This window comes from Solanum verrucosum, unplaced genomic scaffold (assembly GCF_900185275.1).
Source record: "Solanum verrucosum unplaced genomic scaffold, falcon-dt-bn FXZP01000175.1, whole genome shotgun sequence".
NCBI lineage: Eukaryota > Viridiplantae > Streptophyta > Magnoliopsida > Solanales > Solanaceae > Solanum > Solanum verrucosum.
This window is the reverse complement of record NW_026020399.1, coordinates 1,034,673-1,106,761: the sequence shown is the minus strand read 5'-3', so window position 1 is coordinate 1,106,761 and position 72,089 is coordinate 1,034,673. Positions and strand designations below refer to the sequence as shown.

The 72,089-nt window shown below is 34.6% G+C and overlaps 5 protein-coding genes across 5 annotated transcripts; 3 read left to right on the top strand and 2 right to left on the bottom strand.

The window, feature by feature from the left end:
• Positions 1 to 3,015: 3,015 nt before the first annotated feature.
• LOC125839697 (threonine--tRNA ligase, chloroplastic/mitochondrial 2) lies at positions 3,016 to 10,157 on the top strand. Its single transcript, XM_049518688.1, has 8 exons — positions 3,016 to 3,355; positions 3,937 to 4,083; positions 4,252 to 4,399; positions 6,137 to 6,390; positions 6,529 to 6,906; positions 8,833 to 9,141; positions 9,370 to 9,570; positions 9,890 to 10,157. Exons 1-8 carry the CDS (start codon positions 3,041 to 3,043, stop codon positions 10,148 to 10,150), a joined length of 2,013 nt encoding a protein of 670 aa, XP_049374645.1. The 5' UTR covers positions 3,016 to 3,040; the 3' UTR covers positions 10,151 to 10,157.
• A 2,127-nt stretch (positions 10,158 to 12,284) lies between these two features.
• Positions 12,285 to 14,068, bottom strand: LOC125839696 (fasciclin-like arabinogalactan protein 7). The gene is made up of 2 exons (XM_049518686.1): positions 13,940 to 14,068; positions 12,285 to 13,266 (listed from the first exon to the last, which is right to left on the bottom strand). Exon 2 carries the CDS (start codon positions 13,232 to 13,234, stop codon positions 12,440 to 12,442), a length of 795 nt encoding a protein of 264 aa, XP_049374643.1. The 5' UTR covers positions 13,235 to 13,266; positions 13,940 to 14,068; the 3' UTR covers positions 12,285 to 12,439.
• Positions 14,069 to 18,182: 4,114 nt separating this feature from the next.
• Positions 18,183 to 32,001, top strand: LOC125839691 (uncharacterized). The gene is made up of 12 exons (XM_049518680.1): positions 18,183 to 18,278; positions 18,530 to 18,622; positions 19,505 to 19,636; positions 22,135 to 22,977; positions 23,160 to 23,241; positions 23,317 to 23,393; positions 24,194 to 25,103; positions 25,194 to 25,492; positions 25,902 to 26,008; positions 30,137 to 30,287; positions 31,516 to 31,668; positions 31,867 to 32,001. Exons 1-12 carry the CDS (start codon positions 18,237 to 18,239, stop codon positions 31,999 to 32,001), a joined length of 3,024 nt encoding a protein of 1,007 aa, XP_049374637.1. The 5' UTR covers positions 18,183 to 18,236.
• A 3,418-nt stretch (positions 32,002 to 35,419) lies between these two features.
• On the bottom strand, positions 35,420 to 46,331 carry LOC125839692 (CSC1-like protein At3g21620). Its single transcript, XM_049518681.1, has 12 exons — positions 46,281 to 46,331; positions 43,920 to 44,254; positions 42,503 to 42,649; positions 40,421 to 40,556; positions 39,546 to 39,647; positions 38,795 to 38,914; positions 38,597 to 38,677; positions 37,847 to 38,187; positions 37,445 to 37,690; positions 36,647 to 36,971; positions 35,974 to 36,207; positions 35,420 to 35,859 (listed from the first exon to the last, which is right to left on the bottom strand). Exons 2-12 carry the CDS (start codon positions 44,231 to 44,233, stop codon positions 35,599 to 35,601), a joined length of 2,307 nt encoding a protein of 768 aa, XP_049374638.1. The 5' UTR covers positions 44,234 to 44,254; positions 46,281 to 46,331; the 3' UTR covers positions 35,420 to 35,598.
• A 10,374-nt stretch (positions 46,332 to 56,705) lies between these two features.
• Positions 56,706 to 65,186, top strand: LOC125839693 (uncharacterized). Its single transcript, XM_049518682.1, has 3 exons — positions 56,706 to 57,024; positions 63,338 to 64,636; positions 64,716 to 65,186. Exons 1-3 carry the CDS (start codon positions 56,842 to 56,844, stop codon positions 64,941 to 64,943), a joined length of 1,710 nt encoding a protein of 569 aa, XP_049374639.1. The 5' UTR covers positions 56,706 to 56,841; the 3' UTR covers positions 64,944 to 65,186.
• The last annotated feature ends 6,903 nt before the right edge of the window (positions 65,187 to 72,089 follow it).

Sequence of the window (72,089 nt, the reverse complement as noted above, 5' to 3'; positions counted from 1 at the left end):
TTAGGCAATTTCATTAAAAATTAATCGAGGTGTGTTTCGCTAATTATATAGTGATAATTCAGATAGGAAGCTCACACTTAGTAATTCAAGTATAAAACTCAAAAAGTTTGGATAGTTAAAGTGTTTTTAACTCTTAAATCTTAAAAGGAAAAATTCAAACTCAACATGATGAATACTATATTTTTATACTAATAATGTGTGTGAGTGTGGGAGTACCTCAGTGGAGGACAAAACGTAGAAAGCGAGGCAGAAATTGAAAATAATTTGAATATGTAAAGAGTAGATGTACAAATGCTTCTTATGCAGAGGTGTGAGTATGGGAGAGGTTGACTATGAATGAATTTAAGAGAGTGGGTAAATCGAAGAAGTATTGGAGAGAGGTAATTAGACAGGATATGATACAATTTTAACTTATTGAAAACATGACCTTACACAAGAGGCTGCAAAGTACACAAATTAGAGTGGAAGATTAGTAGATAACAACGCGTTTGTCTTACTTATCTTTTCATAGTAGGAGTCGTACGTAATATTACTTTTGTAGTTTCCTGTCCTTTTAATTATGTTAGTATTTGATTTTCTTGTACTTCGATAATGTTATACTTAATGTTTCTTTCTTCTTCTTTTTTCTAGAATATTTTGACATGCTTTCGATAGTATTGTACCATGATTTTTTCATTACTATTTTTTTTTCTTGATTTGCTTTTAAATATTTTTTTTAGACAAAGGTCTATCAAAAATAGTTTCTCTACCTTTCAAGGTAGGGCTAAAGTCTGTTACAAGACACCGACTAATGCAAGCAATAATAACAAAAAGAAAGAAACACAAATTCTTGTAAAAGACAGCTTTTCTCATGTTTAGTTGATCAAAATGTGATATTTTCTTATTAAAAACAAGTTCAGGAAAGTATTTAGAACTAATGCTTGACAAACAATAGTATTAGTAATGCAAAGATTTTTTAATGCACACATACTTATAGTTAAAGACACAATTGTTCCTTAAAACTTTTTTCACTTTCTTTTCATTGTATTTTTGGAGTGTATTTTTATAAATGAATTAAAGTATTAAAAATTATGCAATACATAGTATTTTTAATTAATACAATAAAACAAATAGTGTATAAGAAATATTCTTATCATAACTAATACTAGTATTATTAATGTCAACATTACTAGTTCTTATTCAACACTATTTTTAAACATCCTACCAAGCGACTTCGAAATATTTTATTAAATGACACATATAAATACTTTTGAATAATAATTTTTTATTTACTTATCAAACACTAAATAATAATTACTATTTCCTTATAAAAGTTTTTAGAAAACTTTTTCCTTTGCAATCACACTTTTTTTTGTTACTATTTTAAATTTGTGCCACCACATAAGACCCCATTAAATGAAGAGTAAATTTTAGAAATAAAAATGATACTAAACATAATAAGACTCTATAACAATATTTTTGGTAATTGCGCTCAATAATTATAGTTTTGTTTGCCAGTGGTGGAGCCCTTGGTTGTTGCGCTCCCTGCGGGTAATAGCAAGAGAGTGAATAACGAATGATCCTCCAAACTCAAAGAGTGATTGAGTCCGACTCAAGTGAGTGAGTGAAAGGCGTGGCAAGAGAGCGAGTTCGACTCGCGAACGATCAGCAAGTGAAGGACCGATCCTTTTGCGCCAATATTGTTGCGAGACTGGAGGATGTTCGCTAAGGGGGTTCGAAGTATAAAGTAATAAATACGTGAGATGGGAAAGAAAAATATTAATCTTAACTCGCTAAATTTAACTTGTTTTGTTATGCCGCGTTTAGGTTCTTCTTACTTTTTACCTTGCTCCATCGAGTTTTTTTTTTTCAAATTCTTGTGCTCTTTTTTTCTTTAAGTTTTGTCATGTTTTATTTTATTTTGATTTTTTTTATTAAAAAAATTCAGAATTATTGCCCTTTCAATCTATGTTACTATAAAAATCACCAAGATTTTTTAAAGGGGTAAAAATTGACATATTTAGAAAATAAATAAATGACATCATCTTTTTTTTAAGTTCAATTAATTCAATTTACTAGGTTAGTCATTTGTAAAAAAACAAATGATCAATAAATCAAATAAGATTAGTTTAATTTTCATCTCCTTAGAATAAAATTGAAAAAAAATACAATGAAATTAAAGAAAAAAAATTAAATTAAATATATTTTGTTTAAAAAACTATTCACAATTTTAATATTTCTTCGTTCGGTTAAATTTAATTTACTTTATTATATTTAAATATTTTTTCTAACTCAATTTAAAATTTAATAAAAATTTATCGTTTCTTCAACTTAGTACACATAAAGAGAACTATGTAGAAACAAAATGAATCTAAAAGAAAAATTTATAAAGAATATGGCTAATAAATTTAAACAAAGACAAATTGAAAAAAAAAAGAAGAAATAACATAAAAAGAAAATAATGAAAAATAAAAAGGATAAAGCTTCACATTGAACCATTGCGCCTGATGAGATTTGAACTCAGCCCTTCCAGGCGAAACTTGAACCCCTTGACCATTCTGCTATCCTTCTCTTTAGTGTTGAGGGAGTTCATTTTAATTAATATACCCATAAAACTAAAATTTGACCTTATATATACAGTGTAATTTTTTCGCGGGGGGGTTCGGGTGACCCCCTCGGTTCCACGTAGCTCCCCCATGTTGTTTGCTATGTAGGTTGCCGTTTGTATATTTCGTTTGTCCGTTACAAACATGATAAGTATATACAAATGGATGATGTGGTTCATATATTTCACTTGCGAATATACAAACAAGATAAATATATACAAATTCTGTATTTATACATATATGAATTTTTCAAAACTCTATCTATATATTTTGCTTGCCAATATACAAACAAATAATTTATTATGATTTTTTTTATATATACGATATACAAATAGCTCATGTAAGCATATACAAATTCTCAATTTGAACCGCCCAAGTGAAGTATGAGGAAACAAAAGCTCCACCACAGAAATCACGACCCACAGCAAGATCATTACCCAAAAGCAGCAGCTCAAATGAAGTACGTTGGCGCTCTGGGGAAAACAATGGCGTTATCACTATCTTCACGCTCTCTCTTCACTTCCTCCTATAAATCCCTTTCTCCTCTCAAAAACCCCTTTTCTTCCTTTCCAATTCGACAATATCGTATTCTTTTTGTTCTTGATCCCTGCAAGTACAACAACAAAACTACTAGGTACAAGTTGCCAAGACGTCGTAGTTCTTTCTCTACCCATGCTTCCGCCGCCCTACAAGAAGCTCCTGCCCCAAATGAGAAAATTGTTCTCCCAACTAACGAGTCATCCGATGGGCTCCTTCGAATTCGCCATACGGTAATGTTAATATTGGGAAATTGGGATGGGTTTATGGGTATTGGTGAAATTGAATTTTTTCCAGTTTTATTGTCGTTAAATTTGAAAATATTAAGTGGGTCAGAAATTAGTAATGCTTAGTAAATTGTTGCTCATTTTAATATCACTCAAAATGCTGTTTTTATACTGTTTTCTAGATTACAGAAAGCTAATGTTCTTGCGCCCAAAGACAGTTATTGTGTTGAAGTATTCTCCTTGTACATTTGTTGGATTTGGGAAGTTTGATTTTTTTTTATAAACGTGGTGACAGGCCAGCTTGTGTGCACCTTGACTAATTTCATAGGTAACTTTGTATACCAATGCTAGAATAGATGGAAAGAAATCAGCTAATGTTGATTTGGGAAGTTTTTTTCTTTTATGATACTCTATTAATGTTGTTGGAGATGAGGTTTGTATTGTCTGTTGCTTGTTTTTAGCGAGGACTGGCGTGTTTACTAGTTCATTATGTAGAATGCTGAGTTTTTATATTTTAAATGTGACCAGTAGATTTTAGTAATATAAATTACCATTCTGAGGGTGGGTTGATGTGTTTCTTGCTGCAGTGTGCTCATGTTATGGCCATGGCAGTCCAAAAACTCTACCCGAATGCAAAAGTGACAATTGGACCCTGGATTGATAATGGTTTTTATTATGATTTTGATATGGAGCCTTTGACTGACAGGGACCTGAAGAGGATTAAGAAGGAAATGGTAAGCTAACTTGTGCTTTTTAGTGATTGTTAGAAAGTTGCTCCTTAGTAGTCCCTCTGCCTCCCCACAAGGATCCACCCCCCTAAAAGAAGAATTAAAAAATTGTTTGATCTTGTCAATGAAGCTTGGATTTTTGGTTAGAGAATTTACGTCTTAAATTTTCTCTAGGATCGAATTATCAGCCGAAACTTGCCTCTTGTTAGAGAAGAAGTTAGCCGGGACGAAGCTCAGAGAAGAATAATGTCTATCAATGAACCTTACAAGATAGAAATTTTAGAGAGCATAAAGGAGGAACCAATTACGATATATCATATTGGTAAGACTTCGATTAATTGCTTTTGTTTAGTTTGAGAAACTTACTACAGCATACTTAGTGTAATCCCACAAGTTTGGGGAACTTGAATATAAAATATTACTTTAGAATATTGTCCATGTTTTCTAACTAAGACGATATGAACTTTTACTTTTTGATTGTATATGACTCATAAATGAGAATGATCATGGGGAGTTAATTTGAGAACCATAAACCCTAAATATTTCAGGACTATACCCGGTGACTCGTTGAAATGAGTATCTTACGTCATCAGATTGATCTCAATAGAAGATTGTGGTATTCCACTTGAGCATTTTGAGTGTATGAACCTTATCTATTTCTTGAGGATCTACTATTATACATGTTGACGTTAACTTAGTAGCTGTCTTGATGTCATTGTTATTTAACAAATGATCATATGGTAGAGTGCTAGACTAATTCGTGGAGGAAAATTTTTGGTCTTTGCTGCTAATTACATACTTCCTGAAAGTGTTTCAAGTGGAATTCTCAGTACCCACCCTAGTTATTGCTGCAGGTTGTTCTGAATATATCATTCTTTTGTTGAATTATATAGTTACTTCTTAATATTGCTAAAACATCAGGTTAAAATTATTTTCATGTCAAGTATTATTTTTCATTATGTTCTGTGCTAAATTCACTTATACTTGTAACCAAGTCAAATATTTTTCACTTTGAGGGAATTTTATTTCTCGATATAGAAACTTACGGTTGTGGAGGGCCAAATTGATATCATGGGAAGTGTTCCCTGAACAGGTAAGTGAAGTTTCGGGGTTCCATCACAAAGGCTGTTAAGAAAGATATTGGCTCACTTTATGTCATAATGCACGAATTGAATCTGTTAAGAAAGATATTGGCTCACTTTATGTCATAATGCACGAATTGAATCTAGTGCTTAGATGGAAAGATGTACCATACTGATATTGTAAGAGTACAATGAGTTCTGCAAGTTAAGTTGTTATTATTATGTTCGTGCTAAAAAGAAAGGGAAACTGAATCTTGCACCTGGACGCCAGATGACTTGAACCTGGCTGGACCCTTAGATAGTTGATTTGTAGCAAAATCTTACTTCTAATATTCCTGAACTTCCACCTCTTACTAAAACATTGCCATTGAGGCCTTATACCCCACCCTGGAAGCTTTAATAATTTTGCAGAGGTCTGAGGTGTGAGAATATGAGTCGGTAAGATTAGAGTCAGCCAAATCAACTCTCTGGGATCTGGTCTCAATCCTTGTGGTACCAGATCCGAGTCATTAGTCCTTCCTGTGCAAGAATCAAGCTTACATGCTGTTATTGGTGCTAACAATTATTGTTACTAAAATACTTTTCAACTAAAAAGTGCTTCAGAAAATGTTGAGAAAATGTAGAATAGGTGAACTTACTTAAAGAATTTACCAGCTGCTTCTCTAGAACATCATTTTTACAGCATTATTTTAGATATAGTTGACAGATTAGGATCGATCAAAGAAGGGATTAAGACTTCTTAGAGGTGGACAAAGAAGGTTAAGCTTAGATTTTTCTAGCTAAAATTATCCAACAAAATGTAGGTCTTCAGCCAATATTTGCATATCCATCGTTTATAAACTATAAAGCACCCACAAAAGCTTCATCTCGTATTTTGCAGAACTTGATCTGATTGTAGAAACATCCACATAAACCTATTGCTTTAACAACAAAGTATATTTTACTTTTTCTCATGGTCAAATGCTTTCTTTTCGTAGGTGATGAATGGTGGGATCTTTGTGCGGGACCTCATGTTGAAACTACAGGAAAGATTAACAAAAAAGCTATTGAGCTTGAATCTGTTGCTGGTGCTTACTGGAGAGGAGATGTAAAGAAACCAATGCTCCAAAGGATTTATGGCACTGCATGGGAGAATGAGGACCAATTAAAAGCATACCTTCATTTCAAAGAAGAAGCTAAACGGCGTGATCACCGGCGAATTGGCCAAGATCTTGATCTCTTTTCCATACAGGCAGGTATCTCTTTGATTAACCCATTTATGAGACTTATGATGTATATATACCCTTTTTTACGGAATGAAATTCAATAACTTCTTTTTTGTTGTTGCATATGCTTGAATTGAAACTAAAATTGATTGTAAAACTGGCAGGATGAAGCTGGTGGAGGCTTAGTCTTCTGGCATCCCAAGGGAGCTATCATTAGGCACATAATAGAAGATACTTGGAAGAAGATTCATATGGAGCGGGGCTACGATTTGCTCTATACTCCCCATGTAGCGAAGGCAGATCTTTGGAAGATTAGTGGTCATCTGGACTTCTACAAAGAGAATATGTTTGATCAGATGGAGATTGAGGAAGAGCTTTTTCAGCTACGGCCAATGAACTGCCCTTATCATGTATTGATCTATAAGAGGCAGTTACACTCTTATCGGGATTTTCCGATCAGAGTTGCAGAGTTGGGAACAGTGTATAGGTATGAGTTATCTGGAAGCTTACATGGGCTTTTCCGTGTAAGAGGTTTTACTCAGGTACGTTCCAAGCATAAAATTTTTATTTACCTCAAGTCTCAGCATCTGTATCCTTGATTAGAACTATCATCCCTAAAAGGGAGCGGTTATTGCATCAATTGTCTGAAAGAGAAGGAATGAAGGGTGGTAACAATGGGTCTTGCATTTTATTTGTGTTTTCCTGTGCAGTAACCACTAACCACAATGACCTATGTCTTATGCAACAATTAATATGAATAAGATGGATTTTCTAGAAGCCCATTGTTGTGGAGCACAAACATACTTGCTGTAGTTGATATAAGTGGTCTTTTTTCTCCTCTTGGAGGGCTAGATTTTGTCTTGGTCTGCTTTGGGTTCTCTGGGACATAGAGAACATACCTAATGTGGTTGAACAAATCAGTACGTTCTCTCTTTAGGGGTTTAGTTTACCATTGAGTCTCAACATCTGATCTTTGTTATTGGCTGAAACATTTGGTATTTTCCTGTAAAAATGAAAAGTTGCTCAATTAAGAAAACTGCAAATCATTTATTGGTTTTAGCTTCTTTTTATTGTGTAAATTTTTCATTGGGCATCCAAGGAAAAAAGAAAATGATTCAGTTCAGAGCTAAAGATCATAGTTCTTGAACGAGCAATCGAAAAGATTCTGGAGCATCTTTGGGATTAGGTATTATTTACCCAATGATCGTAGTACCAATTACGTCCTGCCGAGCTCCAATATGATCCAATTTATAAGTAAGCATCTCTTGTAAAATATGAGCAACCTCAAACCCTTCTAGATCCCAAACCTCAATTTCTTGCAAGATCCCGGAGGAGTGGTGTTTATGACACCAGAAAGACCAGAAATATTAGTGACATAATGTGAAACATAAAAGTTCCATCACCCGCGAATCATATACCAAGAGGCAAAGAACTGCCTGAGAAGGGAGAGAGGAAAACAACACACACTAATCTGGACACCTAAAAGTAGTGCCTGCTATAATTGAGGACAGTTGGACACTTCTTTAGATTACTTTGGTTTTCTTTTTCTTGCACCTATACTAATTCAGGGGAAGCCTGCGTCAGCTACAAGGTTACATGCATAAGCCAAGTAATCCTACTCACCGTGGCTGGAGCAGATCACATTAGACTTTAGAGTGTTGTAATTGGGATAGGAACTTAAGATCTCTAGGTTGTATCGTTGTACTCCTTTGCCTCCACCACTCAGCCGTCCTCTTAAGGACCAGATTACTTTGATATTCTTTTTGTCTGTTCTTTATTTTTGGTGATTATTGTTTAATGTTCCGTCCATCTTTCCCGGTCAGCACTTAATTTGGTCCAAATATTTCCCCTTCTGCTTGTTGCTTGTCACACCTTCCTTGAGAATTATGCCCAATGCAGACATTCCTCATTGTCCCCAAAACTATATAACCAGAATTTCTGGAACGTTCATAATTCTGCAATCTGACTGTGGAGCCAACCCCCATTATCTCCTCTATTCATACCAAGGACTTTCCAAGAGGAGCCCCTAAAAAGTTAAAAGGATTTGACAGAGTGCATTGCTTGTGATGCTGTGGAGTTTCAGCTTTTTAACCTGCATAACTTAGATCTCTTACGCTATGTCATACTTCAGCCTTTTGTGAAAGACTTATTTAGTACTCTTTTGCCCTGTATTACAGGTGGTGGTGGGGAGTTGTTAACTTGTTAATTTTTACCTTTTTGTTATCTTCTCCACTTCTGTAAGAGATTTTAGTTTCCACATCTATTATTATAATCATTAAAACATATTGCAATGTACAGTCTTCTTAGTAGTATGCTTGTCCTCTCTCGGAAAAGGATGAGATAGATGAATCATATGAGATAATTCAGATAAAATGTCTGCTTCAAGTGTTGATTCTTTCATCCAGAAACTCTAAAGTAGTAGCAGCTTGCATTACTGTTATCTGATACCCCCTATATTGATTTTGCAGGATGATGCACACATCTTCTGTTTAGAGGATCAAATTAAAGATGAAATCAGGGGCGTTTTAGATCTGACCGAGGAAATATTACAGCAATTTGGTTTTGACAAGTATGAGGTGAACCTTTCAACAAGGCCAGAAAAAGCTGTTGGAGATGATGAGATTTGGGAAAAAGCAACATTTGCACTTAAGGATGCTTTAGAAGATAAAGGTTGGAGCTATCAAATAGATGATGGTGGTGGGGCCTTCTATGGTCCAAAGATTGATCTGAAAATTGAGGATGCTCTTGGAAGGAAGTGGCAATGCTCAACTATACAGGCATGTTTTGATCTTGGTCTCCTTTTCCATTGGTCCGTATGCCCCATGGGACCACTCTCCTCTGTCTTCTTGTCTTCTTGGCCCCTCTGCTCTCTGTTTTCAAAACTCTTATCAAGTTTGCCTTAGTCTTGACCTCTCGCAAACTTGAAAGTGTTTGTTCTATTCATTTTCGTTGTCCAAGCTCCTTAGCTTCTTTGAAATCCTTCATTGACACATGAGCTTCTACAGGTTGATTTCAATTTACCCCAGCGCTTTGACATTACATATGTTGATTCAAATCAAGAGAGGAAGCGACCTATCATGATCCATAGAGCAGTTCTTGGATCTTTGGAGCGCTTTTTTGGTGTTCTCATAGAGAATTATGCTGGTGATTTTCCACTTTGGCTTTCTCCCATCCAAGCTCGAGTTTTACCAGTTACTGATGCACAGGTAATCAATACTTATTTGACTAATTCTTGTCTCCATTTACATATATACATGTTTAGTATTTTACCCTGACGAAAGATGCTTACACTATTCTAACTCCTGGAAGTCATCCTCTAACATAATTTGTGGTTTTTCTATTTGAGTGTACAGTACAGATCATGATCCATATCATTTTCATCAAGTAAAAAGCGTAGCAAAAGGCTTCATGATGATTTTCTTTTATAATTTAATCTGTGAATTTGCTTCTGCTGATATATATATATATATATATATATATATATATATATATATATACTGACTTATGAGTGCATTATGTTCACAGCTCCAGTACTGCAATGAAGTAGGCAAGAAACTAAAAGCTAGTGGTATTCGGGTGGAGGTTTGCAGCGGCGAGCGTCTGCCAAAACTCATTAGGAATGCAGAGAAGCAAAAGATCCCATTGATGGCTGTAGTTGGGCCCAAAGAGGTAGAAACAGAAACTATAACTGTTCGATCTCGGTTCGCAGGGGAGTTAGGGAACATGTCCATTGATGAATTTATCAGCAGAACAAAGACTGCTAGTGAAAACCGTACATTCTTATGATCAAGAGAATGATTTATTGAAAATGTTTGGGAGTAGGGTCTCAATTATTAGGTCAGTCATTCATGTACGATATTGAACATAGTTGTGAACCACAGAGCAAATAGAGAGGAAAAATAAAGGAATACATGAATTCTTATTGAATCTTTTATTTTGTGCTTTTCACCTTATGAAGGGCTCCTTGAAGTAATAGTAAAGTTGTCTCCGTATGACCTAAGGTCACATGTTCAAGCCGTAGAAGCATTCATTATTGCTTGTATTAGCGAAAACTATCTACATCACCCTTTAGTAGGGATGAACATTATATGATATGGTATGGTATGGTATTTGAAATATTGGTTCGGTAATTTTGATTTTCGTTTTTTAAACATAAGTATATCATATCATACCAAATTAATTTGGTATGATTCGGTATCTTTAAGTTTGATTTTGACATTTTCTAGTATGATAAATTGGTAATCATAGCTTGTTCAATTTTGACAGGAAAGGAAAAAAAATTGTCTTCCATGTTGAATTTGGTATCTTTGTTGATAAATAATCTATTCGAGTTTTTAGTTGACCTATACCTAAGATCTCATAAATCATAAAAATGAATTTGTTAAGATCTACAAATAGTCAAATACAATGACACTCTTCACAGCTCACTATCGCTTTTGTTTTATTATTCTCTCCATTTCAAAATATTTATCGTGATTTTTAAAATTAGTTATCTCAAATTACTAGTCATTATAAAAGTTCACGACAAAATCAATTGTTTCTGTCCATTTTGTTTTCAATAATAATGTTCTTAAAGACTACAAACACTTAATAGAGTAAATTTTTAATGAAAAGAGATTATATGTTACTTAAGATGTAAAGAATCGTGTAAAAGAGAAACACAACATATAATTTAAAATGAAAATGATATCAATGCTGACACGTGAATTAATTAGTAGATTACTTGGAGTCCATGTGATTCCAGTTGTAAAATATTTGACGGAATAGATCGTGATTTGTGTGTGTTAAGATTTAGGTTATGTATATACATATATTATAGTGTATAAGTAATATTTATACACAATTTGTATAATCTAACATATTAGTTATCACATACTATGATTTACTCTTTTATGTATTTTCCATTCCTTTTTAACGATTAGGTTAGCTCAATAAAATTATGTCAAAATAAGTGTTACAGAAAAAAAATAAAATTCAAGACTAATGTTTGTAATTACTTCTAATTATAACCCTAAGCATTAAAGAAGTAATTTTTTTCTTCATTACAACTCAATTCTATAAAACATCTATAATGGAGTAATAATTATAGCTTAATAAACTATAGCGTAACTTTTATTTATTTTTTATTTGGACCACTTTGTCCTTTTCTCTCAAGAGGTCGGACATAAAATTAATTTCACCTAGTAGATTAACATTATTTATAGTAAGAAAATCTTGGGAATTGTAATTACGCAATTTTTAGTCAACAAAGACTCTACATAAATTCAACATTGTTGATTTGGGACACTTAAAGTTTCCTGTATTTAGAATTGTCTCTTTCAAAAATTCATTAATCAAGAGCTGCTCATCAAACTCTTCTTTCCTAATTTTATCTCTTCCGACTCAAAATAAGTGGTATTTACAATTTTGATACACTTAATAAATAAATCAATTAAGGGTATTTTTTGAAGAAAAAAAAAACATTAATATCTTATTGATTTCTTAAAGCAACACTTACTTTGGACCAAGAGGGAGTATGTTGAATTTCATTTGTCTTCTTTCACGTGCTTCATTTCTTTTGCATAATCCAAGAAAATTGGAAAATCCAAAAAGAAAAACAAGATTGTAAAATTCGACTTTTATTGGTTTAATTTGATTTAAAGATGTAAATTTTTAAAATCTGTCACAATTAGTTTAGTTTGATATTTGAAAACCTCAACCAACGGCGGCCTAGATACACCCTATAAGTAACATATACAATATTTTTCCATGTGTTATCATGCAATGTGCCATAAAAATAAGGGGACATCATTTGCAAGTTGCAACATAGCAATGGAATAAATATTGAAAAGCTTAAAAAGATAGCACTTTGGAAAAAGAATTCCACAATGATAATACTAAAGAATAGAAAAAAGGTTGATAAAGAATATGGAATATGGAGTATGAGAAAATGAAAATGATACATGAATGTATACAAAAATATTGTAAAGTAACCAATACTAAATCCCCAATGTATGGAGTATATCAAAACCAATAAGAAAAAACAGATGTACCATGATGTTCAACATTAATTTAACAGAATAAGACATCATTTCCTTACAAGAAAAACATCAAGAATCCACCACCAATTGCCAAAACCAAATGTTTCAAAACGCCCCAGCTCATCATCTTGTGAGAAGCTGAGGGTGACGATGAATCAGGCGACGCTGGTGCTCTAGCTTTGCCTGTTTGATCAGCAGCTGGACTATCAGCAGTAGGGGCGATATCTGTTACTGGTGCTGGAGCTGGAGCTGGCATTGGTGGTAAATCCGTCCCGAATATGGCTTCAGGAAGAAGTACCTTGTCCACCTGATAAACAGCAACTGGATAAGTGGTGCGAACAGCGCTGCTAACTTTAGTCCTAGACCATCCTGAGTTAAGGTGAACGGTCCCAGAGTCATCGGTGAAGTTCAAGGAGTATAAGTTTCCTCCAGCAAAGGTATTAATAGGGCTAACATCACTAAGGTTCTTGAAATCAGCTAGACTATAGTAATGTGGCAATGCATGGAAAAGGCAAAGGGACTTGAGTTGTTCTGAGGTAAGATTGGAAAGTGAGGGCTTTTTCAGTGAGGTAAAGGCTGAGTCTTTGGGAACAAAAAGTGTGATCCCTTCTTCTGTGTTGTTAGCTTGGGCCTGGAAAGTCTCGATGACTTTTGTCGATACAAGGTAGTTAAGGAATGTATGAAAAGGCCCTGCAACGGAGAGTAAGTCCGTTAGGTTCGTGTATTCAGGACCTGGTGCTGGTGCTGGAGCCATGATTGGAGATCCAATCGCTTTGCCTTTTGCGACTACAGTTGACAATTGGAAGACTAGAAGTAGACTACTAACAATAAGAACCCTGGTGTAGCCCATTTTCACTTAGTCCTGATTATACTCACTGACCCCTACAAATTCAAGATCCATCATTAAGTCAACAAAAATCAAACCAAATTGACATAAAGTTAGCATCTTTAGCTTAAACTAAACCAAAACAGGACTGATCCAAGTGAATTGCTACTCAAATATTATGTTATCTAGACACCCTTTTAGTTAGATCTCAACATTTCAACTACAGAATTTTCTTGAGGGCAACTTTTATCTCCCTTTTTGAGTGGTACATTTTCATACTCACCACTACAAAATCAATGCTAAAATCTTCTTGAAAAAAATGAGCTAGCACACAATTTGAGTATAAAATGACCACTAATTAGTACTTAAAATTGTAACTCATCAACTAAATTCTTGAAAATTCTTAAATGAAGTTGTTCATACAGATAAACATGCAAGACAAAATTAAGCAGATATAACAGTAAAATAAAAAAACAACAAGAAAAAGAAACTTCTAGATGTTACAATGTCAATTACAGCTTTCAATATCTTTTGAGGAAAACAATGCAGAACATGAAGCTGACTGAACAAGAACAAGAACACAGATCCAGATCCAGTCATACACACCCCCTACCCCCCACCCCCACAAAAAAATCTCACTACCCTCATACACAAACACTAAAAAGAACAAAATAATGCAAATATTATAAGAGAAAATGCAAAGATTAATTATGAGGGGAAAAAACAGACCTTGAAACAGAGAAGCTGAGAGAGAAAAGGCTTGAGAGCAAAAGGGTATGGAGTTTAGTATACAAAGAGAGTATTTAAAGAAAAAAGAATGTGTAAATTTTACAATATTTGCAGTGGCATTTGGTGAAGGGGGAAAAGGGCAAAATAAGGAAAATGAAAGCTTTTGCCTCCGTCTATCATTACTATGGGGGCTTTCTTGTCCACATTATTTTATAATATAGTAATATGATAGTGTATTGTTCGGAAGACTCAGTTGGTTAGGAGGGTGATTATCTACATGAATAATTCAAAATTGATCTTCTTAATATCTTCTAAGTCGAGTTTGTCGCATAGAGTTTGACTAGTACAATTTACATCCTCTGTGTAGTGGCGGAGCCAAGATTTTCATTAAAGGAGTTCAAAATGTGAAGAAATAGACACACGAAGTAGCAGAAGGGGGTTTGACATCTACTATATATACCTAAAAATATTTTTAATCGTGTATAAATAATATAATTTTCCGCCAAAAGGGTGAATCCCTGACTATATGGTTGTTACGTCACATGCTCTGTGTGTTAGCAGGTTATTACACAGTGAGAGTTTATCCAATGTGCACAAAGTGCTCACTACAAAGTGGTCATCTGAAAAAGGCAAAGATTATAGCAACTACAAATTATCCTGGAATTCCAAAAATTAAAAAAATTGATAGGGTGTTAATTTGTCTGTTGAGTGGAAAAAATTGTTGTGACAAGACTTTAAAGCAAAGTGTTGATGTGCGTTGGCCTTTCAATGTCTTCATCTAATTATGTTTTTTTAAAAAAACTTTTTCTATGTTTCTTCTTGTGTCTCCAAATTGGTAGTCTACCCATATATCTTCAATATGTTGGGGACAACAAAATATAAATACGGCACGAAAAAGTTATAAATCAACCACACGAGAAATTAAATTTACGTGGAGAACTTCTTCAATGTGAAGGGTGAAAATTATGGATCACAATTGATAGATAAAAAATAGCATTAAAAATTAGAGAAGAAAATGAGTAAAATCGTCAAATCTAGAGCTATAGAACTCCAAATCCACATAAGTCAACTCTTGATAAAAGATTATGATAAAAAAAAAGTTATTCAAAAAATCACCTTAATCGGACAAGAAACAAAGAGGAAAACACAATCTATCAGCTAAACATATAATTATTTGTGCAATATAAATATTACAACATGGGACTTGATTAAGCCCATAGGTTAACATTTTAGATCTATTTATAGCTAGCTTTTTCATGAAAGTAGTGTAGTCTTTGTCAACCATCAATTTCCTCTTATATTAAGAGAAATAAGTATTTCTAAAATTAAATTGACAACGTATTTTATGTTCACGGTCAATGGATAGTAATTAATTTTTTTTTAATGGGTGTCAAGTCCAAATATGACGAGTAAAAGTAAATGAATAAAATAGTTATAAGCAGGTGAAACTTTGTCAAAATTCTACTTTAAGAATGTAGTGAAAATGTGAAATCAGTATTAAAACCGGTTTGAATTGACTTATTTTAATTGCTCTTAAGCTAAAAAAAAAAAAACTTTTAAGTAATTTTGTGGTGTTTGAATAAGTTAAAAAAATGCTCATAAACACTTAGTTTTAAATTAAAATGACAAAAATAAATCAAAACAGGCTCTTATTACTTAAAAAGAAAGAAGAAAAAACTTTGTTAAAGTTTCAAGGCTGAGATTTATAAAGAACTCACTAATTTAGTGTTCAATATAAAATTATTTATTGATTACCTTTCTTACTCTTATTGTAACTTTTCTAGAAGAAACATTTCCCAGAGACAAAAAAAAAAGCATTGTAATTATGTGTTAATCGTATAATTATTACTAGCTTAAATATATCTTGTACTATAAGTAATAGGACAATAAATACGGAGATATTGGTCTTATGCACCTATATTCTTTTGATCTTATTAAACAACCCTAATATATTTTATAATATCAATTTTTTTTAATTTAACTTAAAGCTTAACCAAAGACAAAGTATACAGAAATATATGATTATACCTAATGAGTTGTTTTATTATGCAAAATGACAATCAAATAGCTAGGATGGGGCCCAACATGAACTGGCACTACTGTCCTAATTAATAATTTTGTTGATTTTATTGCTTTACATGAATAACAATTTTAAAAAAATCTTCTTTAGTGTTACTTTATTTACCTTAAAACAAATAAATAATAAGAATAAAATTTGATTTTGTTGGTATAGAAAAAGTAAACTGCATGGAACTATTAAATATTTTCTTTGATTCATTTTATCTTAACTTATTAGCCACGGTATATCCTCGATACAACTTACATTGACAAATAATAATTGTTTAGAAATAAAAAAATATTGGGACTCGAATATAATGACACGTATTATGAAATATTTTTGTGATTCTTATTATTTCTATTATTGGCTTAATCTTATTCTTAAATAAAATGCAATTTATTGGAGAGAAATAAATTGCAAGTTCAAAATCCGAGATGGACAACAAAGAAGGGTGTTTGTATATTTATTCACATCGTTATTGCTATTCTCTCCGTCACATATTAGAGTAGTTATCAAGATTACTAAAAATACTTATCACGATTAAGTGATACAAGACAAAATTTGCAACTATTAGACGTTATTAGTGTAATGCAATCTACTATATGCACATACAAAAAATTTATATATACAATATAATTCCCATCATGTCCTTGCGTCCTCTTCACACTAAGTAGCTAGGTAATTTTTATATATGTATATATATTATACGTATTAACCTTTTAAGTAAAATCTTGATTTCGCTATTATTCAAATCTTATATAAAATATTATAAATTTTAAATTTTGAATCCGTCGATTGAAACAAAACTTGTTGAAACAATGAAGGTATATGGAAAGGGGAGATGTGGAGGTTGAGTTGTTGTTGTCGGATATACAAATATTAATTATTAATAGAACCCAAATTCCTTTGAAACAGAATATTATTTTGGTATGTAGCTCACATTTTATTTTTGGTAACCGACACTTCATTTGGCATTTCTTTAAAGCAAGATTAATTAGGGGTACAATATATTTTCACTTCATAAGAATTATTCAAGTTATATTATTAAAAAATCACCAATCTCATAAATAGTTGACGTAAAACTCTTCATACAACTGGTGTTACTATAGCTTGTGGGAAAAGAGTGAGAAACGATCGGCATATACATCTATATTTAATCAAAATTCCTAACGAAAAAACAAAATAGTATCCTTTATTATTAAAAAAATGAAAGGATTTGTTATTCTAGGCAGGTAAACAAACAAGACAATAATAAGAGAGAAGAAAATGGTTTCATAATCTGTTGTAGATATTTTTTTTTTCTTCACATGACAAAATAATATTTACATGTTTTGGTTGAAATAAGTGATAGGCAATATAGATATTCACGAAGTGAAATAATCTTTTCAGTCAGAGTGTTCACAATTTGAATAAAAGTTGATAAAACTAATAAAATAAATTAATTTGATTGTAGATTTTTAAAAATAATAATATTTGGTTTGATTTTGATTTTGATTTTGTTTTAAAAAAAGCCTGACGAAATAATCTAATCAAACCGACAAATTATATACATTTAATTTTTTTTAATATACATAGTATATAATATATAGTGTTTTATGAACATTATTAAATATCTTAGGTATGTTTTAATAAAAAAATTATTTATTTGAAACAAAAAGAAGCTCAGAATGAGAACTTATCTGTTTAATGTATATGAATGTTATGATAATTCTTGGTGAAGACTAGAAATGTCATGGCCTCTTACTTGTCTAGGCTAAAAATGATGATTTTTGGAGCTTTATTCATAGTAAATTGAGTGATCGAAAGTTTTATAATGCTAGTCATTCTAAATATATTTCTTTTTGAATGAATTTCCTCTTTTATTTCCATGTATGACTAGTAATCGAATAACCAAACCAAATCCAATAACAACCAAACTTTTAAATATATATTATATTTAATTAATTTTAAAATCAATTAAATTAATTCAATTTTGGATGTTAACAACATGGGATAACACTCCTCAAGGCCTCAACTATGACTACACCTAACAATAGGGACCCCAAAAAAAAGTGTAGAATGGGCCTATTGGGCCGTAAGCCAACTCATAACTTAGCCCAATTAATGAGAAAAGCCGAGGCCCAAATGCAGAATTCCCACCTTTAGGTTTTGGCGCGAAGAAGAACTGGCGCGAGTTTAGTGAACAACTTTGTTAGCTCATCGTGTAGCGCAAAGTGATTAGCCATTTTTCTACATTCAATGCAGAGCTTGCTAGGGTTTCGTCCTCCTCAATTCTCCGAGGTAATTTTTCAATTGCATCACTGTGTATATTATTTTATGGCGATTTTTTTGAACTTTTTTCAGCAAAATTCAGGAATAAAACGAATAAATGAGAAATTCATAAGCTTACGCCTATACCAAAATCATAAATCTCTGGAAAATTTCAGTTTCAATCACTACTTGCAAAGCTCAATAATTAGAAAAAAAAGAAGTTGAATAAATTGAAGTGATAAAAAGGGGATTCATTGATTTGAACAAATTGATTGATGTAGGAGGCTGCTTGGCTTCCGGGTTGGCTTCAGCAACAAGATGTTGAAACCAAATCATCTTACGATGGTACAAATATTGGGAATTCATTTTCTCAGGTATGCTCTTTAATTATTATTTTCGAAGCCATTGAGTAATAACTGCTAATACAAGATTTTTTACTTTGTCATAGTATTGTTGTATATCAAAGGATTAAGAAAGAAACTTCAGGAAGTCGAAGTAAAATTACACGGGAGCAAAAGTTTTTTTTTGTTTGCAAGACATTAGCAGATGTTTGAAATTTTAAAGATTGTCCTTAACAGATATCTAGTTACATTTTTTGTTTCAAATATAAGAATCCATAGTTTGTGAAAAGATACAAGGTATTATTTTGATAAAAGTTGGTTTGCCATCTAGAGACTAGAAGAACAATTCACTACATTAAAATTAGTATTTTGTGCGACATTTTTTCATTGGTGAGAGAACTTTAAGATGTTGAAACAATATCAAAGCTTTTAATTTACACCATATAACTAATGCTTAAATATGGAGGAAAGTGTAAATGTGGATTGAACTGAGCGTGGATTAACCTTACAAGGATGGAAGCTATCTTTGCTCAGAACTGTTAATTGTATTCTCATTTCTGAACCAGTTACTGAAAGTGCTAGGTCTACCTTTTGTAGCAACAACAATCTGTAGTACTTTTATTAGCATCATTTATAGCAGTGTAAACTAAGTGATAAACCAACAGAAAAGTAAAAAAAGGAAGTTGCAAAAGTGAGGTGCAATAAACTTTAATACTAAGCTGATGATTCTGCGTCCTGTTTGCTCCAATAATCTGTTGTGAGCTAAGACAAATTGGTTGTTGCTTATATTTACTACAGGTAACTATCATTGGTTGATCCTTCATAGTTTCTTCATGGTCTACAAACTTCTAATTTTTCTAGATAAGCCTCGTGTGCCACGAGAAAAATCAATTTGGCTCCTTGGTCTCTATGTAGGAATTTCTCCAGCAACATAATGCAGTGGCGTCCCATCAACAATCAACTCAAGAAGATGGGTATAAGAGTTGCCATCTATTCTTATCCGGTGATGATAGTTCACCACTCAGTTTGGTTCAACCGATTAACAATGTAAGCTGAGGAACTTTTTGTATATATAAAATGTTTCGAAAATTCTTAGCTTTCACTGTGAGTTATTTCCCAACTTTAGTTCTTAAGTTGTAATCTTCCAGGAGAAGTATGGATTTTTTTTGATGTGATAACTAATATTGTGCTACAATATGAGAAGTTACGAATCCATACTATTCTTTATTGACTACCTATAGTAAAGTAGCTATATTGTAAAACAGTTAAAATCTAGTTACATATTTTAAGTACTAGTGGCTTGTTGTCATTAATCAATATCTTTTTTGCTTGCTATAAGTTATTTTCAATACTGACATAGATTTCAAGACTTGGATGATAGAGACCAGCTTAGTGCTACTTATTTGGGCCTCTCACTAGATGCTTTTCATAAGGAAGTGACAGAAGTTTGAAAAAATTAGTAGAATGGCGAAGGAATAATTCGTCAAAAGTTAGAAAACTAGTCATTTTAAGCAATACATTTCAGGCCTCCCAACCTCTTTCACGTCACTTTCTAGCTTGCTTCTATACGTGATAGAAAAAACACTATCAATTGCAGGAAATTCATGTAAGATGGCCTGGAAGGTTCCAAAAACCCTTCTGATTGACCAGAAAACTGCTTCTGCTATTACTAAGGATTTGGTCCTTGGGTGAGGAACAAATAGCAGTGCTGCTTTACTGGCAAAGTGTGGCGATTTTGCGTGGAAGAGTAGACGTTATGGAGAAGTCCAATAAGGGAAAATATGCGGTAGAGGATGGGGAGCGAAAAATTGCACTAATCAACAGCCCTTCTCCTGTAGCTCTGTGGAAAGAGATTTTGTAGGGGTGTCGTTACTCTGTAACAATTATTTTCTGGGTGGTCATCAATGGCGTGATGAGAGAATCTTAAGTTTGGATTTGGCAGCTGTATCCCATCCACTTGACAAAGAGGCCATTGTAGCAGAGTTATCTAGGTGGTACATCGAAGGTTTCTGGCCACTCCGATTTTAGGGATATTCAAGATTGGAACATGAAGATTCAGAAATTCAGATGACCACACTACATTTTCTTATATTTATGGGGTGAAATATATAGGTGGATGGATAGATTTGTGAATTTGAACTCCTCTTCAATGAAGTTGTCTATGTATACCCCTCGTGTATAGGTCTTATGTTTTGTCAGTAGTCCTAATTAGTTATCACATAAAATTTTAAAAAAGGAAATAAAAGAGAGTGACTAGCAGGCTTCAATAATTAGTCCCATATTTCCTTATCTTTTATAAATTACTAAGGAAAGGAGACTGTAGCTATGCTGCTAAACCTCACAAAAGATACAGAATGTTCTTGTGAAAGTTGTGCATTCTCTACGGTTCTGCTTTAAGATGGTTGGCCGGGGACATTTATTACTGACTTTGTCATAGGTTTGTTTTCTTTTAACCTGTTTCCACGAGTGAGATTAGTACGTGAAGTTAAAGTGAAACTGATCTATAAAACTAGTATTTTAATGCAATTATCTAAGACCGCATCTAGTGAATTGATGGGGATGCATGACACTGGATCAGTTCACCCTTGCAAATTTGGATTCAGCTTCTTGCATGACACCTTAATCTCAAATACAAGGATGGTATGAAGAATGTTACTTCAATAGCAATTGAAATGAGATGAACACCACATTAATTTGGCATGTGGAGGTTACAAAATTCTAGGAGTTATAGAAGGCCGCAATATCTCACTTGCCTGCCTACTGGCCAACCTTGTGTGTGCATTTACGGTTGGTCCTAGAATCAAATTTTACTTGTAGTATCATTCAACCATGGCAATTTTAGCATTCTTTTGTGCCTTTGTAGAATTGTATACTACATGCGTGCAATTTATAAAAGAACTCTTCGGTACATGTACAAAGTTCTAATGTTATTTTTACAAGCTTGCCTTTAGCCCAGGTATTCTTTTCTTATTTTCTCCGTTTCGGGGATCAAGGATTAATGGTGATTGTTACACTTACATTAGTACAGTATATGCCAGGATTGTTCAGAATTTGGTCAGAAACTTGTATGTCGGTGTAGAAATAAGTATTAGATTGTTTTTTTTGTGATCGAGGAATCTGTCTAGAGCCAACACTTTGAGCCAACCGCACCCTTAGTTCCCTTGACACAGGGCTCTAATTTTTTACCTAAGCACGAGTCCCTCAACCTTTGCCAATTGAGCTAACCCCTGGGGGCAAAAATAATTGTGAGATTTAGAGAACCTCTAGCTTTAGAGACCCCGTAATTTGCCTTAGAGTATTGGAATGAAATTGGCCACTACTGGAGTTGAATGGTTGTAGAGTGATCATATAGCCAACCAAACTAGTTTGGAATGTGTAGTTAAGTTTGACTGGATGATTAATTGATCTTCTCCAATTCCCTTCAAATCAGAGAAGCCAAGATAATGAATGTCACATAATTGGTTTTTGTCACTGCTTTCATGATGCTCTGTCCTGTGTATTACTAGTGCATTCATTAACTATTTCTATGTTACTTACTTTTAAAGGTGGTTCAATTTCATCTTCATCTGTCATTGGGTTGTAGCTCAGAGAATCTTCCAAGTACACTTGAAGATATATCTGAAGCAGAAAGGATCAAGTCCAGTCATGCTCTGTCAGTTCAGTGTGTTCAAATCCCAATTGTCACTGAAGGGAGTGCTAAGGAATTGAAAGTAGACAACTTTACCGCATTAGGAAAAGGATGTAATAATGTGAACAAAGGAGAAGGGCATGAGAGAAATGCCTGCTTACATGAAGTCAATCACATGGATAATGCAATTGAGTTGTCGATTGCTGCATCTGAAGCACTGGTTATTCATGAGGTGTTCAAGGATGAACTGTTTTCAAAAAGATTTCCGGCTTCAACTGTGTTAGAAGCTGCACTACAGGTGAAACAAGCACGGCTTGAAGCTTGGAAAGAGAGTCATGAAAGCTGCAATTGTGCCACTGAGGAGATACCCGAAATTGATTGTCTATCAGAATCTGAAGATTTGAGAATGGAAGATGCATTCCATGATGTGGGGTTATCTGCTAGTGACTCTGCTGATTTGCATTTCCATGACTTTAGTCTGTCTCACGTTAAAGATACTCTTGCTTCACAAACTCAAAGTTGTAGTGGCAAATTGGAAAAGGAAGGAGCAGTTCTTCATGGGATAGACATTCTTCAGCCAGGAGATAGTTTTACCAAGCTAAACTTAAATGATATTGAGAGTGAGTCCCAGTTGAAAGTGGATGAAAGGTTTGGATCTCTTAGTGATGACGGGCAGAGAATACCAACAAGGGATCCATATTTGGTTGCAGATATCATCCCTGTGGCACGTGAGAGTGATCACATGTCAGACTGTTTGAAGGTAACTCCTATTGATTCAGCTTCAGTAGTGACAAAAGTGGAAACTATTAATAAAGACAGAAGATATGTGAGAGTTTTTTGTCTCCATGTAGTTTTTCCGTATTAATGATTGTTCTTTACCTAGTTGGTTTTCTTAACTTTTGCTGTGGATTAATTTGGGCATTAATGTTACCCTGTTTGCAGAAAGTCAATTTTCCTGTCTTGGAAGGAAAATCATTTCAAGCATCTATTGGTTCTCCCAGTGTTAAGAACATTAATGTTGTAGGTAAAGTACTTCTCTTTGTATATCACATTCCATTGGAAGAATCTTCATGTCAGATAATGTATTTCATTCTTACAGGAGAAAGTGATGATTTACCAAAAGTATTTCCCAATAGATTTGAAAGTCGTTGGTTTGGTGGTTGGACTTGTTTGAAGGTCAGTAAATTCAAGTATATCTTGTCACTGGTTCCTTCATCAACCCTTCCTCTGTGGAATATTTTACTATTAAAGCAGAACTTATGTCATAGGTAAATCCAAAGCTTCAGTGATCCGTCACTTGAAAGTAGCACTTGTATGCCTAGAAATTGTCTGATATTGTAACCAATGAATGAGTTGATTATTGGCACTGACACAGATGCAACAGGTTGAAGAGTATTCTCTGATTCTGTTTCGTAAGGTACTACATTATATCTCAGTTGCCTTCAATCCATTAGTCAATATTACCATTACTCATCTAAATTGGGGTCACACATCCCTGCTGTAGTGATGGTTTAGGAATCCTCCATATAGAAAGCTCATTTTATCTTCTATTTTTTTATTCTTATGTCCTCAAATCAGGTCATTTTTTTAACCCAGGTTTCAGAATCAGAGGAAATTTGAGGGTATGATCGTTGGACATGATAAGCTTGAAAGACATAAAGTAACCAAATTTTCTTTTCAATGAAATAAACACAATAATTTTCTTAGCAGCATAGGAAAACCAGAGCTTCAGAAGTACTAGATGCCATGTCACTGCTAAAAGAGATCACAGCAGTGCAAGTCCTATTTGACATTTGGAGTTTGCCTTTCCGCATTGTATCTCATTTCTTAGGCTTTCTTTGTCATCTTGCTTTGATTACTATTCTCTCTCCTCTTCACTTGCTGTTCTTATCACTGATCTTTCTTGTTTTTACGTTCTTTTTTCAATTTTCATGAGATGTACCTTATTTCCGTTTCCTTCTCATCTTTCTTTTTAGAATGAAGTACGTTCGTATGATCAAGTCATATGCAATGCTATCAAAAGTATTCCCGAACCTTTTGTTGGCGAGACAAGTTATTTCTCAGAATCAGCTGACATAGCTCCAGATATGAGTTCCTTTGTCACACGAAAACAGGATGAAAGGGTCATCATTGCTTCTCAATTGAGTATACCTTCTGAGGATTTATGTAACAAAGGAAAGGAGATGACACTGCTCTCTCACGATATTGTGGCATCTTCAGATCTGTCCTTAGATGATACCCTCTGTTCTGTTGTTCCGTGCAGTATATCATCTGACCATCTGTCTTCTCCTTCAGCTGTATACAATAATGTAATGGATGAAAAACAACAAAGCTTTGGTCCCACAACTGAATGTGCTACGAACTTGCGGAAAAACTCGGTTCTTGATAATCAGGTGGTTCATGGGAAACAAGTTACCACTCCGAAGATTAATAGAGAAGGGATGCATGTCCCAGTTCGCCGAGAAGTAACCTCTCTAAGAACTTATAGTGTACTCTCTGGCAATGGGATATCCTCAGAGAATGGATATTGTTTAAATACATCGTTCTCATTGGGAAGAAATGATGCACCGATGCTAAAGCCAGTAGGTCAAATGACAAACGAAAAAGGAAATTGTGATGATACTCCAACAGACGGGAATGAAGTCACAGTTTCTATGCCCAAGAACACAAGCTCACCCCTTATATTGAACCCTGGACCACGCCGTCGATTCCAAGCTTCAAAATCATTTCAACATGATTTTGGAACCGAAAAAGATAGAAAGCAAACAACAGAAGATCAAGCTGCTATACAGTGTCCAAAAAGAAAGTGTGTTCGCTTTTCAGAAACTGAAACTGAGATTCAACGGGGGAAGGAGCCTAAAAAGTCACTCGTTGCACTAAAATCTTGTTAGTGAGTTGTAATTTGGAATTTGACTTAGTGTTTGTTCAAAGAGTAAGGACACAATTTCACTTCTTTCATCACCTTCATCTATGTAGGTCATACTCCCAAAACTGCTAGAAATTTGAGACCTCCAACTTCACATTTAGAGTCGAGAACTCAAGAACTCAAGAAACGTCTTATAAATTCTAGTGCTAGAGTTGCAAGAAGATTGATGCTCGGAAATATGGAATTCTTAGTCACAGGATTTTCTAGGAAGCGAGAGAAGAAACTTGAAGACTTGATCAAGAAACATGGTGGCACAGTTCTCTCTGATATTCCCGCTCCAACTAATAGGGGGAAGAGATGCAAGGGATTTCAATCCCAGGCAGTTCCTGTTGTTCTTTGTTCAAAGAAGGTCAGTCATTGTCTCTCTGCTTTTATTTTGCCATTTCATTTCAGGTCTCTAGCATGATGCTTATAATGGGCATAAAACGGAACATTGTCCATATGTAAAAAAAGAATCCAGTGACTAGCTACTGCATCATGTGCTAGTGGAGGTAGTACATACCCGATGAAATAGTTAAGGCGCACGGAGCTGGTCTGGACACTACCGTCATAAAAACACTGAATTTGGATTGTTATATTCTTAAAGTTAATTAATTGGACCTTGGAGCTTTAGATACTAAAACCATAACTTAGATTTGTATAACTTCCAGCTTTCTTGTCCTGTTGCCTATATATTTACTGTCATTTCACTTAAACTGCTATTATCCTAGATTTTACTTTCTAAGGTAAATATTTATCACTACTTGGTGTTATTGCAGCTGCAAACAAGCAAATTCTTGTATGGACGTGCAGTAGATGCCTTCATGCTTAAAGCTAAATGGCTTACTGATTCAATTAGTGAAGGCTGCATTTTACCACCTGAAAAGTAAGTTTTCTACCATGCCCAAGATATAACAGATGGATTTATGAATTCTTCAGCTCTCACCTTTAAATATTACATTTATGATGGAAAGTTCATTGTCCCAGCTATAATTATTCTATTGGATCTTTTTTTAGTGTTATCATTCTACATGTGTTGTTCAAGAAATCTATAAGGCACTGATATAAGGAAAAACTTATATTCAGTTTTGTAGCATCTATCATCTCTATACCAAAAACTTTTAATATTCTTCCTGTATCTCCAATGATCTGTTTTCACATTATCAGTTTTTGAACTAAATTAATTCAGGCATTGAGAAGGATCGCTGCTCATGCTACATATACTTTAGCATATTATAAAACTAATAAGACTAACAAGACTCCCTCTCAACCTTTCCTACCTCATCTTCTTCAAGATAAACCCCTGAGCCCAACATCGGATGGTAAATTAAAGGTTTGATAATCCAAAAGAACTTCTAGACTGCTTTCAGAGTTAAAGGCAAAATGATTGCCAAAAGAGCAGTCAAAAAACATCGTTCCCAAACCTACTTAGAAAAAGGGCAATGTGTTCAGTCCCAAACATCTTCATCAACACTGGGAGGGGGTTTAAGGTGTAGGATGTGGCCTATGGTGTGTTCATCCAAAGGAAACATGTTATTTTGACTGCCATGGTATGATTATGGGGCCTTCTCCTTCACCAAGATTTTAACTTTACAAATGGCATTGTAGCAATGTACATTAAGCCTCCCAAAAGTCTAAAAACTATCCATACAAGTGTTCCTACATTGCACAAATATTGACCTTACATAATGGAGTCTCTACTTGTTCAAAGTTCTCCTATTTTTCTCTTTCCTCTCTATAATAACAGCAAAATGCAAAAAAAGTGTGGTTTTCCACAACTTTTCCAACTTGCTAACTGAAAAAGGAAGCGACAAATGAATGTTAAATCATATGTACTATCACCACATCTCTGAAGCAAAGTTAAAAAAATGCATGAAGGTGGTTCACATCCTCCCCAAGTTTCTAGCACAAGCAACACCAACTAAAAATGCATCTGCTATTTATGTGTTTTTTTGGTTAAGATAGTCTCTCCCCCCCCGCCCCCCGCAAAACACACACACCAAGTGAAGCCTCCTTCTTCAGGGTCTCAGATTTCCCCACGTCTTTCCATATAGGTCTGGAATCTCTCTTGATCTTCACCCTAAGATTAGAATGAGAAGTCCTCGAGGATGTTTGTTTCCGTCTTTATATGATTCCCTAGGAAACTACGAAAGCTCCTCTTCACTTCCTTAGCTCTGGGGTAAGATAGTCTTGATAATGCTACTTCGGACTAAAGGCCGTAAGAACTCGAGCTATATTGTGTAGGGCTATATGATTTCAGTAGGAATGGCTCCACCTCATCATACTCCCATACTTAAAGAATTAGAGGTATTCTGGGAGTTATATCTCATGGTGGTTGAGTGCATACTCTCTCTAGAATCTCAACTACTATGATCAACTGGTCAATAGTCAAATGCAATAAGTTCGGTAAATCATCTGTCAGTGTATTGTTATCACACCATACATCTAGCTACAATCAGCTCTATACTATTCCCATTCCCGACCGAAAATTCAAGTATGGACAGTACATTTTCTCCTTTATTATTCCCATTGACAAGCTCATGCTGTATCATCACCTCCCTTCTGAACTATCCATGTTGGTAATTGCTGTATTTTGCCTCACTTACCTTCCTCGACATGTCCCATCTTCACTTGCACCTCCACTAACATTTACCAGCAATGCTCAGATAAAGATCTCCAACCTTCGAATACCCAAACTTCCAATCTCCATAGGGATGGAACCCTCTCATATTTAAGCAGAAGATATTCCTGTTCTCATTTGTGACATCCGACAAAATAAATCCCTCAGTAGTTTCTCCAATCATTTATTGACCTATACCAGAAAACAAATGCATATAGGAAGTGGGGTGCTCGGTGTTACCTGTACAAAAGTTGTATTCCCCTCTTTTGGGAAAATAAACTTTTCTTCCTACTTATCCAGCTTATAGCAAGAAACAATATGCTTCCAAATACTAGGTTTAGTGCCTTCTTGTGTCTACATGTTTCTTTGAATGCACTCAAATGATGACTAGTTAACCCTTCTTTTTTTGTGAATCTTAACTTCCATAGTGAGGAAGTGTGTGTTAGAATAGGAATAGGTTTATACAATCCTATTAGAATAGGAATAGGAATAGGAATAAAAATAGAAATAGGAATACTTAATAGTATCCTACTTGGTAAAGGATTTTATTCCAGGGTCTATACATAGGGTCTCAATGTAATAATGTAGACACGACAACAATTCAATAATATTCTTTTCCTATATTTCTCACATGACATCAGAGCCTCTACGATCTTGGTAGAAAATCAAAGAGCTTCCGCTGCCGGCGGGCAGCTATTACTCATATATGTCATCCGTCTGGCCAACGATTATGTTAGCAAAAAATTGGGTCACTGTGTATCTTTTATGTGACTATTTTTTCATATCTAATTTGTATAGCACCGTGACAAGATTCCGGTGACTACTTTTTCATACTTAATTTGTGTAGCACCGTGCCATCATTTCGGTGACTATTTTTTCATATTTAATTTGTGTAGCACCGTGCCATCCTTCCCGTGAATACCTTTTTTTGCATATCTGATTTGCGTAGCACCGTGCATCTCTCCGGGGGCTACTTTTCATATTTAATTTGTGTAGTACCGTGGATTTTTCCATGTGTCTTTTCAGTGACTTTGATTTGCATAGTTTTATTCGTCTTTCCGGTGACTCCTCAAATCTAATTTGTGTAGGGTTGTGCCATCATTCCAATCCTACCCTTATAATTTTTCTTTTTCAGTAGGGTCGTGTCATCATTCCGACCCTACCCATATTATTTCTCTTTTTCAATGGGGTCGTTCCATCAATTCGAACTATCCTATATAATTTCTATTTTCTAGTTGGGTCGTGACATCATTCCGACCCTACCCATATAATTTTATTTCTTAGATTGTGACCACTTTTAGCCATCAAATCTAATACTCCGGCATATGAGCATGTTCCGACCAGTTTTTCGGTGACTTGTTTAATATCGACTCATCTATTGATTCCAACATGATCCATAGACTTTATACTAGATTTTGAGCACTTTGTTGCTTAGGGGAGTTTAGTAGCCTTGTATGTTGATTACGTAAGTCACTCTATGGTCTGAAACAGTCTTTGCAAGCTTGGTTTGGGAAAGTTCCTACACTGTAATTTTATCACTCTGTGTTTTATCGGCATTATGCATCAAATTCAGTATTTCATGAGAAGACCAAGCACATTGAGATTGATTGTCAATTTTGTGAAGTCGAGTGATCAACTTGCAGAAATCTCACCAAGCCCCTCATCGGTCCTCGTGTTAATTACATTTGTAACAAGCTAGGTACATGAATTGTATGCACTAGCTTGAGGGGGAGTGTTAGAATAGGAATAGGTTTATACAATCCTATTAGAATAGGTATAGGTTTATACAATCCTATTAGAATAGGAATAGGAATAAAAATAGAAATAGGAATACTTAATAGTATCCTACTTGGTAAAGGATTTTATTCTAGAGTCTATACATAGGGTCTCAATGTAATAATGTAGACACGACAACAATTCAATAATATTCGAATTCAAAACATAAATATGACTTAATGGTAGCATATTGCTTTACCCAAGCTAGATATTGTATTTAGGTTTGTGAAAGCTCCACATGTGTTTGCTTAAGGATTAAGAGATGGAAAACTGTAGCCTCAAGGACTAAATATACTCAACTTGTTATGCTGAAGCAGTTAAATTCTTTATTAAGTACTCAGTTTCAATGACCATGCTTATTTGATTAATCTGGAAAAAAAAGGATCCTGCTAACTTGAAAAATCTTCTCTAAGCATGTTCCTTTTCTTTGTTGTAAGTAACTTAGTTTTGATTATTGCTAATGTTAATTCTAAGTAATGATTCTCTTCCTTATTTGATTAGGAAAACATGATGAAAGGTGTTAGACTGCGCAAGTTACATTTTCCTTTTGAATTGTTCCTGTTGTTGATCCTGATAACTTGCTTATTCATGATTAGTTGCATCTTTACTTTTTGTCAGGTACATGGTTGTTAAAAAATGTGTTGGCAAAAGGTTTATTGCTGTTGGAAGTTCAGTCGAAAACAATAGTCATAGCCCTATCTTTGACAATCTAGGCATCATGCTTCACGGCGAAAAGAATTTCTGCACCGACATGGCCAAAATAATCAAGGTAGTTTGGTTTTTGAAGTCATTCAGTAACTACTATCTTCTCTATTTCTAGCAGTTCTATTGCTCAGTTGCTCTTAATACTCCATTTTTCTTTTCCTATTTCAAGTGCCAGTTTCCTCAAAATAAAAATAAAAAAGAGAAAAAAAAAAAGGGAAAAGAAGAGAAAAAACTACTCTGGTCTCTGTTATAAATAAATAAATCCTTATGATTGTGTCCCATAGATCTCAGAATTTGTTCATTTGAATGAACCAAGTGCTTTCTCCTTTAACAATTTTTGTGTACTTGGTTTGTAATTTAGGAAGTTTTAATTCCATTCAATGATTAAAGAAGCATCACTATGTGAATAGCCAGTACGTGTCCAAGTTTGCTTGTATTTATCAGTTCTCTGTCGAAGTTGGCACCAAGAAAGAGAGAAATAGAATACTTGATTACTCTTCCCTTTTCCACAAGATAAATTTATTGATTGAGAGCTGTAGATTCCCGTCAAATTGTCAAGTTTTCCCTTTTAATGCTTGATTCAAGTGTCATAGTGTCTCTGTTGATCAAATGTAGGGTAGGGTGGAACTGAACTTTTTTTCCGACTTAAAAAAAACATCTATAAGCTCAACTTAGACCAGAAAAAAGCACATCAAAGAATATCAAATTGATCTAATGGACACATGAAATAGGTGAAAATTCGAGTTTTTCTTAGGTAAGTTATTCTTATTTCTGTTAAGTATACGTCATTAAGTTTTGTGAATAATATATTTTTTCTTTATTCCTGATTCCTTTGGAGAGTTACTATCATTATTGCTAATACATAAGAAATTAAGTAGAAAAAAAAAACAAATCCAATTTGATGATTTGGCGGAAAATATTGATTTATGTTTCCCTCAACCCCAGCTCAATAAAAACTTATTCTATGAGCCCCTTCTTTTAACCCATGGAAAAATTAAAGGCTTAAAGTCAATTGAACTAATCTTTGTCAAGATTTAGCCAGAATCTAATACATCTCTTCTCACATCATTGAAATTATCTGGGAATTTTTCTGCTTTAGCTTATTACTGCTTGTAAACATATTTAAATGTCGTAATTCTTGTCAACAAATTACGAAAAATCCTCTTGTTTGTCTTTGTTGGTCTTTAGTTTCTCAGTCAAATCTGTGTGATAGTATTCCTAGAGTGGCTACTTTGTTGTCATTTAAGCTTGCATGTTATGATACCCCTTTTTCTTCTTTCTGGGGCACCCAGCATGGTGGTGGGCAAGTTTTCAAAACGCTTCTCGAGTTGGTTCAAAATTGTGACAGTGAGAAGATTGCAACGGGAATCATTGTTACTGAGAATGAGCGTAGCGCATCACGTCACCTGAAACATTGCGCCTCGGAAGGGAACATACCAATTATGGTTAGTTAGACCCTTCTTTAATTACGTAGTTTAGCTGGTTAATTGAATTATTTAGTTCAAGTATATTAAGCTCCAACTTGCATTAAAGTGTGCTATGGATGAGCTGTTGATGCTCTGATGTTTTGGAGCATTTAAATCTATTCTTTTTAGCTCTGCCTTACCATATACACTTTATTTTTTGTTTTTCAATTTGTGCAGCCAGCTTACTGGATCATAAGGAGTTTACTGTTGGGAAAACTCCTTCCCTTGAAGGAGAAGACAAAAACCTGCAAGTTACCTACTCTCGTGCTTCCAGAATATCGTGATACCATGGGTTTAAGTCAAGAAATATAAATGCTCTTCTTTGTGGCCGTGTATGTGCGCTTGTGACAAAAGTTGCTTAGTATAACCCCTATGAGGAGAATCTCAAGAGGTTACTTCTTTTCTTGACATATGAACCCAGGTTCACTAGGGGAGCTAAGTAGGTTGCTGATGTGTAGCAGCACATTGTTTGCTCATTTATTTACTTCTAAAGACAGGAATTCTTTTTCATCTCCCCTGTCAAAGTCAACATCTTAACCTGACTTCCTGAGCTCAGTTGATTCTCAAGGTGTACATAATTTATCAGGAGGATGCCGGTATATAGATGCACGATAGTTTTTGACAACATTCATTTAGGCTGATGGGTTGAGTAGGCACACTACAAGAACAGTGATCAATGCTCAAGGCGGATATATTTATCCTAGCTTCTTTGGCGCACGATCAAAGGATTATATACAAATAACTACTGTGCTCTGAAGAAAGCAAGAAGTTAACAAGGTGTTGTGGACTGGTTCATAATCATGGGTGAAGTGATATGTTGTATATTGTATGCTGAGGGATGAATCAAATTTGTTATCTGATGCTGTATGTTACAAGTCATCATCTATTTCTACTGTAAGAAGCCTGTAATATATCGTTTAATATGTTGTTGGAAAAATATACCATTCATGAAAACAATAATATTCACAATTGATCACTTATTCCTATTGATATGATTAATATTAATATGTGAAATATGCAGTCTTTTGCAACAAATCTTATGGGAGACCCAGGGCACTGGAAGTATTTCATTCAATTTGTTAAGAGTGTAAAGAGCCAAAAGAGAGCGTATACAAAATTTCCTAGTAAAGTATTGCAGTATGAAAAATCAAAAATCTTTTTATGGGATCCTTAAACCTCTTTGTTAGTGCAAAGTAATTAGTCTCAGGAAAACTGAAAATTTCTACTCCCTCCGTTCACTTTTACTCATCCGAACTTAGAATTTCCTTTAAGAAATAATAGATGAAGTACGTATTTTACTAATATATTCACATTAATTGGTATGTAGTCTCAATAGACTTGAAAACAATATAAGAAATGAGTAGTTAATGTTAAGGGTAAAACAAAAAATAAAAATAAAATTCTCATGATATGTTAAAAGTAGACAAGTAAAAATGAATAGAGGGAGTACGAGTTAGCATGTTTGACCAAGCTTCTAGGATATCAAAAGTATTGAATAGTTAGGGTGTTTGACAAAGCTTTTAGAGATAAAAATAAGTTTATTTGATTGGTAGCAGAAGTTGTTTTTCATATGCTAAAAAAAGTAGATTTTTTCTAGAAGAAGCATTGGTCAAACACAAAATACTGCTCTAATATTGGCAAAAATGCTCTTCAAATTGATTAACCTAACACAAATTACTATTCTTTAAAAGTATTTTTTTGTTTCGGAAAACACTTAAACGAAAAAATACTTTTCAAAATATGCAGATTTTGAAAGCTTGATCAATCAAACTATGGTGTGCTTGAGTTTTCACTATCCTGTAACTATAAACCTTATTCCTTATTTGACGATTGAACCTTGTCAATGATCGAACTTAAAGATATGAACTGAGTGTCATTTGATGAGTAATTGAGAACAAAGGAGAGGGATATGAAAAGACTTGGGGCAGAGCCAACTTCCATAGTGTGACGGGCGGTGTATACAAGGCTCGGGAACGAATTCACCGCCATATGGCTGACCCTATCGAGACAAACTCTCAACGGATCCTCTGCGTGCTGGGAATACCTCTTTCATGTGTCTTTCTTGTGGCGGGAACAGAACACGCCCGTCCATGGAGGCATTATAGTTGGAAGACCTTCCTTAGCGGCCTCTTCCTCAAAATGATGTGGCTCTTCCTGGAAGTGAGAACACTGCTGCTCGACCAAGAAAATAAGGAGAAGATTGAAAGGGTTATGAGTTCCATTGAGCTGGCCCTACTTGATCAAATCATACTAGGCACAACATAGCGAGAAGTCGTTCTGCGGAAACAAGATAAAATCTTATATCAAAATGACTTCTGACATCACCGGAAGGATCGAAACCACATTCGTAGCTCCGGGGTAAGATAGTCTTATGAAGCTACTTCGGACTAAAGGTCGTAAGAACTCGAGCAAGGGGGTCAATTTAGGCTCAGGTACTACGATCCCACTGCGCGTGGTTCACCGAATATTCCACCGAAAACTAAAAAAAAATCCCCTATTGTAAAAGGCTGGTGGAAGGTGTGAGATCTGAATCACTGTCTTAGTCTGCTTCTTGTTCGGATGTATCACCTACTTCATTGGAAGAGTTCTATCCCTCATAGGGGTGTGTTTGGTATGAAGGCAAATGTTTTCCTTTTCTTGAAAAATAAGTGGATTTCTAACTTATTTTCTCATGTTTGGTTGGTGAGTAAAAAATATATTCTGAAAAATATTTTTTAATGGTTGGTTGGTGAATGAAAAATATTTTTCAAAAAATATCTTTTATATTCGGATTGAGACTAAAAAATTACTCTTTAGGAAAATAATTTTTATCTGAAAATCAACCTCGATAATTGATCTAGTACCTGATCCCGACACCCAAACTAGGACAAGACCCCGATAACCGTTCCAAAATCCGACCCTGAGATTTGACCCAGGACCTGACCCAGACTTTCGACCCAAGACCTATTTTGATGGGATAAAAAAATTCAAAATTTGAAATATTTTTCAAAAACAATTTTTATATAAAAAAAGGAGTTTTTTCAAATGGGGGTGGCACATGGGTAGGGGTTGAGGTTGACGTAAAAAATGAAAATTTTTAAATTTGAAATATTTTCCAAAAATCAATTTTGATGGTCTGGGTGGATGGTGGCGGTGGCGTAAAAAATGATTTTTAAAAAATAAAATTGATAGGGTGGCAGGGGAAGTGGCGTAAAAATTTAAAAGAAAATTGAAATATTTTTCTTTTTTTTTTATTTGGGGGAGGGGGGTGGTTTGGTGGTAGGGATAAAAATATATTTGAAATTTGAAAAATAAGAAATTTTTTAATTTTTGAAGGGGGAGGGTCGGGTACGGGGTATGGTAAGAAGAAAAAATTAAAGGATGAAGTAGAGTTTTGAAAAACTTTTCCTTTAATTTTGGAAGGGAAGTCATTTTCCTTAAATTTGAGGAAAATAAGTTGATTTGAAAAACTTTAAGCCAACCAAACATAGGAAAATTGGAAAATATTTTTCCTCTATACCAAACACACCCTAGGAGTGTCATGTTTTCTTTTCTTGGACAAGAGTAATTTTCAGTGGCTGCAGAGGCAAAGAAAAACGAACTCAAAATAAGGAAGAGGAAGTGCAAAATGCCAACAAAAGAACGTCAAAACTAAAGAAGGAATGATCATTTCCTTTCTTTACCACCTTTTTTAACAGCTGATTGTAGGACAGGAATCAGAAGAACTATAATAAAGTAATAGAGAAACCAAGAAAGTTATGTACAAAGCTAAACAACTCTATAACCTTGAAAAAACATGCAATGCCAAACAGGTTTCTGCCAGCTCATGAAAACTTGCATGTTTCAACGAAGCATTAATCCCGCCAAGCAGCTTTTGTCGAGGTGGCTAGCTTTATCTGTGAGATGCTAAATGTTGGCTAGCTTTTCTAACTATACTTGTGTTGTTGCATCAAAATCGGATAACAATGGAGGCGATGAACCGCTCCTTTTGCTTGGTAATGGTGTGTTGAAACGCGATTGGCGTTTTGTTTGGACAAGCGAAGGTTCCAGCTCCTCATCTTCACTGGCTGCATCAATTTCACTATCTACTTCACCTTTGAAAACAGGGTGGATATACGCATTCTGAAGGAACTCTTTCAAGTTGAAGTTTGGCTCCTTTGTACGTTCTAGTGTATCTTTCCTCACTGTTTCCTAATATTGATCAATCAAGAAAGGGATGCCATAGGAAGAAAAATCACTAACTGCCTCAAGTTGGCCATAGATCATACAAGGAAAAGAAGAAAGCAATAGAGAAAGCTGCAATACCTGCAACGGATATCTGACAAAAGCAGGCTCATAACGACCTTTGCAGAAGATATGGAACCATATGGTTAGTATAGGGAGTGTAATTAGCAATGGAGTCGATTTAGAAGCTTCCTTTGTACTTAACAATCCCATTAGAAGCAATTGAGAGACTATCAGTGCGGTTATGATGCGCCCATGTACATCAGGCCAGAATGCTGCTGCACTTTCATACTCCTGATTGTACACATTTATAATCTACAGGTAAACAAAAACATCACAAATCAGGTTTTCACAAGTCCATATAGAATTGCAAAGTAGTTTTGACTGTGCGCATGTATTAGGGGAAGCAAACACAAAATTATACAGACGGCTGACATACTATATAGTTAACCAAGAAATAAAAACAAAATAAATAAAAACTGAGGTGATAATCACGTAATAAATAATAGTCCAATTAGTCTCAAGCCGGGGGAAATGTACTTCAAAGTGATCATCTTCAATCAAACGAACAACCAGCAGCATTTGGGTAAACATAAAATCATGCATAGTGTACACCTAGAAGTACCATGCGACTATAAAAAAAAACCACTGATTTACTAAGATTTTGAATGGGTCACTTTTTCCACTGGAAGAAATCCTTTTGAAAAACTGTACTATATAAGAAAAAGTCATTCAAAGTATTAATTAAGCTTACCTGATGTCGATATACAACGTATGCCAGAGCAAAAAATACTATGATGAAAGGGAGTAGGATCGGTGACACAACAGCATAAACAAGGCCTAGTAAGAAATAAAGCTGTATCTGAGGTTCACCAGTGTTGAACCCGAGACTTCCTGGATCCATGGCCTCTTCTCTGTCCTTCTCAGTCTTCACCAGGAAGAAGTTTTTCAAGTGAAAGAATATTAATGGCTTCAATCTAAGTATCTCTCCAGCAACTCCTGCCCACCCATCCACCATTATGTAAGTTATGAAGAAGGTTGCCTTCATCGGAATGGATACACCGATTGTCTTTGGTATTCTGCATCAGAAACCACTCAACCTTTTAACTGTCTGATCTTTCATAATAAGCAAACCAGAGTGAAATATTGTTTGCTCTGCTTTATGAAAGTTATGATAAAAGAGTAGAAGAAATAAAGGCATGAGATTGGCAAATGAAGTTGCAGCACTCTCTAGATATGAATTGAAGAAGTTACATATAAACATGTCATTTGTCAAGATCATTATGTTCACCCACATTTTATGCATGAAACAAGATTGATGGGACAACTAGAAAATTTACTGAATTTCTGTCACACCTCAAAAGAAGAGAAAGGGACATGAACTGCAAAAATAAGGTGGACAAAACTCTCAGGTCCAATCACTGGCAGAACGGGATAAATCAGGTTGTGATAGATAAAACTGAAGACAAACAACATAAATGAAAAACAAGAATGTTTATCAAAGGAAGCATTTTGCATAGGAGAATTAAATATGAAATTATAGAGGACATACTCATTTGCTGACTGATGCAACAAATTATTTAGCTGATTAAATGCGGCCCCAGTGATGATGCTTCCAAGAAATACATTAACAAACTGAAAAATATAATATCTTGTTGCGGATCTCCTTTCAAGAGCTGATATGGAGCAAAATCCTTCAAATTTTGACATTTGCATCAATAATGAAGGTAGGAAGATAAGGAAAATCTTCAATGCGATTCCAGGGAGGAAGCCTTGGATGAAGGATTTTACAGCATTACTGCATGGAAAAAGCATCATTTAATATAAATACTTTAGCACTATTGCTTTGTAATCACATACTTTCTCAGTTTGCCAAAGCTGGTATTCAAAAACTATATAACTCAAGTTATCAAATGAACTAGAGAGGAAACAGTGCGAAGAAGAAGAAACTCACGTTTCAATTAAGGATTTCAAGAAAGGTAATGCTTTCTCAATTCCCTCTATATTAGCAAGGGACTGTACAAATGCAATTGGAATCATGAAAAAGAAGGTAAGGAAGAAAAATGCTACAGCAACAATAAGCCTCCTGATTGACAGTGAAACATAAGGAATTGCCAAATTATCCCAGTAGACATCACGGGGCTCTGGAGCCCACTCAGTTAACCAGAGTGTTGGATTTCTGGCTTGTTGTGTTTGCGCACAAACAGCAGCTGCCCATCTTGTTCTGAAGGAAACAAATGCTGCTGGCATAATGTACTTGGTGCTCCCAATAATATTCATTCTCTCATCAGATATCTGACGCAAACACAATCCAAAGTAGTGATGTGTGAGGGGCCATTATAAGGAATTTTAGAATTAGATATTAAATACTGACATCTGAGGATGTAGCTATCACTATGTTACTACAGTCGAACTATTCACCAAATCTTTTGAGACGCCAATGAACTCTCCCTGTAAGTTGATGTTCAACCAACTAAACTGATTTACCTCTTATTTTATAGACAATCTGACTTGGTCACAAATATCTGATAAAGTAATTTTTATGGTTTTGAATTCTCACTTAATACATACACCAAAATAAGAATGTCAGAAGCATAAGAATGAAAAAAATGGCCAATCACTCCTAAAAAAATTAATTAAACTACGCAGTTACAGTGCACAAAAACCTCAACCACGTTAAAAAACATATTGTTGGTGAACTTACTTCTTTTGAGAGCCTTTCAATTTCAGAACTATTGAAATCAATTGCATCAATGGTCTTGCCGCATAAGCCAAGAAAACCAGTCTGCTTAATAGAAATAATATTCCTCATTAGATGTTAGTACTGAGATGTGAGAAATGGCATTTCACCTTGCGATCACTACTAGCTAATACTAGAGCAAAATTAAACTATTAATAGTACCTTTGATGTTGGCCTTTTGGACTGATTTCTAGTATACTTGAGTTGATAATAGTCCAGCCAATTCTGCTTTTTCTTCTTCTCATTGACTAGCGCTGTCAACTTGTTGGCATTGTATACAACCTACACATTTATTAAGGGGAAAATAAAATAAGTGTTTATTCATCATAGACGGAAAATAAAATAAGTGTTTGTTCATCATAGACTGAATCATCCTGCCTTATTGGCGTTAAAACCTGCAGCTCTAGTAAATAAAGGCAACTACTACAGAAATGTGACTACCTCATTTAATCTGATCTGTGAGAGGATCAAAGCAAATTCAAACAAAAATTTATACTTCTGAGTTTTGTCATATTTAAAATCCGATTCTCTCTAAACCATTTTGCACCAGTTTACCATGTTAATTTCACACCAAAAATGTATACAATTTTTTTGAAATTAAGAGGCAACGTGTTCTCACAAAGTATCAGATGCTAATCGGTATGAGCAACTACATATGGTAAACTCATATTTTACCCCACCTACAGTGAACTCGCAATAACACCTTGTTCTTCACCTTCTAATTCATGTTACTATATTCCTTCATTGATATTGACAAATGATTTGAGGATATATCAAAACGTTAAGAGCTAAGATTATGGAAGTCCTTTAGAGGTCAGAGTACAAAAACAAAACAGATGTAATACTTTGAAAAATTCTAGTTTGGCAGCGAGCAAATCCTTTAAATGAGAAGATACGGCGTATAAATTGCAACCTGATGAGTTAAATAATGATCTTGATGGTTGACCATGAAGAAGTGCTCTACCAGCTCACTCACTGACTCATCAGGATCTGGTGGCACATTTTTGACAAGTACCTGGGCAGGGCATAGTATTTGTTAGAAAACATGCATCAGTCATTGAAGGCTATTAGTTGGAAGGGGGGGTTTTAACCCAAGAAAAGAAAAGGTAAGAAATGACTCTCTTGTAAGATGGTTATTATTGACCTAGAAAGAGAGATGGCCTTGAAAACAAGATAACATCACATATCATCCTCTTCTACCCTCATTGAGGAGCATAGCTCCTTTTCTTTTTTCCAGATAAGAAAAGCTATTATTTTAAAGCTTCAAGCTTCGGTTATTGCATTATTTTCTTGCGTTACTGTTCCACTTTTGTCTATGCTATGTAATGATTTTTCTATTAGTTAAATCATGATTGTTTTACTTCTGTATTTTATCTTTTAAAACTGATTTGATATGAGTTACTTGAGCCGAGGGTATTTTGAAAACAACCTCTCTACCTCCCCACAAGGTAGGGGGTAAGGTCAGCATACATTCTACCCTCCTCAGCCCCCACCTTGTGGGATTACACTGGATATGTTGCTGTAAGCAGAACACAGTAAGTTGAAATTCTAAGATAGGATATGCTGAACTTCAGTACCTTTTGCATCCTAATAAATATTCCCAAGATCAATATTAAGTTCTCCCTCCCTAACAAGACATAATTATCTTAACAATGTTAAGTTTAAAAATTTCACAAGCTATAAGGTAAATTTATAGCCAAACTTTGCCTAAGGCTTCACTTACCCAATAAACCTACAGTCAGATTAAGATTGCCATCATAATAGATCAACAAGGCTTATGGCTCTTACTGTAAATTGGTCTGGTCGTCGACGTTCAGATGCAAGGAAATGCAACCTCATTGATGCAATTATCTCGTACTCCCTTTTCAGCACATAGCAAGTCCAGAAAGTAAAGATGTAAGCCATAACCAGATGGGTCCAGAATCTGCAAGCAGTAGTTCAAGTACTTAGGGACAGAAGCAAGAAGACATAATGATTCCACCAATCTACTTCTCCCAAAACATGCATTTACAAGTTCAATTTTTTAAGTCGTGTACCTAACATTTGAAAATAATCAACTTGTCATCACTGTGCTTTTATAGTTAGTGAAACTTAAGCTCCTCTATTTTGACTCCCAGCATGTGAAACCTTACAGAGACTTTGACAATGGGTGGTTTAAGCTGGTTCAGTGAAACTTAAGCTCCTCTATTTTGACTCCCAGCATGTGAAACCTTACAGAGACTTTGACAATGGGTGGTTAAGCTGGTTTAGGTTAAAACACCAAACTGTCAACTTGTAACTTCTGATCCTGTACTTAATGGTTCAGCGGGACTTAAAACTTGCTTTCTTTCCCCTCTTTTATTCAGTTAAAACTTAAGACCTGTTTTCTTCACATGTCCATACTTAGAAACTCAACATTGGACGACTTCAAGGCTTACGTCTAATAAGGATATGGTGCTTTGTCTCTATCGACACCCAATAACTTCTACACGCATGATATGTTCTACTATAGTTTATAGTTAGAACATAAGATAAAATCAATAGTAAAAAATATGTATATAATAAAATGTTGACTTATTAAACTGCCTGGACTAGTGTTTTTTTCGGCCACCAGTAGTGAGATGTCTTAAATAGATTTTGATGCACACAAAAGGAATCTCGTTTCGCTAAGGCACCTTGAAACCTCTTTACGTGCATAAACAGATGTAGAAATTCTACTTTCTCTGAATACAATATGTTAAATATGCCTAAAATTTTATATGCTACATTTTCTGTTTTTTCTTCGAGTCATTAAGTGGTTTTCAGCACTTCGAGATTGCTTTCCCTAACATCTTCACTATATCGTGTCAAAAAGAGATGACTGTAAAAACAGAATTTCAGGATACATAAAGGAAAGGTTCATCAACTGAGTTGCAAAACCCGCTTGAGCTACTTTATAAGCACGTCACACTGAATCCGTAGAGATGGAGAAGGAGAGATGGCCTGTTCACAGACAAATATTACTACTACAGATTGCTAGGGAGAGAGGAATTGCTATTCCTTTACCAAACAATTTGGACACTGAGGGCGCCAAAAAAGGTGTGCTTCTTCAATCTTCACATAGTTGGCAACTAGGGGTGTAATATTAACTTTGAAAATCTGAGACACTTGAGTTGGTGCTTCATGTGTAAAGGTTCAGGTGAAGTAGTAGATCATCCTACTATTACATTGTCAGGTGTGGTTGGTGGTTTTGAATTGGTTTGGAGTGTGGTGAGTGACGCAAGCAACCGTCAAGGAGTTGCTACATAGCTAGTCATTTAGAAGGAGAAACTCTTATGTTGGATTGTATGGAAGGAGAGAAATAGGCAAGTGTCTGAAGAAATAGAAAATGACTTTGTAAATCTAAGGAATAGCCTTTTTTTAATGTTTAGTTTCTTTTTGGTGACCCATTAGGTCCCTGCTCGTATAGATGATTGGGTGTACGGTCATATTCATGTAGACTCTAAACTTTTTGGTATACTATACCGGATTTTCCCTTCAAATTACATCTATTACAAGATTATGATACTTTGAGTACTTTGCAGCTGGAACCAAGCAATGAGAAGCTTCCTTATTTTTAAGGATTTGACAAATATCAAGGGAACTTAATGACATTGGTACATTTAAAAGGATCACAAGACATTAGTGAAGCTGGGAATTTTAGGAACCAAGCAATGAGGACCTTCCTAATTTTAGGGATTTGACTGATATCAAGGAAACTTAATGGCATTGGTACATTAAGAAAAGAGCACAAGATATAAGTGAAACCAATAACATCTTCAAATTTGTCAAAGAAAAATGGAAAAATTAAAAGAATGGCAGCTTTAGAAAGAATAACTGCAAACTATACAGCAAAATAAAGATTCTGCTTACCTCTGTGATCCCGAAGGAATGTTGGAAATTGAAAGCTTGTCTAAGTCACTGTAAGTCAAATCCAAATTCTCCAATGTGTGGTTGGTCCAATTAACAGGAACCATGACTGAGAACGCAATAAAAGCAATCGGAACAAATATTTTAAGCCTGCATTGAGCAAAACGAAGATAGAAATTAAACACAGAGTGGGGAAAAAACAACTACTATAAAGCTATTAAAGACAATATGTTCTGGCTTTTGATTTAAGAAGCCCGGGGTTTTCAATAATAAGTTAGCTAGAAACAGAAATAAGAGACAGAAGTCAATGGTTATCCCTAAAATGATTATGATATGGTTCCTAAAAAGTTGAAACAATAGCCACCAGGACCCCTCAATGCCAAAAAAACTGTTAATACTAATTTGTATGAATTGTCTACTCAAATAATTTATCGGGGTAAACTTATCAGCATTAGATCACAGCATTACTCATTCCTCAAGGTATGATATTATTAGCCACACAATATTGTAGTAGCACATATTGATGTGTGCCAAAGATTTTCACTCAAAACAAAGAACATCTTTTAAGATTTCTAAGTGCTCAAGGTCTATTTCCGAAATGACTATCATCACAAAAGAGTAAAAACAGTTGAGCAATTTCTTGAAACTTTAAGTTAGCTTCTAGACTTTTTTGTGATCAAAGCTAAATGTCAAAACAAATGGAAGAGAAGGCAAATGGAAGACCTCTAGCACATCTTAATGGACTTTCGATGTATACACATGGAGTATAGAAAGAAACTATAAGCAAGTCACAAGGTATCTATAAAAACTAGAAACATGGTAATCAGGATTCAAATAAGATTCCAATGTCAGGGATAATTATAATTTACACAATGGTTGCAAAGTTCAACTTTCATGAATGAATTTCAATATTATGTTAGTAAAAGAGGTCCCTGCCTAAATTTCTGATCATCATATTCCCTAATCTGTTCTTGCAGTTAAAATTGGTGTCCTGTGCATTAATGCAACAAAGATATGCAGCTCCATAGCTGTACCTATTAAATTGTTTCTCTGAGTACAATATAACAGAGAGGACATGAAAGTGCAATTTGAACATGATTATATACTTCAAAGAAGTTGAACAAAGTAGTGCAAAACAGCTGATCTCAGCCACCTAAATATTCCATACAAGTAGACCAGAGTTGATGACTTAATTCTGATACCTTGTTCAGTAAAATTCTTGAAGCATGGACACAGGCATGATTCATCTGATGGCACAACTGAAATGAACCTCTATGCTTATGTACATACTATATGATGAATGCCTATTTTAATTTAGTCATATAAAAGTCCAGTATGCACAAACAGATAGTAGTGGCGGAGCTTCTAATGCAGAAAATGGAAAACAAGAAGTGAAAGTGAAAGTGCCAAATGAAGATACCCTATCAAATAAATCCTCAAGTAGACAGCTGAGTCCAATCCTGCGTGTTCAATAAGCTCTGGTTCTGGCATTTGTAATGCAGCAGGCATCCAATTTAGAAACTTCAGGTACGCACGAAAGTCCAAGTTGACAAACTTGTTGACAATTGTACCCGAGTGCAAAGGACTGCTTCTTAGACCCTTTAGGTACCATTTTGGGAAGTATACCCTATCATTGACAGGTTGTATTCGAAGGAATGCAAATGCAATTAAAAAAATACATGCACTCAGAATGTTAATAGCAGCTGCAACACCTATATCAGTCAGAGTGGCCATGTTTCTGCTTCAAAGACTTTTCTGCAATATTAGCATTCTTAGTGAGATAAATATGTCAAAGTGAAATCCTATCAGGAACAATGTACAACATATATTTGACTCAAGTTTCAACAATGGGATTAATCTGGTGGAACTAATCAGAATGAATGAAATTTGAAGAAAGTGATAGCAAAGAATGAACTCATATCCTTAAAGATAAAGATGAGAAACTACATAAAGTATAAAGACAATAATACCAGGCTCACTGTTTTCAGTAAAAATGAATACTAAGACCAGAATCAGAGTCACTACACTACGGTAAATGAGAATATATCCATGTCTGGGCTAAACCTTCATGCCTTATGAAGGAAGGATTTGATGAGGATTAAAATTGCAGTCCATCAACCCACATTTTCAATTTAAGATGTTTTGTCACTAGAGCACACTATCCCCTTTACATAGACAAAAATATGAAGATCTCTAATTGATTCTCAGTAAAATGCTTTGGCAACAGCACACTGAGAATAAAAAATAGAGGTCAATGGAACCTCGGAGAAAAAAGGGCCGAAATTTCATAGACAGCTCATGAAAAGAATCCAAGGAACGCATGACGAAAGCACTGCCCTTGAAAGTCATCACCATAAAGTCTAGCTAACTAACATTATGATCACTCATATTTATCGAATAGAATTGGCTAAGCCTATACTAGTTCCTTTTGCTATCTATATTTTCACAGCCTCCCTTCTTAACCAATACTCATGATATCCAAAAGGAGTGAGTGGTTTGTCTCGGTGTACTCGAATTGTATCCTACTTGGTGACATTCAACCATACTCCAAGTAAATCACTATTCTCAAAAACAATTAGTTTCACATCAATAACTTCCCTGTTCTCACCCATTGCAAAATAGGTGGTCCTAGATTATTCTAAAAACATTCACTGGAAGGAGTCTTAGTTCTTCACTCCAATGAACTAGTGTTAAGCCCACTGCCTCCAGCTCACTGTGCCCCTCTGGTATCCATCATTGACTAACCACTATATATAAACATTTAGAATTGCATCAACTCAGATTGGTTAGGACTTGATTCAGAGTCATCTACCACCCTGAATATAAGGGCTTATCGACATACTAGTTGCCTCTCAAGACCTTGCAGTAGAACTATCATCTAAGAATATCAATTATTAAAAGAGATTCACCGGAGCCTAAACACAATCCAATTGTGAGATGAAGCAGTTCAGCACCAAAGAAACAGTTAATCAATGCAAATTCCATCTCCTCAAAACTTCCATGATATCCAACTTCTGTTATTCATATACACTTCCCTTGGCATTAAAATTGAAACCTTGTAAATCAATCTTTATCGCCTTATCCTTTGAACCATCATAGATCAACCATCCTATAAGGTCATGAATGAACATTCTTCCCCAATTCACCATCATGTAAATTTAGAACAACAATATAATTAAAATGCACCAAATCCCTAAAAATTGGAAGTAGCTTTCAACTATCAATTAATCAAAATCTTCCATCCAATAAAGTTCACCCTACAAAAATCAAATACTAATTTCACCAAAATCCAGTTAACAGTCCACTACAGCAGAAAAAAAAATTCAGCTTTACAGCATTTAGTTTCGCTCCTATATTCTTCCAATTACCTCGATGGTAACGAAAAATTGATCAACTTATACCAAGCAAAAATCTAAAACAAAATCAACCCATTCTCGAACTATAGAAAAGAAACAGTAATTTTTCATGCACCCTTCAAAAAGTAGCAATCTTGATACAAGAACAACACATAAAAAAGTTCCAAACTTTCACATAAAAAAATGTCTACACAAAAAAGAGTGGGGTATGGGGGTCACCATTACTCAAAACCAAGAAAAGGGTGTTTGAGATTCATACTCAATGACTGAGAAAAAAGCAATTCTTGGACTTGCCAAAGAAGAAGAAGAGACAATGGAAGGTGTCAAGTAATATTACAGTAGTATTTATGAAAAAAGACAAATGGGGTTCATGAAAACAAAATGGAACACCTGAAAAATGGCTAATTTGGGGGTGGCGAGATTACCTGAATCTGATCTGTGTGTAAAAGAGGGATATTTTAATGGAATTGTTTATAGTATAATTTTTAATATAGAAACTGGAGATTTTCTTTGCTTTTATGGGCATTTCTTACGTTACTTTTTCGTTTTTTTTTTTCTGTGAAAAAATGTTTAAAATTAAATGTCGGTATGGTCCATCTGCAGTAACGGCTACTTTCTTAGACTTCGTAGTACTGACATTTTAATTTTAGGGGAAAAATGGATTTTTATCACAAGAGAGAATCACTGAAAATATTCTTAAATTTGGTGTGAATTATTGACTGTTTTAAAAATATTCATTTACTTGACTAACTGAATATATATACATTCTTGATATTATAACATGAGTGAAATACACTACTTAAATTCCTGTCAAATTTAGGTGTGTTTTAAACATAACTTCTATTGATTTTTTTTTATTAAGAGTCTCATACTCCTACAAAAGTTTGAGACCACTTGTTAAGTCATGTGGCAGATCAATAGTGTATCGGTGATGTATCTAAGTTTAGTTTATCAAGTGAAAGAGTGTTTTTAAGATTGTCAATAGTTCGGAGACGAAATTAATAATTTGCGCCAAATTTAAAAATGTTTTCAATAGTTCTCCAATAAAATGATACTCGATATAGTTTTTTATTTGTTTATATCTGACTAGCATTTTTATTTTTTGCAATCTTGTTATGAGAATATACTTTTGACTTTTGAGTCGATAATTTATTGAAAATGACTTTTTTTATCTCATAAAGATATAGAAATAAAGTTTGCATATAGCCTATTGTCTGCGTTTTGTAGATCTCCTTTTATGATTATATTGAATATATTATTATTATAATTATAATTATTATTATAATTATAATTATTTTTGACAAACTGTCAAATATGTATCTTTCCAAATAAAAATAATCTCTTAGCTATTTAACTAGCTGTTAAATCATAATCCCGTATAGTTACAAGGTGTACAAAAAGAATAGGTCATTTCTTGGATCTCTTTTTAGAAAAAATATATTAAAAGATATAACACATTAAATTTATTTGTAGCAATAAATATTTATAATTAAAACGGTATACAATGAACTTTATAGAGATCTATCTCTAGTAATTAATAATGTAATATGGGGGTTGAAACTTTATGTATCTATTAAAGTGAGATTCATTTGGGAGTTACATAGTAATGCGTTATAATTTTTTATATCGATATATTAGGGATTTTTATGATTATGTTCTATTGAATTTATTTTTTAAGCTAGCACCTTTTATCTCGAATTATTAGTAAATTCTAATTTTAGTCCTAGTAATTCAGACACTTTTAACCTCTTTACTTGTGAATAACCATAACTTTTTTTTGAATTAATAACTGTTCAACCATTTAATTACTTATGTGGTTAAAATATTATTATTATTTCATATTTAAAGGTAATGTATTTTGACAAATCATTATTGATTTCATAATCAAACATTAGTCGTCAAATTATGGTTCACGTATGCTTTTTGCCCTATTATGTAGATAGGAGGTTTGGATTGATTTCATTTTCGAGAAAGGTTTATGTCAATACATAAGTTATCAATTATGAATAGGTGTGTTGACTCCCAATAGAGCTTTATTCAATGTAAATTTAAAATAATTAAACTCCATACAAATATCAAATAGCGGACGGATAAAAAGAGTCATCAACTATAGTATACATTTACCAAAAAGTTGACATTTCGTATATGAAATGTTGACTTATTATTTATTTATTTATCAAAATATCTTTTTAAGATTGAAATGGATTGGTAGGTGTGAATTGTGATATATTATTACGTATACTATTTATTGCTTTTGGTACACGAATATTCACTCCATTTCTAAATTTCTTACACATGCAGAAATTTATTAAAGTGATTAAAAGAACACCTGTCCCCATTTCCCTTTTAGTTTTCATTTCTTTTACAATAAATAAATCATGAACCTTATTTTAAATGTATCGTTTTTCCTAAAGTTGACACAAGGGCATTGTGGCCGGAAAATATTATAAGTTGATTTAATTTTTTAAATACTGAATATGTATAGTATAAGTTGATTTAAGTACGTGACATGAGGGCATCGTTGCCACTTACCGTAATTAACTTATATAATTTGATTTAAATATTGGATATCTATTTTTAAAAACCAGGTGAATTACTACGATTTTTACCCTTTAAATTTATAAAAAAAAGATTTAAAGAGAATCATTTTAAAATAGACTTCATTCTAATCCCATTCCCTTAACAAAATTCTTTAAAGTTTTCTCCTAGTACACTCTTTCTTCAACCTATGTCACTTAATTATCTGGCTTTTTAAACTCTAGGAATAGGGGTCCCTTGATACCTACATTTGAACACATTATATAATCCATCCCTTGACAACCAACATCTCATTGTATATGTCTTCAAAAAAAATTATGTTTAGACAAACCCAATATATCAAAAATGTATTAGTTTAACTTTACTTAATGTATATAAGTATTTAATTATAAATTTGATGACTAAAACTAAAAAAAAAAATCTCTAAGAAAATAAATTTCTTTAAAATGAGGAAAATAACTTCTCTGGTGGGAGTAGGAAAACAAGTTCCATAAGAATGGCATTCCATAGTGATTGTGTCCTCTCCACCTTTCAAGTGTAGAACACACTTTATTTTCACCCACCAGCATAGCCCCCACCTTCCATAATATTTATCTAGATTATATATAAATACTTTTCTTTGCGATAATACTTTTTGTTTGCATACTAAACACAAAAGAAGAGAGTAAGAAACCTACTTATATTTCATAAAAAAACATTTACTTTCCTATCGATAAATCCTAAACTTTAAATTCTAGCTCTGCCACTAAGTTTATTAGCTTGAGTTTGATTCTACTAAGCAAACTTATGGTCTATAATCCACGGAAATGGCAGCTAGTTATTAGAAAAGACAAATGCAACAATTACTAATTACTAAAAAAAAGATTAGTACACTACAATTCAATAAATAAAAAAGGGCATTGTTCATTTGATCGCAATTTCTTTTGGTTTCCCTTGTAGAAAAATAATACATGTTGTTTATTCAAAATGAAAAAAAGAACAAAAGAAAGAGGACTAATCTGGTGTTAATTAAATGTTTTATGCTTTATGTCTATTTATGAATATGATGATTAACTTTTTGTGAGTTAATTGAAGCTTAATTAGCAGGATTAATTGTTTAGTTGGGTTAATGACGTATGGATATATTCTTAGAACTTATTAAAACCAAAAGGTCAAACGAGAGAAGTGAGGGGGTCATGTGTCCCCCACATAATCGCCATCAAATCAAATCAATGTTACAATTATCTTTATGAACATGAAATCCATATAAAAATATAGTCATTGATGTAGACAGACCTTATTTATATTTGAGTACTACATGATATGATCCATGTGGCTTGTTTTATTTATGATGTTAGATGTTTTTTAAGGCTTCATTTGTTTTCATGTTAAGATTAACTTAACCGAATAAAGGATGTATACTAAAATTAATATGTCTATATATTTGTATGACGGTGGTGATGGTACCTTTAATCCTAATCTCATTTATTGAAAAAGAGAGTCATACAACAATACTTAGTGAAAAGACTATTCTATGATCAGTCGCCTACTTAATTATATTTTTGGCATGACATTAAGCAAATTCATTCTTCTGCGAATATGAGATAGACCGACATCCGGTACGAGACTAAGGGATAGTGTGAATAGCGATAGACCGAATTCAAAGATATAGGTCAATCAAAAGGAAAATGTTGAAAAACCAGACACCGATTAAAATAGTGATTGGTAATAATGTTAACCGACTATAGTAATTATAAATATGTAATAGCAAGTGATAACTATAATTGATAATAGTGGTTAATAAGGTAACATAATGATGCCTAATAACTTATTGGACGGTAGTACTCGATAGCAGATGGTAATCGATGACCAACCATGAAGGTTGAGACTTGAGAATATATAATGGTGGTGATCCCCGATAATGGTTAGTGATTGTGATAAATTTGTGCCTACCTAGCTAATTACTCAATTAAATGAAAAACTTCAATTTTCTAGTTAAGTTGCACGTTTTTTAATAATAACTCATGCCTTTTCATTTTTTTTAATAATTAATGAAGAAAAGGGCGGTCTCAGCTACATATAACTTGTGCCAAAAGTGCTTCAATATGATTCACAAATGAAAAGTTGAAGGCCACCCCCCCACCCCCACCCCCCAAAAAAAAAAAAAAACTATCCTACATTCCTTATCATATTTCATCTTGCTTGAAGATGAACGAACCCAAGAAGTTCAGGCTCAGAAACATAGTTTTCCTCTATACATTTAACATATTATTTATTTTTTTATATCTTTTTTACCCTTTCACATTCTTGAGATCAAGAGTGGGTACATTTTTACATCATATGTGTATGGGGTGATAGAAAATATGATGAAGGGAGAAACTTTCATGGGTCTATGGCCTTCTTATAAGGGTTAGACAATTCCCTTTTCTTTGAGCTAGCGAACCAGAAAATTGGACAATCACGAGGAGTAGAAATATGTTCGATCTATAAAATCATGTACGAATAAACTCAAGATGTAATTTAACAGAATAAATACATTGTCATGCTCCGAGTCTACACCCTGATGTGAGTGTCACTCGAGAACCATTGCTGGCCCCAAGCAAACCCTTGGCCTGATTCAACTTTCTGCGGAATACTTACTCAACATAAGATAAACTCAAATGTAAAACTTTAACTCAAATGATTAACTCAGAATATAATAGACTATTCAACTAGCCAGAAATAGGCAACTCAATTAGTCTTTAAAACATTTAATAAAATAAATGAAATAGACTTCTCAAACTATACTGTCTATCTATGAAGCCTCTAAATGACAAAGATGGAAGTCGGGACAAGATCCACGACGTCCTAACAAAACTAAAAAGTAAATGGAATCCTCCGAAAGCAAGGAGGCTCACCAAAGCTAACTCGAACTGCGAGTGGTATCAATGAAGTGCATGTTGATGACCCTAGTTACCTGTAACTGCATCATTAAAACAATGCAGGCCAAATGGCGTCAGTACATGGAATGTACGAGCATGTAAGGGGAAATCTGAAGCATAACATAAGCTTGAACTGAAACTGAAGGAAACATACTTACCTTGTCTCAAACTCACTCAACTCAAGGAATACTCAAAACTACTTAAACTTACTCAACTCAGAAGTATTCAAGGATAAGATACTCAACTTAGTAATAAGGTTCTCAACTCAGTGAAATAGGTCTCAATTCAACAATAAGCTACTCGACTCAATGAAATATAGTTCAACTCAAGATACTCAACTCAAAGATGCTCAACTCAAGATACTCAATAATAAAGCAACAATAAAAGATGCAATATATGGAAATCTTTTAAAACTATAGATAACAACTCAATGTATTTAAAAATACAATAGTAACTCAGTTTGTATGTAAAAGTACAAAATAATCCTATTTGGGAGATTCTCTAACCAACAACTATCACTATGAGCAATGTGATGATACAATGTCTCGTCCACGCTGCTAGAACTGTCATATACCTTGTCGGGGTATAGAACTCCTTAACTAAGTGGATCCACTAAGCTATGCTAAAAAGCAATAAAGAATCATCTAAAAAGTATGACCCTTTACCCACGTACATGGTTTATGGGGGGCTGTGAGTTGTCTGAACTCTCCCCATATTGGTGCTCAATACTACTCCCAATAATATAACTCATGCTCATAAGTTTTAAAAACATAACTCTTCATCTAGTTTGAGATAATTGCTCAAACTACCCTCTTAAAAGAGGTAATTGCTCTTGAAATATCTTTTAAACTCATAACTCATTTAGAAATCTCAGTTTCTCTTTTATCAATGTAAAAATTGATACCTCTGGAAATACATAGTTCATTTATACTCTTTCTCAACTCATACTTGAAAACTCTTTCTAAAAAATATATCAAAATCATATTATAATATGATCATTGATGACTCGAGAAGTCATACTGCATAAACATTGATGGTATATCTAGATACCATACTGCTCATACATTGATGGCATGCTCGATTGTCATACTAATCATGTTTTAGAAAACTCTTTTATTGAAACTCATCTTTACTTTCTCAAAACTCACTTTAAGAACTCAAGTGTTGACTTTAAAAAGCTTCTCAAAATTCATAACTCAACTCGGGGATCTTAATAACAGTGTGGAACTCAATACTCAAAACTCAAGACTCAAGAACTCGGAACTCATAACTCAACTATATTACTCCTCTCAAAGATACTCGATTTATGGAGTTCATGCAGAATTATGAGCATGAACGACTCGACTCAAGGGTCTAAATAACAATATAAAACTCATGTGTACAACATTTCTCATTCTCATGCTTACTTCCTCAAAACTTAGCTCAAATCGATAATTGATCTCAAAGGATTCACAACTTAACTCAAAGACTTTCTTGAACTCTACTCTTTAACTCTTTCTTGAATTTGAATTATGAATTCAAGGATCATGATTTGCGTATATGGGATTTCTCAATAATTAGATGAAGTTTAGTTGATAATAAAAAAACGGGTGAAAACATAAACTGGGGAGCATGTGCGCGACACGGATGAGGGTTATTATTTTTGGTTGCGAAATAAAATTTTGGGATAGTGGAGTCGCGCTCTCTCTGCAACGCGGAGATAGAGGAAACTCTCTGGGCCCTAAATTCTGCCCGATCTTTTCTTCATCTCTCAAACTCGATTCAACTCATACCCACTAAAATTATAAGGTAAAAACTCTCGAATTCTTATAACCCAGAACGAGTTCAACGAAATCCACCCAAGAATTTATCAATTTACTCAATGAAACCTCATACTTAAAGAATAGATCACAAACTTCAAGAAACTCATTAAGAATTCATCAAGAACTCAAATATACTCAATCTAATAGATGCAATTCGAATATGGAAATCATGATTGGCGTGTGGGTGAACGAATCCAACATTATGAAAACTTACATATATACCTCGATTTGGCGAAACAAACCCTCGATTTGTAAGAAATCTTGACCGATCTCCCTTTTCTCCTCTTTTCTCTTGTTGAACTCTCTCCTAAAACTCTAAGCGTAATTTAGGATTATGAAAACTGACCCAATCAGCTTTAAACCCTAAAACCTTACTGAAAATGTTTAAAGCTGAAGGGGTAAGGAAAAGACCAAAATACCCCTCATAATTTCGGGTAACTTTCCTTAACTGGACAGACTGACTTCAAATGGGCATATCTCACTCGTCCAAACTCGAAACTTAGCAAACTCGGTGGCGTTGAAAATAGGATTCCAAGACCTTTCATTTGATATCTTATGGACCACCTAACTCATCATGTACTGAAAGTTTTGGTCGTTTGAAGCTGACCCAAAACTTAAAAGAACTTACGAATGACTTGAATGAATTCTCTTTAGTTCTTTTTGGAACTCAATGTGCTACATCTAGTGACCTTAACACTTAAGAAAATTTAAATCCTCAGTAAAATCCTACTCACAATTAAGAATGGTTTGAGTCTTAGCTCAAAAAATTTCGGGGTGTTACATATATTTTTATAAATAGACTTACAATTTGAAAGTTGGAACTATGCAATATGTTTTAAAGGAAAGGAATATGAGTACTGTTAAACATACTAGACACAAGTGTTTGTGCTCACACAGGCTCAATATCTGTTTTTTTTTGTCTCACTTTATGTGATATAGATAAAATTTAGAGAGTCAATTAAATTTTAATATAATTTTTAAATATTTTAAGTTTTTAATTATTGTAATTTGTAGTACTTTTTACGTAATTTTAAAATAATATATGTTATTTTCCTTGTCCCAATATATGTAGCATAGATAGAATTTCAAGAGTCAATATGTTGTTAATTATTGAGATTTACAATACTTTTTACGTAGTTTCCAAATTAAATAATACATGTTACTTTTTTTGTCCTATTTTATGTGACACAAATAGATTAATTTTATGAATCAATCATTTTTTTTTATAAGTAATCAAATTTTTATATGTTTTTTTTTAAAATACTTTAAGTTGTCGATTATCATAATTTATGATATTTTTTTACGCAAATATATAAAAAAATAATTAAAAATAAGATAAACTAATTAAAACGAAAGAAAAAAATAGACAAATACATATGTAAGTGTGGAACCACACAGTGATACATGCATGTTGACCATCACTTGTGTGGTTATCCACACTTCTAGATAAGTAATAAGTAATATATAATATATGTTAAATATATAGAGGAAAACTAGGTTTTAATCTGGACATGAGTAGATCAATCATTCTTCAAAATTTATTTAACACTTTTAAAGTGATGAAAAGTTAAAGGAAAGTCTTATCAGTGAATTGGATTAAAATTTGATATTTAAATCAATTTAAATTTGCAATTAAATATCATTATTATCGTATTTTGGATATATTTTTTTTAAAAAAAATTACTATCGCGCGAGGCGCAATCCAATCTACTAGTAAATCAATAACCCAGAAGAAAACTTTTGATATATTGACGTTAGTCCAATAAAAAGATGAATCAGCAAGTGGCAGCCATGCATAAAAAAATAAAGATCATAAACCGCATATGTAGATAAAAATAATTCAAGTAATGCTTAATAAGATTTCGTATTAATATAAGAAATCGAGAGAGAAGAAAAAAGATTCACGCAGTGAATTGTAAAGAGAGAAATAAGGGTGGATGAAAACGTGAAAGGTGAGAGGAGAGAGGAAAGTTAGTGATGCACATAGAGAGAGGAGGATGAGAGTGACGAGCTAGAGAGAAAGAGAGATGAGAGATTCACTATAACATCCTAAGTATAACTATGTTAGATAGTTTTTAAAAAATATCCCTAAAATAGGTAGCTATGTTTACTTAGGGCCTGTTTGGAAGGATACTCTGATAATTGAATTTGGTGTAATTACATTGTCTGTCCTGTTTGGTTGGACATGCAATTATTTGGTCAGCAGGTAATTGGTGTAATTGGTAGGGGGTAATTACACTCTTCAATTTACAGCCAGAGGCTGTGAGTTGCTGGTAATTACATGGTATAATTACCAGGTGATTACTTTTTTTTTTTTATTTCTATTTTTTTTGTTTTAATTTTTTACTTCTATTATTTTAAATATAAGTTCTTTTTTTATTTTTATTATCCTAAAAATTTCTAAAAGTTTATTTTTTATTTTCTATAATTATATTTCATTTTCTTCTCGTTCTCAACCTTACTTCATGTGATTCTATGCAATTTTTTCGTATTATCTATTTCTTTATGCCATGCTTATTTTCTCATTAGAATAATTCTATTAGTATTCTAATTTTTAAATTAAAATAGAATTTATTGTTAAGTAAGGTTTAGCTCAGCTGGTAAAGGCTTGGGACAAAGTCCTTCAGGTCGCCGGTTCGAGCCCCAGCAGGGCCACTGGAGGCATTACAAACCGGCATTACAAACCGGCCGCGTCTCCAGGGCCCCGTAGAACTAACCGTGGTGGACCCGCCTTGAAACAGCGGGACCCGGTGGGTACAGCTAGTCGGGTTCGCAAAGCGACGCCCGGAAACCACGGTAAAAAAAAAAAAAAAAAGGTTATAGACTTATGTTATATATTTTTTAAATAAAAATAAATCATATTTATGTATGCTATGTCGAAATTTGCGATAAGAGTATTATGTTAAATTTTTTGTTTTGAATTTATAACTTATGTTATATTTTCAGTTTCATTTGTTTTAGTAATATTGAATTCACATTGCAAGTTATTTTTTAATTAGACCTGATAGATTATCTTTTTGTCAAACATTTTAATAATTTATGACATTTTATTTATATATTAATCTTTTTATCAAACATGCATTTCACGATGTTAGTAGATACTTCATACTTTTAGTTTTTATGATCAATTCAATTGAAATATATTAATTTTAAAAAATATACATCAATTATTTTTTCATAATATTAGTTAAGAACATGTTTATTCATTAATATATATCTTAAATATTTAATTTAATATCATTTATATAGTTTCTTATTTATCTAGTATAGATTTTAATGATTAATTTATATTTTTAAAATTTAATATAATATTATGATTGCAATTGTGCATCCAAACAGAACATGTGTAATTATACTGTGACAATCAAACAAGTCAGTGTAACTACTAAACTGTGTAATTACTAGGCTGATAATTACTACCCAAGTAATTACACAAAAATCCAATTACCAGGTGACTTTCCAAAGAGAACCTTAGTTTTATTGGGCCTAATTAAGTATTTGGTTGGGCAGGCCACCAATATCCGGGTTCATCTCGAAAGGCCCAGATTGTTCTCGAATTCAAGTTAAGGTTGGCAAATTTGCCTTCTCCATCAAGAAATCGGAAAATCAATCGAAAGAGTTTCACATATATATATATATATCTTACCTTGGACCGATCATTCGTTCAATATATCTGAAATACATAATCTATCGCATTGCAATAGAAGAGAAGATAATTTGTTTGGAAGTTTTGTAGAGAGAGAAGAATGGATTTTGAGCTTAGAAGAGCAAGAGAGAAGCTAGAGCAAGAGCAGAGGGAGAGGAAACTCAAGGCTAAATTGAAATTGGACAGAGAGAAGAAAGCCAAACAAGAAGCTATTCGTCAACGTGAAGCAATTGAAGCTGTTCAGCGAGCTCGCCGACTTGATGCTGCTGAAGCCCAAGCTAAGGTCAGGTTTTCCGATACACCCTTTTCTCCAATAGTTTAATCGATTTGGGAATTGGGTATTTGTTGAATATGTAGATAGTGCTTAGTTGGGTTATACTTTATAGGTGTTAGTATATTGATGTCTTGTTGAATTTTGTTGATCTGGTGGCACATTTTTGACAAGTACCTGCACAGGGCATAGTATTTGTTAGAAAACATGCATCAGTCATTGAAGGCTTGGATTAGTTGGAAGGAGGGGGGGGGGGGGTTAACCCAAGAAAAGAAAAGGTAAGAAAACTAATTAAGTTAATCCAATGTCTCTCTAGTAAGATGATTATTATTGACCTAGAAAGAGAGATGACCTTGAAAACAAGATAACATCAAATATCATCCTCTTCTACCCTCATTGAGGAGCGTAGCTCATTTTCTTTTTTCCAGATAAGAAAAGCTATTATTTTAAAGCTTCAAGCTTCGGTTATTGCATTATTTTCTTGCTGTTACTGTTCCACTTTTGTGTATGCTATGTAATGATTTTTCTATTAGTTAAATCATGTCTGCTTTACTTCTGTATTTTATCTTTTAAAACTGATTTGATATGCGTTACTTGAGCCAAGGGTCTTTTGAAAACAACCTCTCTACCTCCCCACAAGGTAGGGGGGTAAGGTCTGCATACATTCTACCCTCCCTAGACCCCACTTTGTGGGATTACACTGGATATGTTGTTGTAAGCAGAACACAGTTAGCTGAAATTCTAAGATAGGATATGCTGAACTTCAGTACCTTTTGCATCCTAATAAATATTCCCAAGATCAATATTAAGTTCTCCCTCCCTAACAAGACATAATTATCTTAACAATGTCAAGTTTAAAATTTCACTAGCTATAAGGGAAATTTATAGCCAAACTTTGCCTAAGGCTTCACTTACCCCATAAACCTACAGGCAGATTAAGATTGCCATCATAATAGATCAACAAGGCTTATGGCTCTTACTGTAAATTGGTCTGGTCGTCGACGTTCAGATGCAAGGAAATGCAACCTCATTGATGCAATTATCTCGTACTCCCTTTTCAGCACATAGCAAGTCCAGAAAGTAAAGATGTAAGCCATAACCAGATGGGTCCAGAATCTGCAAGCAGTAGTTCAAGTACTCAGGGACAGAAGCAAGAGGACATAATGATTCCACCAATCTACTTCCCCCAAAACATGCATTTACAAGTTCAATTTTTTAAGTCGTGTACCTAACATTTGAAAATAATCAACTTGTCATCACTGTGCTTATAGTTAGTGAAACTTAAGCTTCTCTATTTTGACTCCCTGCATGTGAAACCTTACAGAGACTTTCTCAATGGGTGGTTTAATCTGGTTTAGTGAAACTTAAGCTCCTCTATTTTGACTCCCAGCATGTGAAACCTTACAGAGACTTTGACAATGGGTGGTTAAGTTGGTTTAGGTTAAAACAGCAAACTGTCAACTTGTGACTTCTGATCCTGTATTTAATTTGTTCAGCGGGACTTAAAACTTGCTTTCTTTCCCCTCTTTTTTCAGTTAAAACTTAAGACCTGTTTTCTTCACATGTCCATACTTAGAAACTCAACATTGGACGACTTCAAGGCTTACGTCTAATAAGGATATGGTGCTTTGTCTCTATAGACACCCAATAACTTCTACACGCATGATATGTTCTACTATAGTTTATAGTTAGAACATAAGATAAAGTCAATAGTTGTTCTAACTTACTGTAATTGTAGGTAGTTTTAAATTGCTCTTTATTATTTCAAGTTTGTATTTTGAACAGAGAATTCCAACAAACGAGAATTGTTAACAAACAGTTTACTTGAATATGTGCATTTGTACCTGAAAGTTGCTACCCCTTTGTATTTTGTTGCATCATCATCTCATATATCAAATTTTAGTGACTCGTGAATTCTGTAAGAATAAAGTTTGATCTTTTTGAGATCTGCCATGTATTGGCTTTCAGTGAGATTAGGTACTAGGTACTGAAGGAAAGTGAGAATTCATAGTATGTTTCCTTCATGTGAATTTGTTTGCTACAATGCCATGAAGATGGATGATCTGCAAGGTGCCTAAAATGACCTTATAGTGTTTCTTAGGGGTGTTAGATTTGAGGATGATGAGTGTTGGGTAACGCCAGCATCATGCCTATGGCAAGGCCCGTGAGGGGCTGTAGATTTGAAGATTGGGATATACTGTGGTGTAGTAATCCCTTGGTTTGAGGATAGGTGTTGGGTAACGGCATAACGCCAACATTATGCCTATGGTAAGGCCCACGAGGGGCTGCGGTGGCCTGGGTCCAGAGTCATGATCGAACATGGCGCTTGCTGGGTGGACTTGGTTAAGAAATAAAGTTGCGCATTTGCTATCAACTATAACTTTTGGCATGATGGTAGGCGCTTGATCCTAACAATAGGGTTAAAAAACTGAAAAGGCAAAAAGAAAAGAAGTGGAGGTTTTCTAAGGGGTGTTAGATAAAAAAGTGAAAAGACAAAAAGAAAAGAGGTGGTGTTTCTAAAGGGTTAGATTTGAAGGTTGGGATATACTGTAATGCAGTAACCCTGGGCATCAGGATACATTTTAAAAAGTGAGAACTCAAAAAGGAAAAGAAGTGGAGTTCATGGATGGAGGCAGTCATAGTTGAAGTTGTCCTTTTCCAATTATATTAGTTATGAAGGGCATGGAAAAATTTACAGGCGAATGTTTTCCCACTGGAAGAAAATTTTTCGTAATTTTTCTGGTGAAAAAGTGGGGGTGGTATATGGTTTTGGAGGGATTCCTTTGGAGAAGTTATCTTTTTTGTGTTATTGTCAATACCATTGCACTAGCATATTATAATTTTTCCCATCAGGCACTGGCTTTTAAAACTTTGAATCTATTTGTGGTTGTATTTCCACCATATGAACTTTTGCTGGAAAAATAGCCTCAATCGCTTTATTGTTTTATGTATTATTCCCTGATCATTGGAAACAATTTTCACTGGCACAAGGATCTCCTCCCAACAACCTCCACTATGATAGAAATTGACATTGCGTTTACAAAGGTTTCGAATAGTGCAGGATAGGTTGACCTTTATACTGCTCTGGAATAGATTAATTGCTGGAGAGTGGAGACAAGAATGAGTGAACCTAGCTGCAAGAACATGTCTTACTCTGATTGTCTTTATCCTAGAAAGAGTTGAAATAGAATCAACTTGGATTCGGGACCGCTATTCAAAATCTTGGTGAAGCACGGCATTTGTTATCTCATGTCTGCTTTTCATGAAAAAAATATCATTGAACCCCATTTCAGCTGTATTATTGCAAAAAATGATTTGAGTAGTTAACTTGTGGGTAAAAGTTGGGCCTGTTGATCTAGTTTTAGTTTGTTACAATAAATGATAAGTAGAATTGTGGCTTAGAGGGGAAAACTGATGCACTTCAATCGTTACAGGGTCTGTGGTATAACCATATGGATCTGAGTGCGTTTGAATGTATGTATAATTTTCCGCGGTAATGATTTAAAAGGTAGTTCAATTGCCGTGCTTGAGTATAAGTTAACTCTACAACTTTCAACATCTAGGGAAAAAAACTCTTACGTTCTTCTGGTATGCAGACTGTAGGGGCCTTATTTTTCTTAAAAAGAACATCTACTGTATTGGGATCATGAACACGTGAAAAATAAGTATACAAGATAGGGTTAGGGTTAGGGTATGAACTTTGTGACATATAAGCATTTTAATGGAAGTTAGATACAATCACGATGTTGTGCAAGCCAACAGAGATGTATTTCGGCTACTTGAATTGTGGTAGATCTGCTTCAGGTGTTTTTTCCTCCCTAGAACAAGAACAAGAACAAGAACAAGAAAAGAAAAGGTATACCAGGAAAAAGGAGGGGTGGGGAGGGGGGAATAGTTAAACTACCACAAGTGTCTTGTGATCTATATCAAATACTTGTTAAACTAAATGCTATCTGCCATGTTAAGAAATGAAGTGATGGTAATTGGCTAGACAACTGTTCAACAATAAAATAATAGTTGATATTTGCGGGACTTATTACCACATCATTTATTTGTTTTTAATTGATGAAGTATGAAAGCAAGCACATTTTACTTGGATACCTAGTAAGTTAAACTACTTATTTCCCACTGGGAGAATCACTTTAAAATTTAGAATTTCATTTGTCTTTTACCAGTTCTACTTGCCACCTTGAAGTTTTTTGACAAGTTAAGAATTTTTACAATATGTTTGTTATTATTTTCTGCTTCCTTTCTTCAGCTGTGAGTGGTTTTCTTTACCGAAACGAACTAACACTTGTTAACACATTATATTTTCAAACCATCGCCTATTTTACTTCTCACTTGTGCTTGGTTAAACCAACATATGGATTTTTTTTATAGTGTTGTCTGTACTCAAATCAGATTTGCTATATTGTCGTGTCTTTCTTTTGATAAGGTAAAAATATTATCATTAAAGGTATCAAGAAGGTACATAAAAGAAAGTTCCAAAAATAAAGAAGGTATATAGAAGTACAACAAAATCAGACAGCCCGTGTAATAGACCCCAGTTGCAAATTCCCAATTGAGTCCAAAAAGCCTATATACTGATCCATGTTCTTCTAATAAACTCTTCTTACACCAAAATAACAGATTATGAAGACAAATGTTCATCACTAATCACTCTAGCGATGTGGTTCTTTCTATTATCAAAACAAACACTGTTCCTTTCTTCTCAAATAGTCTGGAAGGTGCACAAAGGGATAGCCCTCCACATCTGCTTCTGAGATTTAGCTATCTTCTGCTCATTCCAGCTCTCCAGTGAACTCTTTAACATCTGAAGGCATTACCCAAACAACACCACACAAATTCAGGATAATCTTCCAGCATTGTTTAGCAAATTTACAGTGGATATTGACCGACATCAATTTCACTTCACATAGATAACACCTGCTACTCAAATTTAAACCTCTCCTTCGCAGATTATCTTAGGTTAGGTTAAGTATACATATCTATTGAGAACCCATCCAAAACAGGTAACTTTGCAGAGGCTTTAGTCCATATCAATTTCCATGGCCTACTTGTCTCAAAGTGTTATCAATTCACAATTGATTGCTAAATTGTTATGCCTTAACAATTGATTTTCTGAAAAGCTGTAATAATTTCAAATGTCTAGGTCAATTCCACAATGTTCTGCATGTGCATTACATACAAAAATAAAATAATATCAACCCTTTCGGGGTAAGTGTGGTTCGTAAGAATGTATTTGAATCAATCAAGTATGGATGCCCTCCTACTTCATTAACTTTACACTTGGAGATTAGTGTAAAGTGCTGTACCCAATAAACTTAGCTGAAGTTTTCTGAACATCAGTGCTCTTATGAGTTCTGTTGTTTCCTCCCCCTGGAAAAGTTGTAAGCATTTGCTGATTCTCGAGATATCGACGAACTGAGGCTGAACATGCCTTATTGATGTGGGGTGTGAATCAAAATATTAATTTCTTATGACATGAATCAGTCCCTACCTCCATGCTACCTACTAAGCGAGAAATTTATTGATATATTTATTGGATCCATTGGGACTGGCGGAGGCTCGAACCGGCAGTTTCTGCCTTTACAGGGCTAACCAATTGAACTACAATCCCAGAGAAATACGGGATCTAGCAGTAGATCTGATTGTGAAAGACCTATTGCTCGATACTTCATGGGTAGAGCCAAAGCGTGTGAACAATACAATTTCTCAATAACATCAATTAGTTGATTAAATATTAACTTAAAGTATAAAGTAAAGGCTCTGTTGTATTTTATACTTGTTGGTAATCTATGGTCAGCTTCCCTTCATAGTACCCTACGCCAAGCTGCCTCCTTGAGAGAGAGATGTAATATATGATAACCACAGTTTTGTAGTACTAATCCTTTTCCTTAAATTTGTCTACATTATTTTTGCTCTGTAGTTCAAATTGTACTTGTTTTTGGTCGAGGGATCATGGGGTTTAAGCTACTTGCTATGGTTATTCTATCTGTGTTAGACAGTTCAAATGAATTTACAAATGTTGGGACCAGTTCATGCGTCCATTTCTTATGCTTGATTACATATCTAAACCATTATAATCTGTTGTCAGATTGGGTTGTACATAGACAAAATTTTCCTTTTCTGATTATCAATTAGAAGAAATTAGCTGGCTCCATTCTAGTGTAGCGGTCAAGGTGGTGTAATATTTTTCCTTATTAAGAAAAGTAGCCGGCTCTGTCATCCCTATTTGTCATGTGACCTATTACTGATGTCAAGCCGTCTTGAGTAAATTAATGATGGAAGGGAAGGCCTAACCCTTTCAATTTTTCTTTAACAGGCAACCCAGCAAATTGAAGAAGAACTGCTAGCTGGACGAGGAGTTGCATTTTCTCGTGTTTTGGAAGCTGTACCTTATGAGGGTGCCGGAGATAAAATTAAATTGCCACCATCTTGCTTCACTGAATTGTCTGATCAGGGTGCCTTTGACAAGGGACCTCTACACTTCAGGGTGTCTGTCATTCACCAATCTTCTCTTTCGAACTTGAAGGATGCAGAGCAGAATAAGCGGACAACACATGCTGGAGTCCTGGAGTTCACTGCAGATGATGGTGTTGTAGGGCTTCCTTCCCATATATGGAGTAACTTATATCCTGCAGAGTCGCCAATGGTTCCCATGGTTGAGGTGTGTTATGTCTGGCTCTTAAAAGGAACTTATGCAAAACTTCAGCCAGTTGAAGCAGGATTTTCTGATATCCCTAATCACAAGGCAGTTCTTGAAACAAGTCTTCGTCAGCATGCGACGCTTTCAGAAGGCGATGTACTTACTGTTAATCATGGTGTTCTGACATATCATTTACGTGTTCTTGAACTAAAACCTTCTTCGAGTGTGTCTGTTCTAGAAACAGATATAGAGGTTGATGTAATCGGTGCTGATCCAACTGCTGAGAGCACAAGTCAGCCTGTATTGCAACCTCTCGAATTGGGCAAGTTAGATTCTGGGGTGGTTGCAGAAGGAAGCTATGTATATTACAAGTTCCAAATAGGCGATGATATCTGGGGAAAAATATCTTCAGGAGATGCTGAAATTGAGGTAAAAATAGAATCAGAGAACCAAGATGGGGATACTGACCTCTATGTTTCCCGACACCCATTGCTATTCCCTACACAGCACCAGCACGGTTGGTCATCTCATGACATCGGTTCAAAAGCTTTGGTCCTTAACTCCAGGGATCTCGACCTTGGACCTGGTACTTACAGTATTGGCATCTATGGTTTCAAGGGCACAACCAAGTACAAGGTGTCAGTTAGCTTACGAGACAAATCTAATTTAAAGATTGGACAGCAAGCCGTCTCTTCCACATTGTCTGCTGATGCAGATACAGTAGAATGCCAAAATTGTAAACATTACATACCTTCCAGGAGTATAGCACTACATGAAGCTTACTGCAGGAGGCACAATATCATCTGTCAGCATACCAGTTGTGGGGTTGTTCTAAGGAGGGATGAGGTCAAGAATCATGTCCATTGCGAAGAATGTGGGCTAGCATTTCAGAAAGAGGAAATTGAGAAGCACAAGAAAGTATTTCATGTCCCGCTGAATTGCCCTTGTGGAATAGTCCTTGAAAAAGAAAAGATGGTAAGGTTATATTTCCCTTTTTAAAATTTATTACACACTTTTTTTATTGGCTTGTTCATCTAACAGCTTCTGGTAACAGGTTCAACATCAATCTGTGGAGTGTCCCTTGCGACTTGTAACATGCCGGTTTTGTGGAGACATGGTCCAAGCAGGGACTTCAGCAGCAGATGTGAGGGATCGCTTAAGAGGACTTACACAGCACGAGAGTGTTTGTGGATCAAGAACTGCCCCTTGTGATTCATGTGGGCGTTCAGTTATGTTGAAAGATATGGACATACACCAAGTTGCAGTCCACCAGAAAAATTGATCATCAGTAAATCTTCTATTTCTTCTCTGGTGTCTTTGGATATAAAATGCTGGCTGAACTGTAAAGCTCTGGCTGTTGATTCATGTATTCAGGCAGTTGTATATTTTAGTTTTTATTTGTCATTCTCAACCACTTTAAGGGTTGCAAAGCAAAGGGAGGGGTGGATTGATGATTTGTAGCTCCCTTTGCTGTGACTTTGAAAATATTATCAATTTATCGTCAATGCTTAGTACCTTGTATGTATAGATCTGGGCAACACAACTCCACATATAACTTAACGATTTTTCGCTATAAGCATTTCCCTATCAGTGTTTGGTGGAATGGGGTGCACCATTTGCTTGGGGAGGATGAACACAGGCTCGCTCCATTATCCGTTCATCCTTCCACCATTTCACCATTTCTTGTTATGTCACATTCTGGTGTTGTCACGATCCCAAGTATACCCTAGATGTGATATGGCGTACAAGACCCCGAGAGACCCTATAGAGGCCATTTAGCATACATCATACAAGATAATAGAGTTTAAAAAGATTTAAAAGACAAACCTCAAAACATAAAGTTTTATAAAACGAAGTGGAAATCTAAATCTAAAAATACGTCTCAAAGTCATCTAGTACATAAGAAGTTCTCGGGACGTAACCCGTACATCAAGTTCAAAAGTGAAATATAAAGACAAAATGAAGTAAAGGCTTGGTCCTCGGAACATGAGGACTCACTATTCTTCAATCTTCTACTAATAGATCCTTAGTCACAAAGATGAGGGATTGGAGCGTCAGACCCTACATTAGTGAAACAATGTGCAAGAGTATGCATTAGTACAAAAATGTACTAAATATGATAGCCATGCATAAAAGTATGAAATCATGCTAAAAAAGATATTTTTCATTATATGCAAAGATCAAGTTAAAACATAAGATAAGAAGTTAGAGAAACATAATCGTAGTCATGATCAATGCAAGTTAATTCATCTTTTAAAATACATGAGAGATACTTTAAAGGTAATCTTGGTTCATTATTGTGGGAAGTAGCCTTAACCGACATAGAGACCATGCGAGCTATAACATGGACCCCCGATGCCTCCCAAACTGAAAATGGTTGTCCTACTTGCCAAGGTAGAACCATGAATCTGAGCTAAAGTGGATTCACTAGCTAATGTCTATCTAGACAATCATCCTATGGGGGCACATAGGTAAGGGATACAGAGATTGATACTAGCAATCCGGCCTCAACTCCAAAGAGCTTCCATCTCAATATCCTCTCGGTGCTAAGCATAAATCCCATGAAGTAGTTATGAATCTTAACTTGTCTTATCTTAAATGACATGGGTAGTCGCTGCTCAGGATAACTCCTTAGACTATGCGTGGAAAAACCTTTCACCGTCCATGATCTTTTCATAATAGCTTTTAAAGCCCATAGTCATTCACTTCATGCTGAAGATGCCCCTAATACTAATGGAAATAGTTTTAAAATCATGGTCTCTAATCATTGATGGCATATCCGAATACCATACTAATCAAGACCTAATTTAGGAAAATAGCCCGAAAAGCATTGAGGGCAAATCTAGATGTCATTCATGTCATGTGGCCAAGCTTCATAGAACATATAGACACTCTCATCTATAAGCTTGCTTGAGTCATAAACATACTTTCATGAACATGCATTCTTTTCAATAATTCATAAACTTCATCATGTTTTCAAAGTCAAACCATCTTCAAATTCATTTACATCAATTTCATAAAGAGAAGACATGCATATTTTCATAAATTCATCTTTCATAGTTCAAGACCCACATTATATCACCATAGCTTAGAAAACATGGGTTATGCATGAGTTCATGGAAATTCATCTTAAAAACATGCAATTACTTCAATTCATGCATAAAAAGTCATAAAATAATCAATTGCACAAACATTGGAAAGAACCCATGACAATTGAACAAAATCCTAACTTGATTGGGGAATCTAACTTTACACAATTGGAGAATTTGGGAACTCTATGGAGGAAAGGGATCCATAGATGAAATTCCTAAAAAGGGCTTGCAAATACAGAAATAAGCACTAAAAAATTGGTGCGAGTATACGTGGTGGTTCCCCAACTCATTACGGAGGTCCTCATAAAATTTTTTGAGAAATTTTTTTTGGGTGCTCTGGGGAGCAAGATCCATGAGCTACACACAGAAAATCGAGGATTTTGGGTAATTCCTAAAAAAGAGCTTGTAAATGAGGATATAAGCGTTAAAAAAATGGTGTGAGTATACGTGATGGTTCCCCAACTCATTACGGATATCCTCATAAATTTTTTTGAGAAAAAAACTTTGGGTGCTCTGGGCGCCAGATCCATGGGCAATAACACACGAAAAATCGAAGATTTTGGATAATTCCTAAAAAAAAGCTTGTAAATACGAAAATAGACGTTAAAAAAATGGTGTGAATATAAATGGTGGTTCCTCAACTCATTATAGAGGTCTTTATAAAGTTTTTTGTGAAAATTGTTTTGGATGCTCCGGGGCACTAGATCCATGGGCTATATCACATGAAAAATTGAAGATTTTGGGTTCTTAAAAAAGGGCCTGTAAATGCAGAAATAGGCATTAAAAGGTAGTGTGCGTATACGTGGTGGTTCCCAACTCATTACAGAGGTCCTTATAATGTTTTTTGAGAAATTTGTTTTGGGTGGTCCGGGGCGCAGATCCATGGGCTAACACACGAAAAATTGAGGATTTTGGATAATTCCTAAAAAGGGTTTGTAAATGCGGAAATAAGCGTTAAAAAATGGTGTGAGTATACGTGGTGGTTCCCCAACTCATTAAGGAGGTCTTCATAAAGTTTTTTGAGAATTTTTTTTTTGGGTGCTCCGGGGCGCCAAATTAATGGGCTATATAACACACGAAAAATCGAGGATTTTGGGTAATGATGAAATAATGTCTGTAAAAACGAAAATAGGCGTTAAAAAAATGGTGTAAGTATACGTGGTGGTTCCCCAACTCATTATGGAGGTCCTCATAAAATTTTTTGAGAAATATTTTTTGGGTGCTTAGGGCGCCAGATCCATGGGCTTTAACACACGAAAATTGAGGATTTTGGGTAAGTTCCTCAAAAAGGGGATGTTAATGCGAAGATAAACGTTAAAAATGATGTGAATATACGTGGTGGTTCCCAAACTCATTACAGAGGTTCTTATAAAAATTTTTGAGAATTTTTTTTTGGGTGCTCGGGGGCACCAGATCCATGAGTGATAACACACAAAAAATTGAGGATTTTGGGTAATTCCTAAAAAAGGGCCTGTAAATAAGGAAATATGCGTTAAAAATTGTGTGAGTATACGTGGTGGTTCCCCAACTCATTAAGGATGTCTTTATAAAGTTTTTTGAGAAATTTTTTTTGAGTGCTTCGGGCGCCAGATCCATGGGATATAACACACGAAAAATAAAGAATTTTGGGTAATTTCTAAAAAGGGCTTGTAAATGCGGAAATAAGCGTTAAAAAATAGTGTGAGTATACATGAGGGTTCCCCAACTCATTACAGAGGTCCTGATAAGGTTTTTTGAGAAATTTTTTTTGGGTGCTCCGAGGTGCAGATCCATGGACACACGAAAAATCGAGGTTTTTGTGTAATTCCTGGAAAGGGGTTGTAAATGCGGAAATAAGAGTTAAAAAAATGGTGTGAGTATACGTGGTGATTTCCCAACTCATTACGGAGGTCCTCATAAAGTTTTTTGAGAAAATTTTTTTGGGTGCTCCGGGCGTCAGATCCATGACTATATAACACACGAAAAATCAAGGATTTTCAGTAATTTCTAAATAAAATTTGTAAATGCGAAAATAGGCATTAAAAAAATGATGTGAGTATACGTAGTGGTTCCCCAACTTATTACGGAGGTCCTCATAACATTTTTTGAGAAATTTTTTTGAATGCATTGGGGCGCTAGATCCATGGGCTATACACTTGAAAAATTGAGGATTTAGGGTAATTTCTGAAAAAGGGTCTGTAAATGCAGAAATAGGCGTTAAAAATTGTGCGAGTCTACTTGCTGGTTCCCCAACTCATTACGGAGGTCCCAATAATGTTTTTTGAGAATTTTTTTTTAGGTGCTCCGGGCGCCAGATCCATGGACTACAACACACGAAAAATGGAGGATTTTGGGTAATTCCTAAAAAAAGCTTGTAAATCCGAAAATATGCATTAAAAAATGGTGTGAGTATATGTGGTGGTTCCCCAATTCATTACAGAGGTCCTCATAATGTTTTTTGAGAAATTTTTTTGGGTGCTCCTGGGCTATAACCCACGAAAAATCAAGGATTTCTGATAATTCCTAAGAAAGGGTCTGCAAATGCAGAAATAGGCGTTAGAAAAATAGTGTGAATATACATCGTGGTTCACCAACTCATTACGGAGTTCCTCAAATAGTTTTTTGAGAAAAAAATTATGGGTGCTCCGGGCGCCATATCTATGTGCTGTAACACACGAAAATCGAGGATTTAGGGTAATTTCTAAAAAAAGGCTTGTAAGTGCGTAAATAAGTGTTAGAAAATGGTATGAGTATACGTGGTGGTTCCCCAACTCACTACGGAGGTCCCATAAAGTTTTTGAGAATATTTTTTGGATGTTCTGGGGCGTCAGATCCATGGTCTATAACACGAAAAATCGAGGATTTTGGGTAATTTCTAAAAAGGGCCTGTAAATACAGAAAAAGGCGTTAAAATGATGTGAGTCTACGTGGTGGTTTCCCAACTCATTACCGAGGTCCACATAAAGATTTTTGAGAAAATGTTTTTGGGTACTTCGGGTGCCTGATCCATGGGCTACAATATACGAAAAATGGAGGATTTTGGGTAATTCCTAGAAAAAGCTTGTAAATGTGGAAATATGTGTTAAAAATGCTGTGAGTATACGTGGTGGTTCCCCAACTCATTACGGAGGTCCTCTTTGAGAAAAATGTATGGGTGCTCCGAGCGCCAGATCTATGTGCTATAACACACGAAAAATTGATGATTTAGGGTAATTATTAAAAAAGGGTTTGTAAGTGCGTAAATAAGTGTTAAAAATGGTGTGAGTATATGTAGTGGTTCCCAAACTCATTACGGAGGTTCTCATAAAGTTTTTTGAGAAATTTTTTTTTTGGATGCTCCGGGGCGCCACATCAATGGGCTATAACATGAAAAATCAAGGATTTTGGGTAATTCGTAGAAAGGAGTCTGTAAATGCAGAAAAATACGTTAAAAGTGGTGTGAATCTACGTGGTGGTTCTCCAACTCATTACGGAGGTTCACATAAATTTTTTTGAGAAAATATTTTTGGGTACTCCGGGTGCCAGATCCATGGACTGTAACACATGAAAACTAGAGAATTTTGGAGAATTCTTACAAAAGGCTTGTAAATTCAGGAATATGCATTAAAAAATGTTGTGAGCATACATAATGATTCCCCAATTCATTACAGAGGTCCTCATAATTTTTTTTGAGAATTCTTTTTTGCTAGCGCCAGATCCATGGGATATAACACACGAAAAATGGAGGATTTTGGGTAATTACTAAAAAAGGATTTGTAAATGCGGAAATATGTGTTAAAAATGGTATGAGCATACGTCTGGTTCCCCAAATAATTACAGAGGTCCTCATAAAGTTTTTGAGAAAAACTTTTTGGGTGCTCCTTGCGCCAGATCCATGGGATATAACACACGAAAAATTGAGGATTTCTGATAATTCCTAAAATGGGTCTGTAAATGAGGAAATAGGCGTTAAAATTGGTGTGAGTATACGTGGTGGTTCTCCAACTCATTACGGAGGTCCTCATAAAGTTTTTTGAGAAAAAAATTATGGGTGCTCTGTGCGCCAGATCCATGGGCTATAACACTCGAAAAATTGAGGATTTAGTGTAATTACTAAAAGAAAGATTGTAAGTACGAAAATAGGCGTTAAAAAATGGTCTGAGTATATGTGGTTGTTCCCCAACTCATTACAGAGGTCCTCATAAAATTTTTTTATTAATTTTTTTTGGGTGCTTCGGGCCGCCAGATAAATGGGCTATATAACACACGAAAAATTGAGAATTTTAGGTAATTACTAAAAAAAAGACTGTAAATGCGGAAATACACGTTAAAAAATAGTGTGAGTATACATGGTGGTTCCCCAACTTATTACGGAGGTCCTCATCAAGTTTTTTATTCAAAAAATTTTTGGGTGCTCCGGGCGCCAGATCCATGCGATATAACACACGAAAAATTGAACATTTTGGGTTATTCCTAAAAAAGGGTTGTAAATGCGGAAATAGGCGTTAAACAATTGTGTGAGTATACGTGGTGGTCCCCAACTCATTACAGAGGTCCTCATAAAGTTTTTTGAGAATTTTTTTGTGCGTGCTTATGGCGCCATATCCGTGGGCTAACACACGAAAAATGGAGGATTTTGGGTAATTCCTAAAAAGGGGATTGTAACTGCGGAAATATGCGTTAAAAATGGTGTGAGTATAAATGGTGGTTACCCAACTCATTATAGAGGTCCTCATAAAATTGTTTGAGAATTTTTTTTTGAGTGCTCCTTGCGCCACATCCATGGACTAAATAACACACGAAAAATGGAGAATTTCTGATAATTCTTAAAAAGAGTCTGTAAATGCGAAAATAAGCGTTAAAAAATGGTGTGAGTATACGTGGTGATTCTACAACTCATTACGAAGGTTCTCATAAAAAAATTTGAGAAAATTTTTTGGGTGCTTTGGACGCCAGATCAATTAGCTATAAACTCGAAAAATCGAGGATGTAGGGTAATTACTAACAAAGGCTTGTAATGCAGAAATAGGCATTAAAAAGATGGTGTGAGTATATGTGGTTGTTTCCCAACTCATGACGGAAGTACCCATAAAGATTTTTTAGAATTTTTTTTAGGTGCTTCAGGGCGCAAGATCAATGGGCTATAACACACGAAAAATTGAAGATTTTGGGTAATTCCTAAAAAAGGGACTGCAAATGCGAAAATAGACGTTAAAAAATAGTGTGAATATACATGGTGGTTCCCTAACTCATTACGGAAGTACTCATCAAGTTTTTTATTAAAATTTTTTTTGGGTGCTCCGGGCGCCAGACCCATGGGATATAACACACGAAAAATTGAAGATTTTGGGTTATTCCTAAAGAAGGGTTTGTAATGC

Excerpts from the sequence above, each read along its gene's own strand:
- LOC125839697 (XM_049518688.1), top strand. The coding sequence starts at position 3,041 with ATGAAGTACGTTGGCGCTCTGGGGAAAACAATGGCGTTATCACTATCT. Across the intron at positions 3,356-3,936 it reads TCCTTCGAATTCGCCATACG|TGTGCTCATGTTATGGCCAT; the intron begins GTAATGTTAATA and ends TTCTTGCTGCAG. Across the intron at positions 6,391-6,528 it reads TTGATCTCTTTTCCATACAG|GATGAAGCTGGTGGAGGCTT; the intron begins GCAGGTATCTCT and ends TAAAACTGGCAG.
- LOC125839696 (XM_049518686.1), bottom strand. The coding sequence starts at position 13,234 with ATGGGCTACACCAGGGTTCTTATTGTTAGTAGTCTACTTCTAGTCTTC.
- LOC125839691 (XM_049518680.1), top strand. The coding sequence starts at position 18,237 with ATGCAGAGCTTGCTAGGGTTTCGTCCTCCTCAATTCTCCGAG. Across the intron at positions 25,104-25,193 it reads ACTCGTTGCACTAAAATCTT|GTCATACTCCCAAAACTGCT; the intron begins GTTAGTGAGTTG and ends TCATCTATGTAG. Across the intron at positions 26,009-30,136 it reads TGCATTTTACCACCTGAAAA|GTACATGGTTGTTAAAAAAT; the intron begins GTAAGTTTTCTA and ends ACTTTTTGTCAG.
- LOC125839692 (XM_049518681.1), bottom strand. The coding sequence starts at position 44,233 with ATGGCCACTCTGACTGATATAGGTGTTGCAGCTGCTATTAACATTCTG. Across the intron at positions 42,650-43,919 it reads TTGAGGATTTATTTGATAGG|GCTTAAAATATTTGTTCCGA; the intron begins GTATCTTCATTT and ends TGCTCAATGCAG. Across the intron at positions 40,557-42,502 it reads ATTCCTTCGGGATCACAGAG|ATTCTGGACCCATCTGGTTA; the intron begins GTAAGCAGAATC and ends TACTGCTTGCAG.
- LOC125839693 (XM_049518682.1), top strand. The coding sequence starts at position 56,842 with ATGGATTTTGAGCTTAGAAGAGCAAGAGAGAAGCTAGAGCAAGAGCAG. Across the intron at positions 57,025-63,337 it reads CTGCTGAAGCCCAAGCTAAG|GCAACCCAGCAAATTGAAGA; the intron begins GTCAGGTTTTCC and ends TTTCTTTAACAG. Across the intron at positions 64,637-64,715 it reads TCCTTGAAAAAGAAAAGATG|GTTCAACATCAATCTGTGGA; the intron begins GTAAGGTTATAT and ends TTCTGGTAACAG.